Source organism: Buteo buteo, chromosome 7, assembly GCF_964188355.1.
Source record: "Buteo buteo chromosome 7, bButBut1.hap1.1, whole genome shotgun sequence".
In the NCBI taxonomy this organism is placed as follows: Eukaryota; Metazoa; Chordata; class Aves; order Accipitriformes; family Accipitridae; genus Buteo; species Buteo buteo.
In genome coordinates, this window is record NC_134177.1 from 9,548,422 (window position 1) to 9,620,510 (window position 72,089).

Genomic DNA, 72,089 nt, shown 5'->3' on the forward strand with positions numbered 1-72,089 from the left:
AACCAGATATGTAATTAATAGCAAGGGAGCCAAAATTGTGCAACTCTTAAGGTGTAAGAATTTTTTATGACAAAAAGAACTATAATGTTATCTCTTCAAGACAAACACTAACATTTACTGATTTTATACAACATACTTAGCACTTTAGATTCCTTTACCTAGTTAAGGAGGATAACTTTCAGTGTCAATACCAGATGCTCATTTTTAGTATTTGGGTACTTCAAGAACCTGAATTTGATTTTCATTCCATATGAATGGACCTGAATATCAGTAATTTTTCTTTGGAATTCTTTGACACGTCAAGCTGTTGCAAAGGCCTTGAAATCTGCTCTTTTCACTGAGATTTCTGACCCATTTCAGGACTTTAGGCAAGTAATTTCGCCTCTGTGTACCTCCATTTCCCCCTCTAGAAATACAGAAAAATTACTTTGAGACCTACTGATTGCAAGAGCTGTATGAGAACAGTACTATTTTTATAAGAATTTGTTTTGTGCATTGCCTCCATCTTGATAATCTGAATGGTTTGGGTTTAATTCAAAGTGATAAGAAGAGACTTAAATGAAACAGGGCAGTCTGTGGATACATGAGATTCATTTTTCTCATACATAATTCTTTTCCATATGAACGTATACATCTTTTGGGGGATTTATTGTATACACTGTCTTCCTGAAAAATTCAGAGCTCTCACCTCCCTTGACTGTAAATTATTGCTCTGTGCAGCAGGTCAGACTGTGTGCTGCCCTGAGAAGCACCTAATGATATTCTTAGAAGCCTGTTTTTAATCATTTCAGAGCACTGATGACATTTTCAGTATTTTTAAAGATGCAGACTATCCAAAAAAACCCCAGAGATTAAAGTACCTAGAGAAAAATTATACTCTGTGTCTCCAGCAGGCAATAATCTCAGTCAAATTCTAGCTCTGAGTCAGGTAAGATTTACTCCATCCCTCTTCACAGTCAGCAGAGAGGGAATTTTTGACTATAATTAGATCTGAGCAGCTGGGCTCCTGTTAAGAGTTTGCTCACGAGCAAGACAAAGGTGAGCTCTTGTTGTTTGCATCTTTGCCGGCTTTTCACAGCCGGGGAGCCAGCATTAACAAGACTGTTCTGGAGATAAATAGCGCCCTGGTGACACGAGACGGAACAGGAGTAGGAGCAGGAGTGTTGCAGGTAACCCTTCTCAGCCTTAGGTTTTGCTGATCAATCAGCAGAGCCTTGGAGAGCTGGCAGCCAGGAGAGTGGCTAGCTCTTTATCCCTATAGGATGGTTTCTCCTTCTCCTCATTTTTGGCATGTTTTAGTTTGGACCTTGTTAGATATGTGATTCAAAGCGTTATGCATTAAAGTCCAGGCATAGAGGGGCATGAATTTAATAGCAGATTTATAAATGTTACTGGCTGGTATCTTCATTGTTGTGGCACACAAAAGTCTGTTCTGAACTCTGGACTCTTTAAGGTACAAAATCAACAAGTAAAATTGTTTAAAAAATACATGTCTATAGAGCTTTAGGTCCCTGTGCTTCTCTCTAGAGTAAAATGCATTAGTTCCCTGGGGAACTGTGGAAAATTACACTAATTTTCTCAATAAAAGACAATTTAAAACCCCTCAGCAAGCACTCAGGAAATGGCACTTTGCATTTGATGCTTGCTCATGATAAAAATATTTATTCAGTGGAAGAATAACTGTAAGAGAACATTTTAAGGGCTTTTATATAGAATTTTTCCACGCAAACTTATGTCAGACATAGGCCTGTCAATCACCTGAAATGCACATTCCAAAAACCTTTCCAAAAAGTACAGTGAAACTATTCTTTGAGAAACAGGAAACTTCTGAGTTGCATTTTCTCTAATTCTTTTTTTTTTAATGATAGCTGTTTCCATTGTGACATTTGAAAGTTCAGATGTGACATTAATTGTTTGTGAAGATGAACTAGCCAGTGACTCACAAATGGCTCCTGAATTCACCGTTCCAGGAAACAGCAGGCAAAGGAAAGCTGCGGAGTCTGTCAAGAGTTCCGCTGTTTGATCTGCCGCCTGGTAAAATCTCCAAGCACTATGCCTTGCTCTAACCTGCTTCTTATTATTTGTAGTTCAAGCTGGTTTTGAGTCAGTAAGCAATTACATATTGTGCTTTCTCTTTGCTACAAATCTAATTATAATAATAATAGTACAGGATCTATAGTTAAGTTTTTGTTTTTCTTGGAAAGATGTTTGCCTTGGCTGAAATCAGGGTAACGTGGAGGCCACAGTGGGATATATTCCAGCCCTACTTTGCCACCTAATACCATACTTTGGAGATTATCTTTTCTCAAATGGTTCTTTTGCTCTAAGCCATCGGTCTCAGATTCAAAGATGAGCTGAAATAACTGCTAGCTGAAAAAGTTATACATGATACAGATATGCAGTGGAACTGGATTTTAGAGAGAACATTTAGGTTATTGTATTGGTTTTATGTGGCAAGGTTTTGGTAGCGGGGGGGGTTACAGGGGTGGCTTCTGTAAGAAGCTGCTGGAAGCTTCCCCTGTGTTCGAGAGAGAGCGAGCCCATACCAGTCGGCTCTGAGACGGACCCGCCGCCGGCCAAGGCCGAGCCAATCAGTGATAGTGGTAACACCTCTGTGATAACATTTTTAAGAAGGAAAAAAGTTGGGAGAGTGAGAAACAGCCGCGGGAGAGAGGAGTGAGAACATGTAAGAGAAACAAGCCTGCGGACACCAAGGTCAGTGAAGAAGGAGGGGGAGGAGATGCTCCAGGCGCCGGAGCGGAGATTCCCCTGCAGCCCGTGGTGAAGACCCTGGTGAGGCAGGCTGTCCCCCTGCAGTCCAGGGAGGTCCACGGTGGAGCAGATCTCCACCTGCAGCCCGTGGAGGACCCCACGCCGGAGCAGGTGGGTTCCCGAAGGAGGCTGTGACCCCGTGGGAACCCCGCGCTGGAGCAGGTTCCTGGCAGGACCTGCGGATCTGCGGAGAGAGGAGCCCGTGGAGCAGGTTTTCTGGCAGGACTTGTGACCCCGTGGGGGACCCGCGCTGGAGCAGTGTGCTCCTGAAGGACTGCACACCGTGGAAAGGACCCATGCTGGAGCAGTTCGTGAAGAGCTGCAGCCCGTGGGAATGGCCCACGTTGGAGAAGTTCGTGGAGGACTGACCCCGTGGGTGGGACCCCACGCTGGAGCGGGGGAAGAGTGTGATCAGCCCTCACCCTGAGGAGGTGAAGCGGCAGAAAATAACGTGTGATGACCGTAAACCCCATCCCTGTCCCCCTTGTGCCGCTGGGGGGGTTTGGTGGAGAAATCCGGGAGTGAAGTTGTGCCCGGGAAGAAGGGAGGGGTGGTGGGAAGGTGTTCTGAGATTTCGTTTTATTTCTCATTACCTTACTCTGGCTGATTTGTAATAAATTGAGCTAATTTTCCCTAAGCTGAGTCTGTTTTGCCCGTGACGGTAATTAGTGAATGATCTCTCCTGTCCTTATCTCGACCTGCAAGTTTTTGTTATATTTTTCTCTCCCCTGTCCAGCTGAGGATGGGGGAGTGATAGAACGGCTCTGGTGGGCACCTGGCGTTTAGCCAGGGTCAACCCATCACAGTTATACAGAAAAGAACACCAAATTATATGTCATTAGGCATGGGTACAGTTTCCTGTAAACATTTTGAGAAATATAATTGTGGACTAATGCATTTGGGCTAAATTCACTGCTTGCCCTAAGTATTGCGACTTCAGTAGCATTTGCTATCATGAAATTCTGACCTGCTTATATCAGTATTATCAGAAAACTTGTGGAGAGTGGCATAGTTTTCAGAATTCACGGATATCTCAGCACATTTTGAGGACGTCCCAGAACATTGCAAAATACATTCAGGGGATGGTCACAAGAGAACGCAGAGGCTATTCCTTAACAATACATCCCTGTTCAACATATCACTTAAACATATGCTTGGTCCAGAAGCTTACAGATTACATTGTCATATATCCTGATCTCTCCTGATTTCTTTTGCTCATACATGGTGCAATCTGTAGGTTCTTTGTTACAGCTGACCAAAAGAGGTACAACAGCAGAAGAGGGTGCCAGCCAGAGGAGAAATTCCCATGCTCAGGTGTCGTGAAGGGCATGTCTACACCACACAACGAAATTGAGAGCAGTGTAACTTCTCTGAAGCAATGTTGCAGAGCTAATAAGTCTGCCTGTGAAGCTGGTGTTATTACCTCAGATTTGGTACCACACCAAAGCAGCTACGTTGCTGACAAGACCTCAGTGCTATGGGCACTGTCTGCATGGTCAGCAGTAGCGATGGGTTCTCCTAATGGTGTACCTATTGCCACAGAGAGCTGCCTGCAGGATTTTTGTGTAAAAGGCATATCGAAGTTGAAAGATGTATCACAGATCAGACTGTGTATTGACGTGTAGATCCTGAATTATGTCACAGCCCAGAGAGCTCATCAAACTTAAGTTGAATCCCCTACTGAGCCATAAGGCAGCTGTTCCCGAAGGGACTGGCTAACATGAACCAACCACAGGTATCACCCAGTGTGATCACATACTGGGAGCAGCTGCCCAGTCCACCAGCTTCATTGCAGCTGCCTCCAGTAAGCCATCAGGGCTTGCCATGCTGTGGGCTGGGATTTCTGTGCTGCATTGCTTAGAGGCACAGCACAGGAGATCACCGCTCATTTTTCTCCCCTGTGGTTTGGCACAAACAAATAATAGCTGGAACTAAAATGGTTAGCATAGGTTTATTAACTTTGAGGGAAACAAATCACAAAAGGGTAAATTGAAATTAACTGGTTGAACACAGGGTAAATCAATAGGATTATACAAGGGTCGCAAAAAGAGAGGACTTTATTCTATGACCTTTGGTGAGGACAAGCTTGAGGAAACACATGAGACAGAAAAGAAAAGATTGTGAGCTCTAGCTAAATAGCAATAACCAGATGTTTTTAGCAGGTGCTGTAAGCCCTGAACAGTGGGATTTTGCTACATGATGTCTTATTTGTCTAAATCCAAAAAAGGACTTAGACTAAGGCCAGAAAGATGCAGGTGGCTATGGGCTCTGCTTCCAGAAGCTCAATGGCATCTCATTTGCTCTGGCTGGAATGCAGAAGGAAAATTTCTTCTCAACAGACAACTGATCTAAGAATAACTCCCTTGAACAGACTTTCAGGCTTCTTTTGTACTTAGATATTAAGCAGAAGTAATTCTATGACTACTGAGACAAATTTTGTTATTAGGAATTTACACTAAGTTCTTGAAGATTTCATTTCACCATCCAGGGCAGTCGATACTATGGTTGCGTAGTGTATTATAATAATGTCTATGGCTGCAAGTTTGCATGAGCTATTGCTGTAGGCAGCAGTTGCTGCAGTATCTACTATATTACTAGAAACTGATTGAAATAATTTTGAGTATGAAATATAAAATTATAATCTGTGCAGTGAATCATACTCATTTTCATGAATATATCTGTGCATATATACACCAAAATTGCAGTTGTCTCCATTCCTGGAATATGATTCAATTGATATGATACCTTTTAATGTAAGCCAAACAGTTGTTTCCTAAAGCTAATGGTGAGTAAAGTGTAACATCAAGATCCAGTTTGACAAATGGGGAAATGCTGGGTTAGAATAAGGTGACTAATTGTATAGTAGAGATCACTGGTAGCTCCTGGGAAAATACAGTCACTAATAACCTAGACAAAGAAGTAACTCACATGTTAATGAAACCTTCTAACTGTGCTTTGGATGTGCTCTGGATGAGTTGTAAAAAAAAGGATAGAAAGCAACTGGGAAACAAATAATGTGTTTCTTGTAGGTCTTAAAAACTTGATGAAATGCAACAAAAATTGGATTCAACCTGGAGAAATGCCAGCTAATCTATCTCAAGAAAAATAATTCAAGTTGTACACTTACTGTGGTGGACAAATCTGGAAAGCAGTAATGTGAAGAACTGAGAAATTGTTGGAGTGCCTGTGCTCATGCTGCACGAATAAGGAGGTAATTGTTCATCTCCATACAACTCTGATAGAAGAACACATGCATTCCTAGGTAGCTCATTACAACAAACAAATTGAAGGTGGTAACTACTGAGGGATTTTTGAATAGACAAAAGAAGGAAGATTGGAATGGATCAATATTTATAGGCTGGTGAAAGGAAGGTTAAGTGGTTGAGAAGCAAAGAACTTGCCAACAATCTACAAATGGGATAAGCAGCAAGAAGGAAAAGGAATTATTTAGGATGTTCTGAGACAGAAGGAAGGAAGAAAGAAATGAAAATTTAGTCTGAATACTAAGATAAAAACTGTGATACAGAAATGAACTATACAGTGCAAAATTCTCTGAGGTAACTATTTAAACCTTATTGCTTGAAGACTTGGACAAAGGCTTGACTAAATATATTTCAACGAGTAATTTATTTCCATTAGCATCAGGACATGACCTTCCCACAAACTCCCATTAACTTCAGTGCCTTTTGTATGTGCCTTATGAAGCAGCAGCAGGGACTGGGCTGGCTGTTAGTGCTTGGCTGGGATACAGCAAACTCCAAACAAATGCAATTCAGAGCCATGACAGGACCTGGGACCGGCTCGACCTCCAGGATGGGTCTGTATAGATCTACATTGAGTGAGTACGCCCAAAAGAGTTTTAAACTCATAAGTCAGGTTGTATTAGAATATAAACTACAGTAATTAACTTCTTTATCTATAACCAACTCTAAAGTGAACACAAATTTTAAAAAGAATGTCTGTCTGTGCTGTTTGTGGGTTTGCAGATTGTGTCTTTCCTTCCAGATTTACTTTTTGACAACTCCATGACTTTCTGTTCTGGTCCTTAGGGATTTCCTTCATGGGAAAACTAAGTGTCTCCCTGTCTTTGCTTGGGCTGCAGGCAAAGCTCCTTACTGTGATTTTCTCATTCTTCTTTTGCCATATTGTGCCAGTGGGACCATCTTCACCAAACAGGCTCAGTTGCATCCATGGTAAGAAGCCGTCTCCCTACGGGCTAGATGGGTCCATCGAACCCATACACACTTTTAAGGAATATCTGCAGGCTGAGAATGCCCAGATCAAACACTTACTGTCCATTACAACCTCCCATAGCACTCATACCCCACCTGTAGTTCAGACAAAATTAAAAGCCTCTGGACTGTTTGGTAGCATACATGAAAGTAGTTGTGACCTCAATCACAGATGATCCAGATAAAAAATACTAAAAGCTACTGCTACACCTGGCACTGACAATGCTGTTGGAAGTCACAGTTAGGTGTGTCACCTAAAGATGAATCAAAGACAGATTTTGCACAGGAACCTTTGCAACCCAGTAACGTACTGGTGCAGGGGAAGTTTTTGCTGATGCTACCAGTGTGTTCATATGATGCCAAGACTAAGTTATACCTTTACCTTCACATTATTATTAAATTTAGTAAATACAAGCCTATGCAATTATATCCCAAATCACTTGGGGTGACTACCATGAAGTAGCACAAAAGTACACCAGCTTTCTGTTGGTTTTGTGTTCTAGGATAGATGAAGAGACCATTTTCACTGACAGGATCCCTTTAGTTTTCAAGAGTGTTTTGCCCTGTAGAAATGTCCTCTGGTTGGGTTTTTTTTTATGTCAATATGGGAGTACAGTGTGTGCCTGGAAGCGAATAATGACTCTAAGATGATTAACATGTTATTATTAAACTACGGGATAATCGCTATCCTGTCAAGTGTCAGTGCGTGCATTTCATCAGCCCCCATGTGACTGTGGCTCCTGTGTTGAACTCCCGGTAGCTTTCTCTGATCTAAGGGGAATATTTTTCCTGGTCAGCAGCTGAATGTGACCCCTTCAGAAATGTAAACAGCAAAAAGAAAACAAAGGTGGATAAACACTACTAAGTCACCCCCCAAAATAATATTTTTTTGTACCATTTGAAGGAAGCCTAAGCTGACTTTTCAGATGGCAACATATTGGTGGGACCGGTAATACTTAACAAGCTGAGGCGTAACGAAGTGTGAACTTCTCAAGAAATACAGATAATTCTGCTTTTCAGACTGGCTGATGAGTCACAAGCAAGGCACCTGCATGATGAAATGGACCTGTACCATATGCTACAGCTACTTTTGCACAGCTCAAACTGCAAAGCCTGACTTTGTGCCAGGCACTTGAGTGCATGCCCTTCTGGAGTTTAGTTGGCTGAGTTAAGGGGTTTAGTGGACTGAGCCCAAGATCAGCTCCTTCGCTGACAAGAACTACTGCGAAAACTAGAAGTGAGGGCCTGCCCCTCCTTTCCCATGGGAGTTGCTTTTAAACTGAGGTTTTACTATTGCTTTCCCCATGTTACTTTGACCTAGACCCAAACCCACTGGCTGGTCTTCCTGGCCTGAAGCTGACTCACTGGGCAATCACTAGGCTGTGTCTGACCCTGATCACTGTCCCCAGCCCTGATCCTGATCCTGACTTGCTGATCTACATCCCAGCTCCTCCGAGGGGTCGTTGCTCCCACCGGCCTCCTCGTCACGCTCGCCACCCAGCTCGCCTTCCCTTCCACACACAGGTGGCCCTTGCTGCTCTCCGACAGTTTGTCACTTCACTGGTTTCATGTACCCGAGTAACTGGGTTAACTCTGCTTGTTTTGGGCGTTCAAAATAAAATATGTGGACTTCCATAAAAATTGCTTTCCAAGGTCCAGCATGTTGCATAGTCAACAACGGAAGTCAAATTTTTAAGTAACGGTGTATTTTGCCCAAACAGATGAGTAAGACTAAAGGCAGATAAGAGATACCCTGTGAAGTGGTATGTTCAAACTACTGTTCACCTGCTGCTAGACTTTAATTTCTACCATCCTGCTGCTGTGTCTTTTCAGCTGTGAGAGCCACTGTACAAGATAAGAGAACACTGGCTTTCTCCACTGAAAAATTAATTTGTTTTGTTTTTTGGGTTTTGCCAGGGAACCGGCATTTAATCACTAAGATGTGTCATGCTGCTAAGCTGCATGACAGCTTGATGCAGCAAAGGATGCTCCCCACTGAAAATGTAAACTATTTATGCTGTATATTTTTCTACCTAAGGAATCTACAGATTTTCCCTAGTCATGGCTTTCCCTTTTTCCAGCTAAATTACAAAAAATTGTCTGTATTTCCATTCTGGTATCAGTGAAGCTAAACAGCTCTTGTACCCTTATCTTACTTTACAATATATTTTTCTTCTCTATGATCATTATTTTAAAGCCTGAAGGCAATAATATGTTTCCCCTGTGAAAAAAAGATTTGTATATCACACTAGCCAAGCTGCCGCTTTCCTCCGCTCTTTCTGGCTTCTAACATCGTTCTTAAAGAGGCCAAATGACTGTTTCATCTCCCAGCTGTGTGAGATGCAATTTCTGAAGCAGAATACTTCAGAAGGATTATGGCCCATTTTAGGTACCAACAGGAACCTACTACTGCTCAGAGTCTGTAATTACATCTTAGACTTCTCATTATAGCCCTTGTTATATTTTGATACCTCCATTTGCCCCTACTGAAGATACTATGTATCTTAATCTACTTTCCCCCTATAATTTCCCTGACCTATATCCTCCCTTTACTTGTTGTTGGGGATTTTTTTTGACAGCATTTTGCAACAAATGATTTGTCAAACACTCTAGATAGTTTTTGACCACCTGATACTGTAAATTGTTTCTCTGCTGCCCACCCATTACAAGAAGGCACTGCTAGCTCTTGTTAGGAAAGAGTCTTCCTTTTATCTTAGCACTCAGTGCCAAAACAACCCTTGCCTAGGGAAAACCCCTTCCCACATTTTGAAATTTCCAAACTTCTTCTGGATTGCAGGACACAAAACGCTGTTTGGATGCCATACATTTTTTGAATTCAATAATTTTGAAGAAAAACTGTTCCTTGTATTTTTCAGATTTATTTTGTGATCACTCCTAACAAAAGGTAGACTTTTTCAGTTTTAGAGAAGCAAAGCACTAAATTTGCATTATGAGATTAAAAACCAAGTTAGAGAAGTGAAAGATAAAAAAATGATGGAACACTGCATTTAAGGACCTGACAATAATCTATTTCCCTAGCTGTCACTTAAATTTCTCAGAGGCACATTCTGGCAGTGCAAGCCAACAAGACAGTTCAGCCACATCTGCTTGAAGTGCTACTCTTCAGGACCAACCTCCTCCTGGACTATTAACCTTCTGTTTAAACTTTTGATTGTATGTATGCTATCTAGCATTAACCAAGCCTTATAGCATTTTTGAAAGTGCTACATCATTTCCTTCCAACTTCTCAATTTAAGGAAACATTGTATTGGAGCTTTGATTAACTCTCACTGTCAGTGAAGATACAGATTAGAACCTGACCAGACAGAATTGTGCTTATAAGGATTTTGTTGACAGCTTTTTATAGACAGTGTGTTGACATTTTGTACAGATGGAAAAATTTTGATTTCTTTCACCCACTTACTGTTCTCCTGCACATGTACACACAGTCCCTCGTGTATATATTTGCCAGTTTTAGGAGGATCAGATCATCACAATTACAAGAGGGGAGTTTTAAACACCAGTGTTTTAAATTTGTATGTTTATTCCTCACTCAGAATCAACTCAGCACAGAGCTACATCTGTAATTAGCTGCAACAGCAAACAATGCCATTTGCATATGTAAGAAATTCATTTGTGAATTATCATCCTTTCTTAGGGAAGAATTTGCAAAAGTATTTACATGCCTAACCTACTCTCATGTTTTTTGAAGCCATTTTAGGCAACCATTCTGTGACTATAGCTGCCAATACCTTTAAAAACAGAATTTGGTATCAGTGCCATAGAATATGCTACAAAAGAGAGAAGAATGGAATGCATAATTTTCATTTCAGTTTGCCTCTGCATTTGATTTGGGACACAATATTAGAGGTGTTGCTATTTTTTTTTAAAGAGAGAAATTCTGGCTCTTGCTGTACTTTTGACATGGTTCCCTTACTTCTATTCTAAGTCCATGATTGTAACCCGCATGCATACACATCCTTCTTTCACAGAAGTATTATTTTTTCACATTTCAAGCTACCTCCTCTTTTCTTGTTTCTGCTTTAGATTTTAATTTGTTTCAGAGCTTCTGTTCCCTGTGATTATGTATTTGAGTTCAACTGCCTTAATAAGACAAGAATCTAGAGAAAATCAACAGATGTATATTACTTACATTTCAACAGTCCCGGCCAAACAGTGTCTGGACTTTGACACTTGATTGCACTGATGTGTTGTGATTAATGCTTTCCTAATTGTAGACAACAGTGCAAGCACAGAAAGTCTAAGGACTGATTTCTGACTTTCATGCTTGACCTGAAACCTGCTGAAGTCAATGGGAGCCCTCAAAGTCTCCATCCAAAATCCATCAGAAGCACTGAACTTCCCATTAAAAATGTGGCAGTTGTTTCTGTTTCAGCCTTTGTAACTTGTTCACTGAGCCAAAAGGCAGACCAGAACACCAGGCAACAGATTTTACTTACAGATTTTAGAAGTTTTATGATATAAATTGGAAACCTCTAATAATACATTATAAACCTAAGAATAATTAGGAAGTTCAAAGCAGATTTTTTTTTTTCCACAGATTGTTAATGTACTTGCAAATCAGTCCAGCTTTCTGGATTTAACACTCTGAGGAATTCACCAAATGTTTAAACAAACAACTATCATATACATACATCAGTTTGGCATTTCACTATTCCATTTGGCCTCTGCTTTTGGTTGTTGATTGGAAAAAACAAACCTGATCTGCTGGGACGCTAGTGAATGTCTATGTGTCAGGGTTGCTACTTATGGCTGTTAGTTACTGGAATTATACCATCCAGATAATGCTGGAATTAACTTCTCTTTCTATTTGCAAAAGTATTTGTTAATCACTGTTTTTCCAAACAACTCCTATTGAGATAAAAATTAATTGGAAATCATATCACAGCAACTCAGCTTATCAACTTTAATGGGAGTTTCACCTGCTTAGGAGAAAACTCATTTTTTGATACGTTTTATTTGTTTTAAATAAAGGTATGCTCATGCATTAAATGGGAGCAAAGATGGAGATAATTAATCTGTATTGTGGAGTTGCCGACTGTTTAACTCTTCATGAGTTAATTAAAACAGTTTCAACTTTTTAATTTTGGTGTAGTTTAAATAGCAAAAAATTTTAAAGAAATTAAGAGGCTGCTAATTATTTTGTGACAATGGTTACATGCCAGGTTCATTGCAAGCAATTAAGAAAACAACTTCTGATATTTGTTAATTGCTCTTTACCCAGTATTTATTACACGTGCTGCACAAATGGAATGGTAGAGCAACTGACCAGGAGATACAAAAAGAAGTAAGTTCTTTTACCAGGAATAGAAAAACTCCAACTGGTTTATATCTTTAAAATACCTTATAGACTTCTTTGAACATCTTTGGAAAGTTCATATATGTGACATGACAATTTAGAAAGATGACAATTGCTGGAGAAAAATTTTTACAATGAAAATATGAATACTGCTCTACTATGGATAAGAGAATAATTGACAGTAGTTGCATGCTTAAAGTTAAACATCTTGTAGTGCTTGTAGACTTGAGATCAAATATTCTTACTGTGTTTTGCTATACACTGGAAATATAATTTTGGGTTGTAAGTAATGATCTACTCTGCTGACTGGAAAGTTGTGATGCTGACTGTAAGTTGCAACGACACTCTAAAACCCAGAAACCAGGATGATTCTCCTTTGCTATAAAGCAGGAGATATATGGAGTGTTAGAAGCTGGAAAAATCATAAAAAAAACCACAAAAACCTGTCTGCTCGGCATACCTTCTGCTGAGTCCCTCATGTATCATAGGAATTTGCTCTGTAGGCAGTATTTCTAGATATGTTGCAAGATGTACAGGTGGGTGTATACATATTGTCTGTGTCATGATTACCACTAAGTTGCCTGACTGGTGTTCCTCTCAAATAAGCAAACCTTCATTCACAGCAGCCTGGTTTTTCGTATTTAGGTAAAAAAATGTCAATGCCAGTGTTTCCTCCAGTAACGTTTTCAGTCTCACCTGAAACCTTCAAACACTTGTCACTAATCTGCAGGCATAAAATGCTGCACTAAGTGCACAAGCAGTAATCCTTACAGCCATACAAAGGCTCAGCAGTGCCACTGCCTGCAGTTTGACAGAAATCGCCAGAAGTCAGAGGGGGCTCTCAGTTGACATTTTTAAACTATTATTTCTGTTGTATTCCAACAGGGTCTAATTGTTGATTCAGAGCCTGGGCAGTTTCCACAATCCGTCTTTGCATATTTATTACATGCGACCGACTGTTCTTTGTCTACACATTTCCAGAAATCTGAGAAGTACAAGATCCATGACACCATAAGCAGGTGCTCAGCATATCTCTAGGTGAGTCTACATGTCACTGAAACCGTACTCTCTCACAGACCATGCCAAAGTTGGACTCAATGATGAACTTGTTAAAAAGGGAAATGCCTGAATGGGCATGGCTTGGGTAGTTCCATCGCTCTGAGTTTGGTGTTGTTTTCACACCTCCTCCATCATATTTGGTGATTATGCCTGCAGACATAATGTTTTCCTCAAAGTAGAGCTACTAACTGGCTAGCAATTATTTTGTGCTGAACTTCACTTCATCAGAAGCTAAAATAATATCTTGCATATCACGTCATCTTTGAACAATCCCTCTGCTGCTTTGTAAATTAACAGAAAGTCTGGGCAGCAGGACTGCTTTTGGCAGAATTTGCCAAAAAACCTGACAACGCAGCTGGAAGTATAGCTCTTCATGTTAATTCTCATTAGTACTGTTAGTTTCATCTTTCTTTGCCCAAGGAACATATTTAGTTGAACATTTTGCTCCGATTTGCAATGGGCTAATATTTATCTCAAATCTGCCCAAACTTTGCAGAAAATAATACTTTGACAAGCAGGATCTTGGAAGATCTAATCTTTTTGTCAGTGATAAAATGTGGCTCTTGACACAAAATCCTTTCCTCCATGTGCTTTTCTTGTAAGCTTTACCACTGATGTTGGATACCTGGGACCATTTGAAAAGCAGCTTAACCTTGTTGCATTCAAACTGTTCTTACCGGAGTTTGATGAAAATCTGCTTAGTATTTCGCATGTCCACTTTGAAATTCTATCATGCCTATCAGGTTTTGGGTTGTTCAGGGGCCCTATCACTGTGAATTTGACCCTGGGTTCAAAGCTAGCTTGAGGTAAATTCATAAGCTTTTTATTGTGGGAGTTACAGGCTGCACGATGGATTTTGGGAGCTGCCTTTTATCATGCATTGACTTAAACTGTCAGAAAATTTATATCAAACTCATTCAGACATGTCTGGTTTCAGACGATCTGGAATGCTTCTCTTTGAGTACAGTGACGTGTTGACTTGTATCACTTTCTCCTGCAGAATCTGGACACTTCCTGCCCACCCTCTTTGTTTATTTAGCATATGGGATGAAGCGCTATTCATCCAGGCAGTTCCTAAGTCAATGGAACAGAGGATTAATGACACTGTAGCGTGTAGAGCATGCCTCCTCCTCAGGCCTGGGGTTCTTTTAAGCTGTATATATACCCCTGGGTTTATTCCATACTGTTCCATTTAGCATTATCCCTGCCTGAACTGTGGTGGCTGCTATATCCTTTTATGAAAAATATTTCCTATTGGGTAACTGAAGTAAAACAAGCAAAAAGCTGAAAAGAAAAAAAAAAAAATCCACCACTGAAAACATGCAGAGATGTTTTTAAAAGCACAGGCAGTATCCCATGAGAGAAAAGGATGGCAAAGGTGTGTGTGTGCCCTCAGTGAGGTGGAACAATGCACAACATGCCATACTCTCGCTTTGCTTCTGAGTTCATTACCATAACCTGAAAAATAGGAAATAAAATTACAAGTTCATGCTCACATACCCTGCTCTGGCAATGCTATTTCTGAAGATGGAATTATTTGGAGTATTTTAAATTGTTTGATTAAGATAACTTCAGAATCTGATGTGCCCAGTGAAAGAAAGGATCACTTTAAAAATGAAGTTAATCTTCCTGTTCAGGGGCAACTAATCTACATTCTGCGTGTTAATATGATATTAATTACTGAATTTCCTAAAATGCAATTGATTTCTACTCACAGAAGAAAATGCCTGTAAGAAGAGTCCATAATTATAGGTGGTTCAGCTTTCGCCATAATTTTTTGCTGGTACGTTAAGTCTAGAAGCCATAACACATTTAAAGTATTATATTCAGAATGTCTTACTTCTTGTACGTTGCATGTGTGTGTATCTGCATATTAGACTGGAGAAATGCTTACACAAGCAGAGTTTGTGCTTCAAACAACTTTTTTTATTGCTAGCTCTTTGTATTTGCTACACAACACAAATTAACTCTTCCTCAAAATACTATTTCCTCAAATAAAACTGCCGTTATTTGCAATTGGGCAACACAGTTCAGGACATTGCACTTGCAGTGTGATTCATCTAGGAAAGGCTCCCTTTCTGCACTGGATCTTGGCAGGTGCATTAACCTTTCTATGTCGATCTGTCTCTAATCAGTCTTAACGTCTAGAAATTTCCATCTAGCGTTCATGGGTTTTTTCCACCATGGTAACCAGAAATCTAAGTACACACCTGGTCTTGTATAGATCAGGAAGACTTTAAATCAAAATCCTGACAGCTGTTCTGTACATAGTAAGTGTTATGCCTCCTTTATCTTTTGTTATATTAAAACAGGGGGACATGAAATGAAAGTAAAATATAAATTTGCCCTTCTAGTGTCTTCCCCAAGTCTGCTATACCAGTGATATCCCTGCTGGCTTTGAACTGAGCTTCTGAGACCAGCGTCTTTGATATGATCCTTGCCCTCTCAGTCATGCTGCTTCCTAGAGGAGTTTGTGTCACTGATCTGCTGACAGCCAGATTGCTATTTTTTCTTCAACATTGTACTGAGGGTAGAAGTGATATTATGCCATTTGCAGTGGGTTTTCTTTTCCTCCCCCCCTTTTAAAATTAATTATTAAATGCGATGCCAGGGACAAATTATTCTTGGGGACTGAAGAACTGTGATCTTTGTAATAGACTTGGATTAATTCCAGCTGGTTTTAAGCACCTTTCTCCATTAGCTAGAAGAGATGATTAGCATGAAGAGCCTCCCGCGTTAAGTGTCTTTTTAGCATTTAAAGTTAGCGCTGGTAAACTGAACCACCGAACCCTGCACTGGGCCTATTTTAATGGCTCAACCGTAATCTCAGTGCCTTATCTTTTCCTGAGATAATTGCCCATTTTCCCCTTTGTTTCAGTATAGCTATTCGACAAACAAAGCCGGAACGTCTCTCGCCCGCAAGCTGCTTTGTTTCACTTGTACGGATTTCTGATGGGAAGCCTGTCAGAGGGACAATTCGAAGAAACAGCATTATGAACACTGTGGTCGTTTACTTCTGATGTGGGACACACACCCCGGGGCCCCCCAGCTGCAGGGTCAGCTCCAGCCCCACACAGCGCTGGCGCCTCTGCCGTGCCGCCTTCCAACTTCTCTTCGCCGTAATTTAGTGCCAACGCTTAAGGACTGAGAGAGAACTGACTCATCGAGAACTTCTGGAGCGCCGCGTTCCCTCAGACCCGAGGAACCTCCACCTTCCGACACAAATCCACGCCCGGAAAAATGTACGTGGCGGGACGGGCCTGGGCTGCGCCTCCTCGGAACGAGACGCGCCGGGGAGGAAGCGCTGCCTTTTCTCTTCAAAACCTGCCCTGGAAACCCGCTGCCGGTGCGCGGGGGACGGCCGAGCTCCGCCTCAGCCGGGCGGCCCGGAGCCGGCACCGACACGGCGGCGGCCCAGCGCCCCCTCCCGACATGGCTGCCGCGGGATCCGCCGGGAGGGAGGGGCCGCTCCCTCGGCGCTGGCGAGAATTTAGGTAGCCGCCGGCCACCTCGGTAACTTTCACCTGCCGGTTTCCATTATTCCCGCAGTACTTTTTAAATACAGGCAGCGGGAAGCCTGGAGGCGGGCCCGGCGGCAGCGCTCCCTCAGAGCGACGGCCGCGGTCCTCCCGTTCCCCAGGGGGCGCTGCGGCCGCCCGGTCCCGCCCCCTCGGCGCGGCGCATGCGCGTTGCTCCGTAATTGTAGCGACAGGCCGGGCCGCTTCCTGTTCCGGGCGAGGCTGAGGCGGCGGCGGCGGGATGGACCGGGAGCTGCTGCGTCAGGCGCTGAGCTACCACGGCCCCGAGCTGCTCTCGCTGCTCCGCGCCGAGCAGCACGACAACCCCGACTTCCGCGGCCTGCTGCCGCCGCCGGGGACCGCCTTCGAGCCGCCCCGCGGGGCCCCGTCCCCGCCGGCCGCCTGGTGAGGGGCGCCGAGGCGGTGAGGTGGAGGGGAGCCAGCCGTGAGGGGGCCGGGGGGGGTTTCTGACCGGTTCTCCTTCCCCCAGGAAAGAGAGGGCGAGCCTTGACACCGAGATAAAGCGCTTCATCGCCAAAAAGGCGGATCTCCTGTTCGCTCACTCCTGGAAGCCCAACGGACCTCTCTGCGAGACGATTGAGGAAAATGAAGGTAAGCCCGCTCGCGGTGAGCGGCCGCTTCGCTGTCAGGGTGTCACCGTGTCGCCCGCTGCGTAGCGTAAGGACACGGTGCTTAAATTAGCAGCGTTTTTAAAAACAGGGTGAAGGGTTTTGCTATTGCTTTTTAGAGTTTGTGCACAAACTTTCTGTTGGTACGGATAAAATAGGCTTTAACGTTCTTCGCTATCGTGAAGTATTTTGTGTTTTCAGGCTGTCTGTCCTTGGGATAGAGTTAATTATCTTCCTGGTAGCTGGTACAGTGCTACGGTTTGGGTTCAGTATGAGAGGAATGTTGATAATACACTGATGTTTTCAGTTGCTGCTAAGTAACGTTTAGACTAAGTTAAGGGTATTTCAGCTTCTGATGCCCAGCCAGCAAGAAGGCTGAAGGGGCACAAGAAGTTGGGAGGGGACACAGCCAGGGCAGCTGACCCAGACTGGCCACCAGGGTACTGAGTGAGCGGCTGCATGGTGCTTAGTTGCTGGCTGGGCTTAAACCATGATACTGTCGCTTGGTCATTTCATCACTGTGAATGTCTCATGTGTTGCAGAGTATTATGCTGTTATGCCTCCCCTGGAACGGTTCATGGAGGTTCCCAGGGAAGACAGGAGAGAATTGTTTTTTCGAGACATCGAACGTGGCGATATTGTGATCGGGAGGATTACTTCTATTCGTGAATTTGGCTTTTTCATGGTGTTGATTTGTCTGGGAAGTGGTGTCATACGGGAGATTTCAGATCTAGAAATCAGTGTAAGATACAGCTTTGGTCAATATTTTATTCTTGATAAAAAACAGTAACTTTTTACTTTATTAGTTTCTTCTTGCATCTCTTAACGGAGTGGTATGTGTAAAGGTGAAACTGAACTTTGGGATGGTGGGTGGTATCTGAATTTGTGGACAGCTTATGATGCTTTGCTGAGTCAGCAGATGCTTCTTTTTATGACCCATACTCAATATGTGTTGCTTTTGAATTGAAAAGTTCTTCCTTTATGGGTGCATAAACTTTTATTTGAACCAAGCCATGCTTTTCACTGTCATGGATCTGATGTGTATTAAGATTAAATGTATCATCTTCTGTCTTAGTCTTGGGGAGGAAAAAAAAAACTTTTGGCTTTGTTTGTGAAATTCCTACTTCTATTGCAGGCTCTTTGTCCTTTGAGAGATGTGCCTTCTCAGAGCAATCACGGAGATCCTTTGTCTTATTATCAAACTGGAGACCTTATTCGAGGCAAGTAGTTGCAAAAGCTGTCAGGAATCTATTTGTTTGTTTTGAGACATTTCTGTAATTTTATCTTAACTTTTATTGTTTCTATAGCTGCAATCAAGGACATTGATCGTTACCATGAGAAGCTCACGGTGTCACTTTATAGCTCGGCTCTTCCACCCAATCTTTCCAGTACAAAACTAGGTGTAATTACTTCTGATGACTTCCCATTACATTATAGGTAAGAATATGCTATTCAGCTGTACTTGTTAGGTTTGTTCAGTGTGTTTGTAAGAGCATCTTTGACAGACTGCTCTTTAAACAATGGTGTTTCTGATTTAATTGGATTATTACGTACTTTTTGTTGTTCGTGTCTCTAACATACTTGTTTCTGGATATGTCAGGTGTGGTTGGTCTTTCAGCATCTTTCCCAAAATGTACGGAAAGCAAAAAGCAGAGTGAGGTATTTGTCACTGTAGGACTGTGTTAATGAAAAAAAAAAACAACAACAAAACCCCCAAAAAACCCAAACAACAACAATAAAAAACCAAGAAACAAACCCCTTGGGAGACTGGAATATGAAATTCTTAAAATTTTAAAACTACCCTTAGAAAACAGAAGGACACAGCTGTCTGTAATTTTTGTAATGTTTTTGTGTGTTGGAGGGGGCTTTGAGCAACCTGATCTAGTGAAAGATGTCCCTGCCCATGGCAGAGGGGTTGGACTAGACGGTCTTTGAAGGTGCCTTCCAACCTAAACCATTCTGTTATGTCCTGGAGATATCTCAATGGGTGCCAAAATAGGTTTCAAAAGCTTGCCTAGGCTGAAGGATATGAGGCTTGCTAAATAGTAGGAAAATACATCCCTGTAAAAGAGAACTACTTGTGAGCAGTAATAAATATCAATATAGGCATTCTAAATATAATCATCATAAAATTGAGTATAGTGCCTGTGAGGTTGTATTTGTGTACATCGGTGCTTTTTTTTAAGGCGAAGCATGGAAGTCGCTAATACAGCAGAGACATTTGAAGAGGTTTTGCATCGTTCCCCAGGATTTGCTAATCCATCATTAGTTGAATATTTAGCAGAAAAACTAGGGCTAAGTGAATCAAATCCACCGTCTTTGATGCGAAGTCTTCAAATGTAAGTGATTTTTACATTGTTCCTATCCTATAGCTTTGTGGAGATTATTCTAATCCATTGAAATAGACTTGTGAGTGGAAGTCCTAGACCACTTATACTTAAACCTTTTTCATTTTGATTTGCATGACTGCAGCTTACGTGTCCTTAAATATTTAAAAGCAAACTCCTCTAGAGTAAGAAATTTACATTGGAAATTCTTTTGCTCTGAATAAGCAAGATACCTTATCACACAAAATGTTTGATACCAAATACTTCAGGAATTTATTGCTTAGATCTTGTCAGCGTCTTTGGATTGAAATGCAGGATGGTTTGAGTTTTAATATTTTCTGTCAGATGTTTATTCACAATCTTTATTTTAGTAATAGATCTGATCTCTTCAGTAAAATAGGCTCAAACATATACAATGATGGATGCTGTGAGCCCTATGCATATTAGGCCCCAAAGCAGGTGTAAATATGGTATATTTTTGTTAAATGTACTGTAGGTACAAGCAGTACAAGCAGGTACTTTTAGAATGAATTGGGAAAAACTGGTTTCAGAAATATGAAACAATGTTCCTGACTGAGAGAGAGCAGTAAAGTATTGTATAAATAATATTTCAGCTTGTTTCAACTGCATTATGTATTGTAAGTTTAATTTTGTAGACTCAGAAGGCCAACTTGATGTTTTTGTTTGGTTTTTCCTTAAAGTAAAAATTTCAATGAAGAAGATTTTGCTCCTGCATTGCGGAAAAAGCAATCTGCATCTTGGGCCTTGAAATGGTATGCAATACGTTTTCTTGTCAGAGCTTGATGTTAGGGTAGGTTACAGGTCATGTTTCTTAAAAGAAAATACACATTGAACCAGTTCTTCCACCACACGTGTACTCATGTGACCAGGAAGATCTTCTTGAAAGTAACCCTAACTGCTAAGTGGGTATGTGATAGATAGTCTCGAGATTAATTTCTAAAATACGTGTCAGGTTCAAGGGAGAACTTCTTAGAATATTTATAATATGTTGGCCCATTGATGAGGTGAGAGCGAGATTTGTGACAATACCAAGTACACAATTTTCCATTTTATAATTGGGTGTTGAATGACCTAATACTGCTTGTTGTGCCATTTAAGCCTCAAACTGTAGATTTAACAAGTGCACTTGCTGTTTTTGAGAAGTTAAATGTATTTCCCTGGCTGCGTTTGGAACAGCAGCTTTGGATAAGTGCTATTGCTTTTACACTATGCGGTGTATTTGGGTGTGCCACAGGGTGGAGGAGGCAGAAGAAAGAGAGACTTTTCTCCTAAAAATGTAAATCTTTTGTGGAAAAACTTGTCTTGAATCTACCAGCTCGACCCCCCCCCCCCCTCCCCCCCCAAAAAAAACCCCCAAAAATATCTGAGTGAAGCCTCAGAATTTCTGGTTTCTATGCTAACAAAGCAGTGTTCTTCTTAAAACAGTAGTGTTTTGCAACTTTGATTTAATTGCAGAAAAAGTTGCTTATAATGTTAAATTAAATATAAATTTTAATTTTTAAAAAAAGTCTGTAATTAAAAGTTCTGAAATTCAACTCATATCAGGTATCTTCCAAGAAGTTAATCTTGGCAAATGTAGAAGAAAGGCTCAGGTAATATGTAATATAAAATCTCAAAATATTCCAGTTTGAGATGAACTGGTTTCAGCATGTACCATCTACCCATCTCACCTTGTGTCATTGGTCTAATGATGATTTTTAGCTTTGGATATTATTAAGCCTGTTCCAGTTTAATGGTTGTAGGTCACACATGGAGTTTTGTGAAGAAAAGTGCTTAAGTATTCATTCTGTAAATGAAAAATAGTGTAATGTAGTAGCACTGTGTGCAGAAATGCTCTCCATTGCCTAATGATTTTGGATTGAAGACAACATATTGTTGGAGAATTATGTCAGTATCGCATCAATTTGAAATGCCATTGTTAAGTATGTGATAACAAAGTCAAGTTTTATCACCTATTGCTTGTTTGGAACTGTAATTTGTGAGTAATTAACAGTATAAGATTTGCATAAGCTAACTGTGCATAATATTTTCTAAATGTTTTTCTTCAGCGTGAAGGCTGGGGTTGATTATTTTAAGGTTGGGCGCCATGTGGAAGCCATGAATGAGTACAACAAGGCTTTGGAAATTGATCCTCAAAATGTTGAAGCTTTGGTAGCACGTGGAGCTCTGTAAGTCTGTTTGTTTCACTGGTTTTTCTATTTCATGAAAGAGAAACATCCCTAAAATCCATGCAATGTTTCTGTTGTTCTAGGTATGCAACAAAAGGAAGTCTGAACAAAGCTATAGGTGATTTTGAAATTGCTTTAGAAAACTGTCCTACCCATAGAAATGCAAGAAAATACCTCTGTCAGACACTTGTGGAAAGAGGCGGGCAGTAAGTGTTGTGGTTTTGTTCGGTTGTTAACAATTTTCTTATAATATTTTTTTAATACTGTTCTAGTTAGGACACAGAATAGCATATTTCCTTCCTTTGTTGGAAATACCTGCTTGTGCAGTTGGTTTACTCTTCTCTGTCCCAGTTAAAATCCTGGCAAAATATTTGAAGTTTAATCCTTTATATCCTTTCAGTGGTAGCATACCAGGCTTGCATAAAGTCTTGTGAAATGATTGAATGTATTTCAATAAGGTTTGTCAGGTTTTGGGTTTGTTTTTTTTTTAAAGAAAGTATTTGTAACAAAACGATGTTCTGTTACTCTACTGAAATGCTGCTTAGCCGCTATAACACAAAACTTTACTTTTGAATATTCAGGGAATAGATTTCTTTTAAGCCTTGTGTTAAGAAGAGAGAGTATTTTTGAACCTGGAATTGAAATTTCAAAGAATAGTATTACTGAGGATGATTAGGAGATATTGAAATGTCAGAAATGCCATTTTATTTCTTTGCTCAGGTGGGCTAACATGACAGATAAAGTCTTGGAGGGATGCAGTGGTAGTGTTATAGTGCAAATAAGAAAGGTAGTCCTAAAAATAAGAAAAAACCTGTCAAAATCCATGGCTTAATTGTATATGAATTATCACTTGAATTTTAGGTTGGAAGAGGAAGACAAACTACTAAATGCTGAGAATTACTATAAAAAAGCTTTAAGTTTGGATGAGACTTTTCAGGAAGCAGAAGAGGCCTTAGCGAAACTCCGTAAGCATATGCAGGTGATTCTTTACTTTCTCTTCATATAGTGCTCTCAGTGACAATAAATGAATATCAAAAATCTTATTAAATTTTTTGAACAGGGAGAGTTTTAAGTTGATGGTTTGTCTTATTTTCTGCTTCCCTTCTACACAGTAAATCTTTTATAGAGAGCATTATGGCTGTACCTACCAGAAGAAAGGTACCTCTTGATGACTCCACTGTTTTGAACAGGATAGTAAAGCAATGCCACAGTGGAGACAGTGAAAGAGCAAAGCTGTTAACTCTGCCAGCTAAAGGAAGGATAAGAATATTCTATCGTACAAGCATGATTAATGTTAAATTAAAAGATTCTGTGAATACAAACATGCAAAGTGCAAAATACTTAGGCAAGCCAAATAAACATTGCACACCATCGTACCATGCATATCCTTGTCATTTGGAGCAATTACAAAAAGATAGAGTAACACCAGTCAAAGCTAACCCACAGGAAGATCACATGAGAGGGGAAATTAAGAGGTGATTTAAAGGAAAACAGCAGGAGGTGGAGGGTGGGTGGGCAGGCAGTTTTGAATATCTTAGCTTTCTTCTCTGCTGTTTTTTTTCCTCTCTTCTCTTGCACACAGCATGTTTCCCAGGTGAGCCCTGGTGGGTCTTTATGCTAATCAGAGTTGTCATCTTCTTTCTTTCATTTACCTCCTTTACTTATGTTGCCTTCCAGAGAGGATCAAAGAGTAAAACAGAGCACTGAGGAACAGGCTTGTTTTATTCTGTGCTTCTGCATGTATGGACATACATAGACTGGGGTAGATGGCCTTAATCAACACTTCTTCAGCTGGTGTAGCCATAATGCTGACAAGTTGTGTGGAAAGAAGGGGGAAGAGGAGATATGACAATCTTTTTAATAAAACCAAACTACATCACAGATAAACTATTGTATGGCATTTGAGTGCTAGCTACATTTGGCTGCTTTAGAAAGAGGTGTTAGTCTCAGGTAAAAGAAAGAAAAACATTCTCAGCAAGTAGGAGACAAATTTTACTCTCCTTTAGCATTTTCCTGGGATAATGGGTCATTGATGCAGCAGATAAAAGAACACAGTGCTGGCTATTGCTTGTTGATTTGCATAACCTTAATGCAATTAAGGGTTTCTTTTATTGTGTCTGTTAAAACAGTTGCTAAGTTTTGAAAATGATAATCAGACTTTCTGCTCACTCTGAATATGAATAGAGCTACTCTTTAGGGCTGTAGATGGCAGAAGTGTGATCTCTAATAGACTTAAGTAGTTTAAGTGTTATTCATCTGGTGAGGTACTCTTCTGCATTTACCTGTATTTTAATATGTAAGTAAGTCTGATATTACCACTGTTGTGCTAGAATAGCTGAAACAACACTGAAGTAAGTTTTCCTGTAATACTGATTATGTGTTTTTCTCCAATGCATTTTCTTCTGAATTGGACCGTTGTTGCTGTATCTGACATCTGGTGCTGCTCATCACCAATAAACCCTTGGAACATGGTTTCTTACGTAAACTATGCATCAAACTGGTCTGTGAAATTGTTACAAAACGGTTTGTATTCGAACATGGCCAACTTGAATATGTTTTAAAATGGGTTCTGTCACGTTTTACTTGTAAACTACAATAATGATACTTTCCCTCAAACCTTGCTCTTTCTCTGCTCTTTCTCTGCTCTTTCTCTGCTCTTTCTCTGCTCTTTCTCTGCTCTTTCTCTGCTCTTTCTCTGCTCTTTCTCTGCTCTTTCTCTGCTCTTTCTCTGCTCTTTCTCTGCTCTTTCTCTGCTCTTCTCCATGTTGGTAATATTGTGCTTTTCTTGCCTATTCTATCTATACCTTTTGGGCACCATGCTTCATGGTGTGCTGGATCACGGGTACCACTGCAATGGCTGGTCAAATGTATTTTTTTAATGGAACAAAAACTGCAATATGGTCCTTAATGTAAACCTGATTATCACAATGGCCAATGCCAAACTCCTGAACAATATTAATTCTTGATCTGGGAATCCTGGTAAAACATCCCTGGTGTAATTATACATTTGAATGGGGTTGGGGACATGGGGAAAAATACCTGTGTTAACACTTTTAATGTCATTTTTTTATGATGCTTGGGTTCAAAAAAGAAATCTTTGGAAATGAGGGAGAAACAAGCTGCCAAAGAAGAGAGACAGAAAGAAAAGAAAGTAGAAACAAGTGCAGAAAAATTGCGTAAGCTCTTAAAAGAAGAAAAAAGGTAACTTTGTTATATTCAGTATACTGATTATGTGGCAATAAGTGCAGATGAGACTAGGAACAATCCATTTCCAAACAGATTGTCCAACAGTAAGCTAGGTAGAACTTCTACCTAGGTAAGCTGCTTTCCCTCCAGAATTTTTTTGTGGGTAGTGTTCTTTAGTGCATATAACCTTTAATGGAGAGATACGTGGAAGAGAAATAGTTTAAAAAATACTTTGCAATGATGTGAAGTATTTTAAAAGTGTAACACCATATTAAACTGGGGAAAGATGCATTTTATAACAAACTGCTTGGTGGATTTAATCTTAATTTTCCTATAAAGAAATGATGTTTGAAATTGTCTTGCCAGGTCAGGCTCAGTTTCCATTCATGCCTTATAGTCCAATCTCAGCCAAACTCGGGGGAGTACAGATTTGCTTTCTACATATAATTTTTGCCTGATACTGAAGATTATCTCACAGGTTAATTACATTTTTTAGGTTGAAGAAGAAAAGGAAAGTATCAACCTCCTCCTCCTCCTCTTCTTCCTCCTCCTCAAGTGATTCTTCATCAGATGTATCAATTTCTTCTTCTTCCTCTTCCTCTGATCACAAGAAGCGTAGGAAAAAGCGTCGGAATAGATCAGAGTCTGCACGCAGCTCCAAAAAATGCTCATCTAGAGCTTCTTCCCATTACAAAGATCAGATTAGGAAAGAGGAGTGGTATTCGCCTCCGGCTGATACCTCTGCTTCCTTTCTTAACCAAAATTTTGAAGTGGAAAAACTGCTGGAAAGGCAGGACAGCTTAGTGTGTCCAAAAACAGAGGTAAAAGAGAAGGACAGACACTGTTCCTTTTCGAGGACTTCAGGTGATGATGAAGACACATTTGGAGGTAGGTCTGAAGATTCAAGAGATTCTTACAGTAGCTCCAGAACTCTGCCAAGTAGTAGCAAGACTGAAAAATATGGTAAAACAGATAGATTTTTCTCCAGTCGGAGGGGTTCTTCAGGTTCATATCATAAGTCAGATGATAAACCCAGGATGCGTTATTTTAGGAAATTGGAAAGGGATGTAGAGGGGAGAAAAGAGCAGTTTAAAAAATATGGCTCAGGTCAAGACAGGTATTACATGTCTCCAGCAGGGTCTGACTATTCTGGGAAGTCAGTGGGAAAGTACAGATCGTATTCTAGCACCTGCTTACGTGAAGGTGATAAAAGTTACGATAGTGATAGGCATGTGTTCAGTCAGCATAAAAATGAAAGTGAGTATAAGAATAGGAAAAGAAGTTATGAGGAGACTAATGAAACCAAGGAACCAGATGAGGAAATGTCTTTAAATGGTACAGCACAAACAGAAAGTGGCAGTAAAAGAAACCTGCCCCAGAACTTGGTTAATATATTCAATCAAATAGCTGAGTTTGAGAGGGAAAAAGGAAGTAAGCAGAAGAAACAGTAAAGTACCTAAGAAAACACTATTCTGATGAGTGTAGTTAAATGAACTTTTATCTGAGTAGCTCTTGAGGAAATGTATATGAAGAGTGATAGAAAGGCAGAATTTATTCCATCTTGCAGAATGTTAAAGAATGGAAAGAGATGCAAGGGTATCTATCTTACATAAAATATCAGTTATTATTTAAAATCTAACTTTCCTGTGCTCTTAATTTGGGATGTTCCTGTACAAAATTCTCTGGCTGATGGGTTGAAATCCTTTGATATCCCTGGACTATAGTTAGCTGTAACTCACATCAAATATGCACTTTAACAACAGATCGTATTTGTTTGTTTCTTTCTCATCCCTGGGGTACTATTGACTGTTGATATTTTTGTATCAAACTTAACTTCCAGCTATAGAAAGGGGATAACTGAATGGAAGTCATGTGCCATCAATGTATATAGCTCATTTGATCATTAAATTTTCTTAGTTTTTCTTAATTTTGTGTCTTGATTTTTGTTTACATTGCTGGGATGTTTCATACTGGTGTACTGGTTATATATGCTGCTTGAGTGAATGGAACCCTCCAGTGTCTGTGAAGGCAAGTGTATTACATTGGTTAAATGCATCAAACACATTGTCTAAGTAATGTAAAAAAAAAAAATTCCAACAGAAGTCAAAGAAGAGAGAGTTTTAAAATGGTGTTTATTGTCAAGGTAAGTTTAAGTGTGGGCGTTTGTGTTTTGGTGGTGGTGTTAGGTATTTGCTTTACGAGTAGCTTGAAGGCAGTGGTTGCACTGCTGTCGAAAAAGTTTTGCTCTATTTACAATGAAATCTCCAAAGACAGTTGGCAGAACATGCTAAGGAGCTAACACCTGCCAGACCACACAATACCAATTGTACTTCAGTTGCAAGTTTTCCAAGTAATTCCATAGATACAGGTCAGTTGCAAAAAAGGTACTGTGTAATTTTGAATAGAAAAAGTAGTTTTAATCATATACTGTCATCTTTCAATTAAGGTATAATCTGAGATGACTAATTGATTAGTAGTCAAGGTTGATCTTGAAATGAAGCATACATTTTCTTTCCTTGGTTCTTGCCATGTAATTTAACAGTAGCAAAGATACCAGTTTACAAATATTAATAGCTTTAACATAACTCCTTTTCATTATAAGAAAAGGGAATTAATGGCTTCTGAAGGGTTTTGCAGATCTTTAGTTCTCCAACAGCAAAACGAGAAAGTAATATAAAGGTTAATTTATTTTATTGTATAAAACATATGCTTAACACTTCTCCTAGGTAACTTATTGCATACTGTAGAAGAAAGTTAAAACATACATTTTTGATAGAAATGAATGCTAAGATTGCTCTTATATCTTGATAAATAAGTTGTTACAGATTAATCAATTAAGGAGCCTTAACTGGTGTGAAGCCTTTACCTCCAAAAGATTACTTAAGACTTTTTTTTGTATTTACAAATATCAGAGGTGCTAGCTCTGCTGGATAGCTGTGAACCAACAGCAGCTGCTTCTGCAGGAGTGTTGATAGGCAGGCTCAGATCTATGACTTTGAGTGAAGAAGTTTGACTAGAGCCTGAACTTGTGCTTCTGGAGGATCTGAAAGACAAAAAATTAACTCATCAATATACAGCAATCCCTATATCTAAACTAGAGCTTCTACTGGTGGCTTACAATAAAGCCACCCAGCAGCAGTGTTTATTCTAGGTAAAGATCCCCTACAAAGATCGTTGTAGACATTACCACTAATCACTTAACCTACCTGTAGCATTGTTAGATTGTAACTGATTGAGCACATTGCATGCACTATTAGTTGAATGTATGTTGAAAAGGGGAAAAAGGTATCAGTAAAAGTGTACATGTCTGGCTGCCCTGTTTAATTAGGGAAGGGAGCTCACACTAATGAGTGCAAAGTGTGGCTGGAGCTGAAACCTGTGCTTTGATAATGTGAAACCACATTTTAATTAGAGCATAGTTAGCAAAAGTAAATGTAATTGTTCTGCAATTACTGCTTTATTTGAACATAAATCATGCTGAAGTAAACTTAATTGTGTGCTAGAAAAATCTAGTATACTTAAAGGTGGGACTGCATAAGGAGAAAGTTTTTATAGTGTTCAGGAAGTAGAGACAAGATTGGGAAGACCTTCAAGAGCGAGGAATTCTGTCATTTAGGGACTAATTTTGCTGGTTTAAACTTCAACTTAAAAAAAAACCCAAAACACACACAACATTGCTAGCACTTACCTGGTAGAAGCTAGTGAGTTTTGTGTGGATGGTGATCGAGAACTTTGACTACCAGCAGCAGAAGCAATTGCAGGAAGGTCTAAATTGGACTAGAAAATTTGGAAAAGGAAAAAAAAAAGTTGATCTAACAGTTGTGTAATAGGACTGAATATATCAGGAGGGTTTATAATCCTTTGTATTTGAACAGATGTTGAAAGCAGATGAACACTTCTTTCTGTTTTACCATAAGCGTAGTTCATTGTTGAATTTAGGAGTTGCCCTTGAAAGGCACTCAGCAGTAGACTAGAGCTATTAGTCAGGATTTTGGTGGCAGTTAACTGCAAAGCTCACCTGGTGAAAGTACATTTGAAAGGGTGTAGTTAAATCAGGATTTGCTTCTAGAACATCAGCTAACAACTTGTCGATGGTTTTGTTGAAGCTTTTCAATTCACGAAGATCAATGTCTCTTTCTTCCTGTGTTTCTGTTTTAGTTTTCTTCAGAGACTGAATTTCTCTGGATAGCCTGGAACACTTAAATATTTTTAAAGTATTGCTATTATGGAAATGCAACACTTTTTTTCAGAAACCTGCTCAGTTTAAATTCTGTTAGAAGTTGTCATTAATAAATACACAAACCTGTTTTGTAACCCTTTCTAGTTTTGGCTTCTGTTCTTCTATGTCTTTGTTCAGCTGCAAAATAAGAGCTTGTTTTTCCTTCTTTTGCTCTTGGAAGAGGGCCTCCTGCTTCAGTACTACATCAAACTTTTTTTCCATGCTCTGCAAATTCATGTGAACAGTAGTTTTAGTTCATAAAGCAGTTCTGATAACCTTTCACTTTTTGTATCACTTTGTGGAAAGGTCTGTTATTGCTACTACTTGTTTCTAAATGTAGCTCAAGCAATTAGTCCTAATGATAATTCAAAACTTTCTGCCTGTTACACTGTTTAGTGGAGAAACACCTGGATAAAGAGACCACTAGGTAATTTACATATCTTAAAAAAAATTAAAAGTTTTCTTAATGAAGTTAAAGTATGTATTTTCAGATATGCCTCTGAGCAGTGTCTACAAACAACTTACAGTACAAACTTACCAGTGCAAGCTATCCTAAGAAAAATAACAGTTTCCCACGGGAAGCGATGGATACCTTTGACTGGAATGAATAAAATCAGCTCTGTAAGGGTGGCTCTGTTTTAAATAAATAAGGCATATCCTTTCCTGCCTTTTTAACACCTCATTATATCCCAAGACTTACTCCCTAATGAAGATATCTGTCCCTCTTCTTCCATTTCAGAGACATAAGGTAAGGTATATGTCCCGTGGGGGTAGGATAAGCAATAGGAATGTTTGTTGACCTATAGCCAGTGACTCAGGACTCAGAATAATCTAATCATGTGGGATATAACAGTGTGCCTCTGATTTCCTCTGCCTAAAAAAAATTTAACTAAAATCTCGCACATCAGCGTTAAGTGTTGTTCTTAAGGGCCAAGCAGGCTTTTTGATAATAAGGGGAACCAAGAGTAAGTCCTTAATGTGGAGCCTGAACACAAGGTATCCTTTACCTGCAGTTAGTGCTCAGCCTGCTAAGTTAAGAGTGAGTTAGCTTTCTTTAGCTAAATTAATACTGTTTAAACTGAAGTACTCTTAATGCTAATAAAACAGAATATGCTATCCTAGAAAAATCCTGGGACCTAGATGCCAGGGGACACAAGATGTGTGGATTTTAATCTCTGCAGTATAGCAGGATGATCCAATATAGTGGTGTATGCTACACAAAAATACAACTGCTGTCTTGGATGCCAGAACAGAGCATCTGTGAGCGTGCATCTGGGATTTTAAAACTTCTAGCTCTATGTGACTGAAAAGCCTGGTTTCACTGTGATTCAAGAAAATCCAAATAAGCACTCCATTTTTTTTAATGGAGCATTCTAAAAAATCATATCCATTCATACAAAGCATAGGATATAAAAGAGAATGGGCAAAAATTTGTCCCAGAATTTCCTATTCTTTCAATAGGATGGTTTGCATGGATTTAGCTACATACTACAGCCTTGTCTGTTTGACCAGAACTTTTGCTTGTATTATACCTGGAGATTTTCCTGAAGTTCTTTGATCTGTCTTCGTTTGTATCTGTATTTTTCATCAGCAGCCCTCTTCTCCTCCTCTAGTTTCAATTTTTCCTCATATTCTTCACCTGTGATCCCAAACAATGAGGTAGCATTAATGCTGGACAAGCAGTATATACAACTCAATTTTCACGTTTAAGTTGCATTTAAAGTAAAGCATTAATATGTTAGTGTTGGGAGTATTACAGATACCTCAAGGTTGTTAGTTGTTTTTTTAAATATTCCTAATTCCAAATCACTATGAAAAAGTAATTGGCTTGATGAGAGAGAATTATTTAAGAGCTACTGTTTCCAGAGCCAGCAGAGGGCATAAAAGTTTAATCAAATATTTTCTAGAATTGAATTTATGTAATTTCTCATGGTGATGCTTTTTGTTTAGCTTATAAAGAAAGTTCCACTGAAGGAGAACAAGCTTATGAAGTCTACATGGCAACAGAAAGAACAAATGAAGACACTTCCCAGAATTCTGAGGAATTTTCCAGTATCTAAAGACTTGTAGTTAGTTAGCCCATATTTTAAAATCTGCTGATGCTACACTAAAATAGTGCAGCTTAAGTTTTATTGTTCCTTATCTTCCCAGATGACAGGTTACCAATTCCACCCGCCCAAAAATCAGAGATAATGACAGTGTAAGCCAAGGGATCGGTCTTCATCACTAGAGCACCTGTACCAAAGCTGCCTGTGTAGTTGCTCTAGGTACAGTTTTATGCCCAAGCTGGCTCAGTCTACCACGAGGCAGCCAGCAGTGGCACAGCTTGTCCTGCTTCTGTAATTTGAATTGGTAGCTGTGTGTGATGCAGCACTACACAGAGCAAGTAGTACAAAAAGCACTGTGCAAACTTTTATCCACTAGACTTACATACTTCAGCGGGCACTCCTCCTAGTAATGACTTTTTTGTCCCCAGTAATCATCTTTATGCTTTGCCTCTTCTGACTGCTCCTACTTATGACTATTTACAAAATTTATATAGGTTTAGAGATTTTCACATAAATTGGATAGAAGAACATAAATATTAGTTAATTACACCTTGCTGCACTTTCTTCTGTGCTTATTCTGTGGAACTATTCACAGTAGCATGTGAATTACACCCCCTTTTGCTACTACCAGTTTAGTCCCTCTCCATGATTCATTCTTTTGTGCCATGGAATTTCCCCACTATATACCCGAGTTATAGCATCATCTGTAACACACAGCCAATAATAATTTCTATTTTACATACTTGTCTCGGTAACTTCCTTGAAAGAGTTTCGGTAATTGCTGTTGCAGTTATTAAGTACGCACAAAGTGTTTCCCAGAGCTACAATTTCTTTTTCAGCTTTGCAGATCTTTGCATCTAAATCATCGCCTTCACGTTGAAGTGCTTCCTTTTCCTGTGCAGCCTGAAAATAAAATTGATATTTTAGGTGACTGCATGCATGCTGAAAATACTAGAACAATTACACAGGAAAAAAAAAACCCTGAAATATTCAGGGGGGTTAATATTTATGGGGCTTATCTGTGTTGTCAGGCTTGAACTGAGATTTGCGTTACCAGATAATTAGGAGTAGTTATTTACAGTATTGGAAGTTCTTTGAGGTATTTCATCCACATGCATTTAACTGTACGTATCTGCCTTTGCATCTAAGCTCACAAAGTCCCGATTAGCAACAGCCACCCTGTGTACAAAGCAGTTTCCATGCTTTGCACTGCTCACAGGAACTGCAGCAGCACATGTTTCACATTTGTTTCCTTTACCCACAAAATCCAAGTAAGAGTTGAGATTGTACATTATATAAAACTGTAACAAGAGTGTTAAAAATCATACAAGCTTGTCTAGGAATTACTCACTTGAAAGTCTTCATTTATCTGATCAGTGAGATTGAAGAAACACAGCGAGCTGGTGAATTATTTTCTATAGACCCTCAGAAAAGCTGATATGGTAAAAAAATTATAATTGTAGAGGGTATACACCCACAGTGACCGCAAAGTTTTTGCTGAGGGTCTTCTGCTGTGCTGGATCTCACAGTGGCACAAATACCATCACTAAGAAATTTAACACTTAAGAATCAGAAAAAGATGGCCTCCAGAGTCAAGATCACAGCTAGAAGCATTTTGCTTTATGAGGAAATCAGAGAATTTGCGTAGATCAAAAGTAATAGATTCTTGTTCTAGACTCAGGGTATTGCATTATAGATAAAGACTGATTCCTGCTGCTGCCCATCTCCCCCCCACCCCCACCCCAAGGAAAAGCTGAAGTATGCATAGGTGATTGATAAGTAAAAGGGGAAAGTTGACATTCTTCAAGGTATAAATGCCATATGGTGAAGTAAATACCTAAAAATAACTCTGAAGGGTAGAAGAATTTAAGATCATGTAAGACTCTGATAAACTTGCTTTCAGTTTATAGTAGATTACCACATGACCACTACTTCTTGGGTCTTTGTAAATTAACGGGCACTGAAGTGAAAATCTTCAAACTGCTCAAAATTAAGGCTCCACTGACAAGGACTGACCACAGAGATTCATGTGAAATTGCAGCATCATTTAAATAACCAGTGTCAGATAACGTTAAAACAATTGGACTGAAAGTAATCAGCAGGCAAGGAGGTTGTCTTAGTTACTTGAATAGAGCCCAGGGAAACCCATAGCTTAAATACTTGAATTATAGTGAATTATGTTAATAAAATACCTTAATTACATAGTAGGTATGAGTTTTCTCCTCTTCTCCTTCAGGTGGCATCATGACAACAGTAAGAATTTCATATCTGCATTTCAGTTTATCTATTTTATTTAGGCGATCTTGAAATTCAGCACTGATTTATTTGGGGAAAAAATAAATGGGTTGAGAAAGTGTGCATGTGGTAGCATTTTGTGGGTAGTTCTTGCTACAGCAGTTTAAATTACTGGTGTTATTCCAGCAGTCTGCCCACGTACCAGGAGGCAGGCAGGGCAGCAGTTGTGCTGTTACTGGTTTTTGTTGCTTTCTGTATTCTCCCAGCCACAGTCGTCTGTTTTTCTGATTACCTGCACTTCTCTTGCAGTTCTAAACTGAGTGAAATTTATTTTCACATTCCAGATCACTGCAGCCTGGGAGGATGTGCCACAGTCCTCCCCCAAAATTTTTAAACGTTTGGTATTTAAATCCTACAGCTGCACAAGCTGCCCCCTGCTGATATTATCTTAATATTGCTACTACTAGATGAGCATAAGCAACAGTAGGCAACAACCCCAAATCAAATTACGTGAAAGTATCAATTAGCTGTGTAATTATCAAAGGAAAAAAGCCACACAGTCGGTGAGCAGTTAAGCTTTAGTCACACCAAATCACTCTAATTTCCTATTGTGCGGGGTGTGGTTAGCAGAGGAGTGAAAAAAAAGCCTGCCAGATTTCAGCAGTTCAGCTGCTGAAGCATTGATTTTTGGCTGGATATAGATACTGGGGTTTCAGAGCTAAAACTGTCCCAGATACTTTGCAGTGATTATTACAGAAGGGAAAAGTTATTTCATACGTGGTTGCTTTATAGGAGGGTACATACATAATTCAGAAGATTTAATTTTGTTATATATAGGACACATAATGGAGAGCTCATTTGTTAAAAAGGCAAAAAACCCCAAATCAAACTGACTTAATGTATCAGTCAAAAAAAAAAAAAATCACAATTTTATCAAGCAGTTTGGAGTAAACCCTCTTTAAAAGCAACTTTTCTGTTTTAAATATTTTGTTGTACCTCCAGACACACTGATTTCACATTTCCTGATTACTTTGAAAAATGCATATGACATTCACTTCAAAAAGATGTCTGCAACTGAGGTTTCATCTCAGTACTGTAGAGGATCACCACTAACAGAATAAACAGTAATCTCTTGTTCAGAGTTGTTAAAGCTGTAGGCTGGATTTCAGAGAAGGGATCTCTTGCTAGCCTCAACTGTCTCAGTATGTAACTTTGAGCATGATTTATTTCATCCTCAATGTCTCCAATTGGTGAAATTGCATAAAATAAATACTTCTTTTTTTCAGTAAGTCCCCACGTAAAATATACTCAATAAAAGTTACAAATTTAATTTATATAAGAATAGTTACCTTACACGTTGCCGTTCCTGATCCACAAGTCTTATCTGGGAATCCAGCATTGCCTTATGAATCTGAATTTCCTCAGTTCTTTCTGCTATGGCTTTCTTTAACTCCAATTTTTGTTTTTCCAGTGTTAGAACTTTCTCTGTCTTATTACACAGAGTATCTCTAAGACGGTTCAATTCTAGTTTTAAGAGATTATCTTCAACCATCATCTCCTAATAAATCCAGAAAGGTCTCAAAATAAGAAAGCATCATTTTTAATTAAGACATTTATAACAATAAGTTAATAATTCTTTATAAAGCATTCATTATTTTATCTTTTATATATACAACCACAAAACTTACTCTGCTCTGCATTTAAAAGTGTTCTCCATCTCTCATTAGCAGGCAAACACTTCGAATCATTTTTAAAAAAAAAAAAAGCCCTCTCTTATGGACCCCAAACTGTGTACCATTTCTCTGAGTTCTTTTATGCCATCAGCTTCTTGCTTTTGTTCCCCTGAATTTCATCCCCAAAGAAAGGTTCCAGGTTAGGGAGAGTTCACTGAGGAGCACGTGCACCAGTTAAGTTGATAGCAAAACTGCCCCGTGCTACATAAACCCTATATTGTTTTACTACCTTAGTGCTTCTTTTAGGAAAGCTAGAGCTTATTCTAGAGCTAGAGGAAAAAATGTGCAGTAATTAGAGAACTGGGAACTGTTTTTTTCTGTTTATCAAAATATGGGAAGAAAGACTTCCATTTGATTTCTAATATCTTAAATCGGAATGTAGATAGATCCAAACCATCTGCTGTAAAAAGCCCCGCAATTTAATAACAAAACTGTGCCAAACTCATTAGTTGGCACTGCAGATGGAGAAGAAAAAAAAAATCAGTGCTAGGTAAAGATGTCCTTGACTAGTAAATACATCTTCTATTTTAAAGGCAATCATTTCTCAGAAAAAAAAAACCAAACCCACACCGACCAGGTAGATATTGTGATATAAGTAGTGTGTGATTAAATTGATAACCCAGATAAACTTTATGCTACATACACAGGAGAAGCAACACTTTGCCTAGTAAGATAATAGTGACGAAAGTGACTTCAAAGTTTGGGAAGGAAGGTGTAAGTCAAGAAACTACAAAGGGGGTTCTTATGGATGTAATGATGTAGCACTGTAGGAAGCAGACAACAGCCTTCAGATCAAGTCATGAATTTATGTGTTTTAAAAAACAAACAAGCAAACATGTCCTGTATTAGTAAAGTTGCAAAATAATACAGTACCTGCTTAATGGCTTTAGCTTTTTTTAACTCCTGATCTGATCTCTCATTGAAAAGATTTAGTTCATTTATCTTGATCATCATAGCATTTGTTTCTTCTCCTGTCTTTTCCATTGCTCTCCTGATGAAATGGACATCATTCTGTTTCCAAATAAATTATGTTTAATTTATTTCAGTGTCATGGTTTAACCCCAGCCAGCAACTAAGCACCACACAGCCACTCACTCAATTCCCCCCCCAGTGGAATGGGGGAGAAAAATTGGGAAAAGAAGTAAAACTTGTGGGTTGAGATAAGATTGGTTTAATAGAACAGAAAAGAATAAACTAATAATGATAATAATAACACTAATAAAATGACAGCAGTAATGATAAAAGGATTGGAATATACAAAGGATGCACAATGCAATTGCTCACCACCCGCCAATCAACACCCAGTTAGTCCCCGAGCAGCGATCCTCCCACCACCCCCACTCCCCCCAGTTTATATACTAGATATGACATCACATGGTATGGAATACCCTGGTGGCCAGTCTGGGTCAGCTGCCCTGGCTGTGTCCCCTCCCAACTTCTTGTGCCCCTCCAGCCTTCTTGCTGGTTGGGCATCAGAAGCTGAAAAATCCTTGACTTTAGACTAAACATTACTTAGCAACAACTGAAAACATCAGTGTGTTATCAACATTCTTCTCATACCTAGCTCAAAACCATAGCACTGTACCAGCTACTAGGAAGACAATTAACTCCATCCCAGCTGAAACCAGGACATTCAGTGAATGTAGTTTGCACCAAAAGCTACCAGTTCATTTTAAATGAGATACTTTGAAGTCCTGGAACCAGCAACCATGATCATCTTTTGTCCATATCTGCAAACAGTGCCCAGAGCACTGCAGTCCTCATGCAAAGTGCTGTTGCAATATTAATGTCATTATTTGTTTCATTTGGAGTGTAGTAATTGTTATTATACAATATAGCTCTTTCAGTCAATAAGGCAGTTCTAATACAATCATGTATTTTGGTCTAGGTAAAAAATAAAAAATAATAAAAAAATCTCCTGGCATGTCTGACCATGACTTTGATATTCATAGTTCATCTTCGTAAAACCATCTGTCATCGATAATACTCCAGACTATGAATAAATTCCTGGAGAAGTGTTTCAATGTTTGATTATACTCGCTAGTCAAATTTTGCATTGCCTCAAAACTGAAGTGTGGGCACCAGTTGCCCAACATTAAACCTTGTTATTGCATGGGTCTCCAGTTAAAGGGCTCTCCTATAAGCAGCTTCTTCCCCTCTCTAAATTGATCAATTTTTTTCTTAACTATCACTTTGAGAAACCAGTTGTGATGTTTCATTAAAAACCTCACTTTAACCTTGTATGGTTTCTCTTTGAAAAGAGGTTTCAAAACATGCTAAAATGTAGCTGATTAATAAAAAAATACATTTCCTATAAAAAGAAATTATAAATTGGCTACAGAATTACTGACTGGTTCATTTCTACAAAAAAGGCAAGCGCATTTTTTAGAGAATTAGTGATGGTCACTGGATAGTGGAAAACCAGAGAACAAGCATGTATATGCAAAAATCTCACATGGGAATAAAGACAGAAAAACAGTATTTCTGAATTACATATCAGGATGTGGTCAACTAACTCAAATACGGTCCCTTCAATTCAGTAATGTTACTTTGTACAATTTTAAACACAACTCTAATTTTATGAAAAATATAAAGGCAAGTAGTAGCATCACAGAATAACATTCTCCTATTTCTATATGGTCCTAACAATAAATTCAGACATTTGCAAGCAGCCTGTCACATCTTGAAATGAAAGCTAAGCTCGCCTGACCAACATTTCAATGCTTGTCTTCCTGCTAAAGTGCCTCAGGTGTGCAGCAATGACCTATTTTTCTGGAAGGTATAGGGAACGTATGAAATTTTCCACATACGTTACACAAAGTTCAGGTATCTTTTAATCTAATACCAAGTTATTAATTAATAGGACAGTATCTAATTAAATCACTGAGATTTCTAGATGTTACATGGTCAACCTGATGTTCTGAGGAAGTTACCTCAAGTTTCTTGTACTGCGCATGTAAAACATCATATGCATTTTTCTTTTCTTCTAAGGTTTTCTTAAGTTCAGCAACTTTTGCTTCCAAAACTTGTTTTTCATCTGCATTAACCTCTCCTTCTAACCGTGACAGACGTCTCTGTACTTGCTGAATATAAAAATCCTGTTAAAATAATTTTTAAGAGAATTAATAGTCTGAGATAAGCAATTATAGCCTTCCTATAAAGCTAAAACACTGGATATAAACTTGGATCTAAATGTTGGCTTTAGGACAGTCACCCAATTAAGCTATTGTTTTATAATAATTTATGGCTTATAGACCTCATTAGCAAAATATTCTTAGATGACTGATGTGCAGTGATGGTTCAGGAGTAATCTCCTAGAAGAGTAACAAAGCATACTCAGCACAGTCTGCTCTAGGGAGGCTTACAGCGGAGTTGCCATCTTGCTGTTACCAGTGGATGCTGATATAAAAGAGCAAATTTTCAAAGTGGTGCATAGGAAATATGCACAAAATCCAATTAGTAAATAACAGGATTTTGGCATGTACCTCTTGTATTGCTTTAAAAATTTACCCTGAGGTGTCTGTGGTTCAGAAGGATCAAAGAAAAGAGCTAATTTGAGAAATTAGTGGGAAAAGCAGCAGACCCTGGGTCTGCTGCTTTTGCCAAGTACATAATGTAGGTGATACTACAGCAAGTTTCAGTTTTTTCAATTTTACCCATACATCTTGAGACAGAAATAAATGACGACTTCAAATTAAACTGCATGGCATTTCCACAATGGTAAGATGTTGGCAAAGATTATAGAACTCAAGCAATTTACTCTCATTAGACCAAAGAAACAATCATAGTATGAAAGTACATTAATATTTTACCTGGTTATATATTAATTCTTGTTGTTTTAATGCATCTGCATCAAGTCTGTGCAGTCGATTCTGAAGATTTTTAAGTGATGTTCGACATCCCTCAATTTCTGCTAGAACACACTTCTCCTTATCCTTCTGCACCTTTAACTCTTGAGTCTTCTTGAAAAATAGTTCTTTTAACTGGTTCATTTCTGTTTCTTTTTCCTGGTGGCAAAGTAATCATTAAGTAGTAAGTAGTAATTAATCACATAAGTAATTTCTGAAGAATTATTTGCCTTTATTAATCACATATAGGAAGATTAAAAAATTTCAATACTATATCTATTAATATGAACACAGACTTTCATAGGTCTTCAGAATGGTTGGCAAGAAAAGTCTTTGACTTAAAGTTGTGTTTGTTTTGTTGTTTTTTTTTAACTTGGATCCTACCCTACTATTACCTGACCTTTTTTTTCCCCATTATGGGAATGCTACTAAAATTCCTGTCATCCTTTTAAAAAAAACCCCTCCCTTATTGCTTCTAGTATATGTGAGTATTTGAAGAAATACAAATGGTTTATTAAAACTTGTAACTCTGTGTGTGTGCAGATGTATGTACATATGTGTGCTTATATAAGTTGGAATAATTTTGTTTGAAAAATTAATTACACATTTTAAAATCACGTCCTTGTTCTTGGAGGTAAGTTGCCATTAACAACTACATCAATGCAGTAAATGAGGTTTTAGTAGGGTCTGTTATAATAAGACAATGCTGAACATTTCAGGTAACCTGAAATGCACTGAAAAAGAAAAATCACGTTATTTTCTTTTTATAAGCCTAACAAGACAGACAACTTTGTTCTTCCCCTGCCTCCTACCCATCCCTTTCCCTCCCCCAAAACCCAAAGACCTCCCAAAGCTCAGGCCATTCAGCACGCTTGTTTCCTGTAAGGTACATCCCTAAAACGAGTAATGTGGCATCACATTCTGCTGCCTTTGACAATCCTGTTCTAAAAGACTCATTACATTTAGCACAAGTCTGGTACAGAGTTTGAAGATGCATATTTACATTAATATAGCAGAACACCTTAGAATTCACTTTTCTACACTGATTAAAAATGTACTTATTCTTGATTTTTATACGTATACATTGTGAAATTTGCTTGTGAACCAACTTGCTGGCTTTACTAATGGTGAAAGACAATGAACTCTTGGAGAAGGAGTTAAGTTATCACATTCAACCAAACAGAATTTTTTTTTGTAGTTGAACTTGCTGTAAGAGCAATTCCAAATCCAAAACTCAGGAAGTAAAAAGCAGGTATAAGTTTAATATTGAATTGTTACAGCCTGTAGCATTTTACACCAATGTCACTGGGCTTTGGATCATGCCTGAACAAAGGAATTTAATTGCAGAAGTAAACTGGTTTTATGCATGTGCCCAATTCTGAGCTGTATTTCTAAAGCTAATGACAATGATGAATTCATGTGCTAAAACTGGATCACAATTTGACCTTCATTTTCTAGTCTTTTGTGCATATCTAAATTCATTTATTTAATAGAAATTATTTCTCTCTAAGTGAGGTTGTTAATAAGATATTCAATAAGCTTCACCATGCAACAGTGTTTTGCCACAGATCGAAGAGTGAGAAGTATCACAAAACTAAAGCGCAAAACGGTGACATTTCATCCACATTGTTCCTGTAAATATCTCTTCACAGTAAATTAATAGATGCAGCAAATAGCCATGTGTGTCTAATGGTGATGGAAAGCATGCTTCTGACTAATACATTACAGACATTGTTCAAGAACAGTTCATCCTAGTTAAAATATTACCCTGAAGCTGTGGAGCTGCCAAGCTCAATGTCATCTTAGGTTATCCGCCACAGATGCAAGTAGAGAAACCCTGCTAATGGTTTAGCCACCCTGGTAACAGTCTTAAGGGGAAGCAAATAAGGTTTTAATTTTAATGAAATGTTGTATCATTCCAACTTGTTTTCAAATTATCTGAAAAACCAAAATGGTAAGCAAGGCCTGTAATTTAAGAAACTCTCTATAAGGGAAAGACATCCCCTCTCTAGTTTCTGTATGTATATTTAAAATGTATAGTTAATGCTTGTAGAGGTAAAAAGTTTGAAAAATAACACTCAGTCTATGGCAAGGGATTATTTCACATACATGCTACAGGAAACACAAAATAGGGGGAAAAAAAAGACTATACAGCTGTATGCACAGATACAGCTTTGCTGTCACTTCGTGTGGGAACACCTGCTGTCACATTAATTTAACTTGATCATCTTACAGTAAAGAAAGTTTCAGCATATCCAGCACTCAATCGTCCAGCAAAATGTAAAAAAATATTTGTATCAAGTTCAGTCAGAAGCTAAGTAGTAAAATACTTTAAGAGAATTAGTAGCAAAGTGACAAAACAGTAGAAAACATTTTCTGAAATGCAGGAAAGTTCAGATGATTGCATTACAACATTGCATTTATTCAAAATCCCTTTGCAGTTCATCAGATGATAATGAATTAGGATATTTTTATTCCTATACTTTATTTGCAACATAAAAAGTGGGGTTTGAATTAAAAAATAAAAAGTATTTTCAGACATGTTACAAAAATAGTTGCTATGTTACAGCTTCCCAGATCAAAATCTTTATTCATCATGAAAATGAAATCTAAAGTGAGCCAGTAATTACTTAACAGTCCACAAGTTAGATGTATCAGAGTATCATGTAATAGAATTAAAATAATGAACAGAAGACTAGGCCAGCCAAATCTGATTAAAAGATTTCAAAATCTTTTTTAATCCCAGTTTGCCAAAATCATTGCTCTTTGCAGGTTTCTAAATTATGGTGGTGTTTTACAAAAGCCAAGAAGTTTTCAGTGGTAATGTTACTGAAAAATCATCCTGACAAGACTGGCTGCTTAACAACCTTAGTGATGGGAAACTGATAGAAGTTCAAGTATCCTTGCTCCTCAGCAGCCCATAAACCAGAATGTTTCGAGACATGAACTTCCAGAAGAGCCAAGCAAATTACAAGATTTTAAAATTTTTCAGTATTGTTACAAAGCAGAAGCAAAACATTAGTATATCCTTGTAACAAAATTTGCCACATTCCAGTAAATAACTTTTATTTCAATTTAGCCAAGAAGTTCTAAGTAGCTTTTTAGCTGCTGTCAGAGGTAAAAGTCCTGTTCAGTACACCGATGCAGTCAGAATACTGGTTTTGTATCTCATCTGTACAATGGGAGTTCCAGTATCCTATGTTAATATATGGGGACACCATCTTCTGAATTACTAGGACCACTTGTTTTCCTCCAGAGTTTTCCCAACACAGATACTGATGTATCTACATGCATGTTACTTCATCATTTGATGAAATAGCTGCATGTCATATTAATACTTACATTCCTTTTTAATCCATAAATGTTTGTTCTAGATACAGCTTGCAAATTCAAATGAATCCTCATTTGCAGAAACCATGAAAAACATTTTACCTTGACATTTTTTTCTTCTTCCTTTAGTATTTCTTCCATCCTCAAAGCTTTGTCTTCTGAACTGAGTGTCTCCTCAGTCACAAGCTTCAGCTTATTGGAAAGACTTGCATTTTTTTCTTTAAGAAAGCTTAATCTAAACAAAATTACATAATTTAACAAGTTAAATGTATGTTGCATATACAACACTGCCAAAACCAAGCAGCATTCCTTACTGAGCAGTTGACTAATAAAGCAGGCTAAACTTGAACATACGATAACCAAGGCCCTAACCGATTTTTTCACACCCTTTAAAAACAAGGATTACCAGGAGTATTTCCTAAATTACCCAGTGCCAGAACCTATGCAGGACATGAAGTAACCAGAAAGTTGGAGGCTTTAATCATCAACATTATTTAAGGTTCTTCGCTAGCTCAAGGATTTGATTATATTACTAATCCTTACAAATGATGTTTTTAAAGGTTTGTTTCTTACCTGGCTTGTTTTTTCTGAATTTCTTTCTTCAGATTGGTTACTTGTGTTCTCAAAGACTCCAGATCAGAAGCAGTTCTGTCCACAGTGGATTTCAAAGCATCTAGCTAATAAATTACAAAATGGAGCAATAGAGCTCTTGGTTACTTTGGTACATGTTAGGATATTTAAAATGGTAAGGGACCTACATATTGGAAAGTATTCCGTTTCTTTTTAACGGTGTCTTCCAAATGAGAAGTGCTACAAATTCTGAGGTGCTGTAAATCAGCACAGCTAGTAAACTCAGACTAATTTACATAATCTGAATACTGGGACAAAATACTTAAGAATACAGAATGAATTATGAAGGTGCTGTGGGCTGCAATTCTTGTCCAACAGCATCTGTGTAAGTGGAACCATGGTTTTATAGAGCACAGCTGACTGATGAGCATGGATACCCTTATATATCTAATAAATATTTTTAATTCAGACTTTGTTGGGTAAATAAAATCATTTTGGTTAAGATAAAGGAGCACTGTGTCAAAACACACAGACATTTAATTTGGTAAAAAATACATGACAACATACACTCATTAAACAGGATAGGAATACTTTACAATCAGTAGCTCATTAGTCTTCACAGTGTCACTTAACAGTGTAAGTGTAATTGTCTTCACTTTCACAGATACAGAAACCTGATCAAGGGTATACATAGCAGGTCTCTCTCTCTGTACCAGAATGAGAAACTGGGAGGTCACAAGCTGTCAGTTGAACTCCAAGTCTGTTTCTTTCCTTGTTTCTCACTTGGATGCCACAGATGTTCTAACATCTAATAATGGCAGACTGTTCTCATTATCACATTATGTAGTATTACTTATGAAACACTTCAATCAAGAATCTCACAGCTTAGAGATGAAAACCTACCAATTCTGTGAGCCCTCAAGTTTGCATGAATTATAGGGTAATCTAATAGCCTACACCTTGTTTGAGCTACCTCCAGTTTAATTAGGATACCCATTTATGAACCACCTGCTACAGAAAAGCTATCCAAAGTTAAGGTAACAGCAGATGCAGGTGTTTTTTTAAAAATTGCTAAGCTTGGTGAGTAGCCCAGTGTTACCATTTTCTTGTTAAGAAAAAACTTACTCAGGTAATACAAATGTATCCATTCAACAGAGCCATGAGACTTGAATTAACTCTTAGAAATACCTCTACAGGCATTTAGGTAATTAAGCAGTGCCCCTCATTCCTAGCTTTAAGTGCAGATTAAATACAAGTAACAGAGTAAGTATGGACAGCATCAAGCATGGCTTGTTCACAGGGCAGCCCTATCCTACTACCTCTTGACTAGAAAGCCATGTGAAAGTGTTTGGGGTTTTTTTCAGGAATTTTAACCTGACTACAAGAGCCATCAACACTCACTTCTGAGAGCACAGGATAGGAATAGTTTGGAATCTGGAAGAGATTCCTCTCATGTTTATACAATACTGCAGTCTACATACGCTGAAGGCAAGACACACTTCCTCCTGAAGCATCTAATAGTGTTACACCATTTAAGAGAAAATTCATCCATTTTATACCAACACAACAGAGAATACAAGCTAATCTCTTCACCACTGTCAATGAAAGGATTAAGTTGAGGGTTCAGACCCCAATAATCATGAGTAGACTGAGAAGAGCAGACTTTTTGTTGAATTAAGAGGCTAGTCTAAAACCAGAGAAAAGCAAGTTCTATTCCAGTATTTCCTCCATCTAGTGAAAAGTTATAGTTTCAGTCTGTTTTTCTGAACTGTTTGGTCATCCTTACCTCATCCTGCAGCTGAATGCTATAACTATCCTGAGTTTGATACTCATTTCGGAGGCTGGTAGCTTCCCGCTCAGCAGAAGAAATTTTCTTTTCATATTCCATATTATTAAGAGTTTCATTTACCAAAAAGGAAGTCTTCTCTTTCAGCACAATTTCTTTCTTTCTGATCTCCTGTTTTATCTCTGTTATTAGCTATCAGGATAAAAACATTGCAGATTTGCTTGCATTAGTTAAGATGCTATTAGATTAATAAAGGGTATGACCAGAAGATAGACTATGAACACTACTCTGCATAAGACAGCCCAGTTATCACATCATTCTTAAATTACTTTATTCCACCAATACATCACAGCACCAAGTACTACAATTGTTTTGGACTGGAAACTATCAAAATATTCCAATAATTTCAAAAAAACCATTACACTATAAACTTGTATGAAATAAAAATAATTTTTGATTGATTGAATAGGGGAAAAAAACAAGCTATGTGAACAAAACTTCAAATAGACTTGAAACAAAGGAAATGCAAGAGAAAAATTACTAACAGTAGTGATGCTTACTTTAGCAGACAGATTTATAGCTATTCAGTGAAAATTGTGTATTTTGAAAGGTTAAGTAAAAGATTAGCTACTGGGAAAATTATACTGTAGTTCTAATGTTAAAATAAAAATCTGTTTACAAAAGCATCAGTAGAACTGTTCTATGGACTACTAATATATGGAAGGTTGGCCAGAGCTGGTTTTTTTGTTGTTGTTTTTTTAGATCTGTTTGTTGGTTGTTCTTTGGAGGAATCCTCTGACCTGATATACTATGAAATCCAAAACATCTCAGCTAAATTAGACCATTATGTTTTCTGTTTGGTAGTATTTCTTCTGGTTTGTCATTTCCTATTATCACTTTTTTTAGTGTTATATCTTAAGCCTGTTTAAACCATGTTTCTGCTCAGGGTATATGTAATACCCATATGGGCAACTTAAAGCTGATATTCTTTCAGCAGGAAAATCATATGAGCAGAGCTACGGATTTAGGTAGAGCCTTCTTGTACATGCAATTACGCTTTTCCCCCCGTTCAAAAAAGTCATTGTTACTTTGGAATCCACATTTATAAGATTTTTTTTTCTCTACACTGATCCTTCAAGCTTTTTCTGGTACATCTGTTCTATTGCCCTACAGAACTTTCTGACGAGTTCACACTCCTCCTGACAAAGCCAGCATAAAATATACTTTATTTGTACCTCTTCCCATTGTACCATCTATGCGTAAGACACTGACAAAACCAATGAAGACTATATATTTTAGAAATTAATATTAACTTATAATGCCCAACAGGTTCTTTTGGGGATTAGAAGAGTGCTGTCGCTTCTCCCTGTTTGCAGAATGTACTTATGGACCAGTTTTTAACCTTAATGGGATCATTTATCATAATTCTGACATAAATGTTAGTCATGCATTTGTTCACAGAGGTAGAAATGCTAATTCCTTCAATTCTAAACATTCTATTTTCTTTTTTATATTGCAGCCCAGACACAGAATCCCCTCAATGCAGCTGACAGTCCTTACTCTCTAAGCAACAACATTCCATCTTGTTGCTTCTTAGATCAAAGAAAATACTGAAACTGGCATGCTTTGCATTCTCCAACAACCTTGAGATTGAAAATCAAACCTTGCATAGTATCAAGCAGAGCACCATTACTTACACTGAGGGATACAGCTTTCAAAATAAATTCTGAATACTTTTTAGCAATATCTGAACTTTGAAACACCCTAACAAAATAGAGGTAAACACAGAGAACACTGAACATCTAAAAGACCCAATCATTCCATGTGCGAGTGGTAAAATTCTTATCACTATCAGACACAAAAGCAGGCTGATATACTGATATGGATCAGTTACAGCACTTTTACCAAGGCACAATGATCAATCTGTTGATCTCTTTTTTGCATCTGTTGTATTGCATTCTCCCACTGCCTGATGACTTCTTGCCTTTCCTGATGAACTCTGCGAAAATCTTCAGCTGTCTTGTCAAGCTCTATCTGTTTAAAAGAAAGCACCCCCATGATTTCTGATGTTAAAAATTTCACATATAACAAGATATCTTCAAGAACCTTAAGCACAAACCTGAGCTGTTAACGTTTCTGTAAGCTCATTGTCAAGAGCTCTGCGCTTCTGATTCGCTTGCATGGTCAACTTTTCTACTTGAAGGGTTAATGCCTAAAATGAAAGGATATGAAAACATAATGTATTTGAAAACAAATATATAACTTCTTATAAGTTCTTAAAGCTCTGCTACAATTAGGGGTGGAATTCTTGAGGCATCAGTTTTACTGTGTTTTATAGAACAAAAAAACTGAGAAATTAGTCTCCCAAATTTTTGGTCATACAAGAGGCCGTAATCTCTTGTCGGCCCTTGGGACCAGACTGCAGCAAGGCCAAAGCAACCCTTCACTGTGTATAAATGTGTATGTGGTATCCTTATCACCAGTTATTTCACTTTACTCTTCCTACTATGCTGTGTGACTTGCTAATGCCAATGATATCAGTAAGACTATGTAAGCTAAAGTTTTTGGGTTAAGCATTTAATGAGTAAAAATCAAATTTCTCCTCCCTACTTATCTCTAAATTAGTAATGTACTTGAGAACTAACCCTTATAAAGTCTGAACTTGTGACTGGAGTGTCTATTTATACCATCTTTCATCATTCCAGGCAGCTTTACTGAAGTAGCTGTAGTTTGTTCTAAGACAAAGTCAGTTCTAATGGGAAAATCTACACTATTTGTCTGTTACTTGGGATGCATTTTTGATCATACTCCTCTTCAGTAGCACTGTTTTCTAGACTTTATTATCTATTTGTGCATTTCCTCAGAAAAAATAAAACTTAAATATTATCCAGAGGAACAAACAAATTAATGCCTTGAATTATGCCTTTCACCTTTGTTAATATCTGTTCTTTCCGACCTTTAAAGTGAACATCATATAGAATTGCACTGTTGTGCTAAGTCGAAACAAGTTTAACAGTGCTGTTGTACAAAATCTTGTCTCAGTCTTGCCTGACTTGATAACATAACAAGATCTTCAAATGCTAAATGGTTCTCTGTTTTGTTTCTGAAAATTGCTGTCATTTACTTACTCCTAGTTTCCCTTCATCTTGCTGTGCATACTTCTGGATTGTGATAGCATCATTATCTTTACGATTTGATTCCTTTATCCAGCTCTCCAGAACTTCCTCATCACAGTTCATCTGCTGTTTCAAGTTTTCCAACTTCATAGTGGTTTTATTTATAGTATTCTAATAAAATTCAAGATAAATTAAAGGGTTAATATTAAATGTCTAGTATTCTTTGAACAGGAATTGAAACAACCAGTTCAAGTTACTGTAACAAGCTTACACCCATCTTTTGTCAACAGAATTGCTAGGGGTTTTTTGTTAATTGTGTATTATACTTGACAAATGCTAATAGAAGTCCTGGTCTTAAAAAAGAAACAAGTCAGTAAGTTACCACAAACTTAAAATGCAAATAATTTTAAACAGAAAACTCAACCTCTGGCAAGATATACCTGTATGTGGGATATTTATTCCACATAATAAACTGATCTGAGGCATCATAGGGTAAAGTTTCTCCCTCACACACTAAGGCCCAGTTCTTAGATCCTTATCCTGTATATGAATTTACAAGTGGCCCCATGTGACTGTAAAGAGTCTTCCTGACACAAATATGAGAGAATCTGGATCCAGTTGAATAGCAAGGATATCTTCATCCTGCTACCCATTCTAAGAGACTGGAGATAACAAACAGACTTAATGAGAAGAGAGCAAATAAAAAAAACCCCAAACATAATTTAAATTATTCATAGAAAGAAAAAGAGACAGTTCCATTAAACAGAAAAACACCTGTAATTAGATAGCATTAGATTACTTTTTTTTTAAACACAAGCAAATTTTTGAGCTTGAAATCATGCCCCAAGTTTATTTCATGTAGAGAAGAAGATTTGCCACTAACAATTTGATTTTTAACCATAAAGAAAATATCTGCAAGAATTAACAAGATGGCGATAAGGATGTGTGGCTGTGTATCTGGCATTAAGAACATTAAGAACAGAGGTCTTTCAATATCTAGTTAATGTTTGCTAAGTCTTGACCAGTCTATGCAAGGAGATCCTCAGTGTCACTTTACTTGCCTACACAGGAAAAAGCACATCCACATCATCTATTGTAGTTTATAAGTTTTAACTATAATTAACTACTCTTGACTTATAGTATTTTTTCTGTAAGTGCAAGTGAGGACAAGTCATAAAATTTAATTGCAATACAGGTGTTCTCTTTCAAAAATTTTAAGCCTTACTTCTTGACTGTTTTTCTTTTCTCTTAAGGAAACTATCTCATCTTCCAGTCGCTTAATCTCACTTTTGAGACGTCCACGTTCTCTCTCTGCAAGGGCTTTAAAGTGTTGTTCAGTTTCAATTTCATTCTCTCTGGCTTTGTAAAGAGACTAGGGAATAACACAGTTTAGCATTTACAATAAACAAAAGGCATATATCAACAAACCCCCTTTTTTTTTTACATACAACCAAATCTCAAGTCAGAGATGGTATGATTTTGTCATGTAAATATAGGAATTTTCAGAGCAGCTTTATTGTTTGAATTTTAGTATCTCAAATATATGTATTCTAATACATATACACACCCCCATTGTATTGTATCAGATATCCACAGATCAACCATTTATAGCCTAAGAACTCAATTCAAAGATTTTTTTCCCCCAAGATTCAGAATCTTAATCCTTCAGCATCAAAATCTTAGCCTCTTGGTCACCAGCGGCTTTATGTCAGGTTCAAGAGGCACTGCAAAAGAAAAAATTTTATTGTTTTGTGCTGAGACAGAACACCACGAGGCTGGCCTATAGCAGTATCTCTATATTGTCTAATCTTTGTGACAAAAGTTATTTAAGAGGGTTGGGTTTTTTTCCTTCCCTTGCATAATAAGAAATCTATTACTTACTAGAAGCTTCTCTTAAATAGTACGTGCTGTCTATTTATGTGCAGATTAAAGGTTGAATCTAGCACAAAAAAAAATTAAAAAGATGTTCAGCTGAAGGGAAGTTTCTTAAGACTTTTTCACCTAGTATATTTCACCTGGAAGGCGTACAGCTTTGACTCAGGACTCTTTAGAAATCTAAACCACCCATTTTGACCAATTAACTCGGAGTGTAAGGAAAGACTTACACCTTGACCACCCCACTTCATTTTTCAAGTCCATGAATTAGCCCTTCATGAGCTTTTCACAATTAACTCTTGACCATAATAAAGATTATAAATTTGTTTTTCCCTTACACTGATGTGTTATTTTCCCTGACCAATTTTTTCTTATCATCTACAAAAGTCCCCATTCGTAAAGAATTCTAAAATGCATCCTTCTCAGCTTTCTTCTAGGTGCGGTCATTTGATCTTGGATGGTCTTTTTAACGACTATCAAATAGTATCACTGAGATCTATAGTTTAACTTTTGTTTCCCGTGGCAGTCCTGGAATAAAATCCTGACAAATCTCTAACAAAGCTGGCAAAATAGAGAGACACCAGCCGCAGAAAGACACTTGGGTTACAGGCCTGCCTGATAAAATGGACCTGCTAGAGGCAGTGACTTACCTGAGTGAAGCTGAACTCTTGTCTTACGTTTTTCAAATGAGATGTCATTGCTTCTGTACGCTCTTCAAAGTCGGCCAACTCATTCTGCAGCTTTACTTTTTCGTTTTGCATCTTCTGCAGCTATTTAAGAGTTAGAGTTGTCAAGTAACTATTTTTAGTCAGGTGCTTATTACCTGCAACTATAGTCGCCGCCATTACTAACGGAAAGACGTTGAGAAGCACGCACCGCGTTCCTCCAAAGTACTGAAATGAGACATTTCGGAAGAAAATCCCGAGCTTCGCACCCGGCCGCGGGCGAGGCGGGACGGGACGGAGCCCCGCGGCGCCCAGCCCGCGCTTCACGGCCCGGGCCTCGCTCCCCTCCGCGGCGCCCACGGAACTCGCGGGTTTTCCCTCCCTCCCTCCCTGCCCGGGCCCCGGCGGGCACGGCAGCCCGGCCGCGGCGGGGGAGGCTCCGTGCCGCCCTGAGGCGGCCGGCGAGGGGCAGGGCGCCGGCGGCCCCCTCAGAGCCCAGGGGCCGCCCCCACGGCTCCGCGCCCCGGGAGTCCTCTCCCTCCCCGGCCGCAGCCCCGCGCTCACTTCGTCCTCCAGCGCCCTGTTCTCCGCGTTGGCCACGGGGACGGCGTAGCCATCGTCCCAGCGGAGCTCGGCCAGCACCGAGGCGGTGGAGCGGCTGCCGACGCTGTCCATGACCGCCGGCGGGGGCAGGCAAAGGGGAACGGCGGCGGGGCCGGGCCGGGCCTGGCGTCGCCGGGCCCCGTAGCAACGGCGAAGCCCCGGCGAAGGGGAAGCGGCGGAGGCGGGAGCCGCCTCCCGCCCCGCCTCACGCCGGCCGTTGGCGGGCTCGCGCCGCTGGAGGGGGACGTTGGCGCCCACAGCGCCTACCTGGGCGCGCAGGTCGGGCGGCTGCCAGCGGGGCCACCGGAGCTGTCTGCAGACCGTGAGCTTACCTGCAGTCGCCTGTAACCGTGCCGAAGCGGAAGGCCCGGTGCCTTCGGGTGACCCGCCACCGGCACCACCTCAGAGGCTGCCCCTTCACACCCAGCGGCCTCCCTGACGGAGCGCCAGCCTGTGCCACAGCTGCGCCAAATCCGGGGTCAGACCAGCCAGGGTAGGTAGCTCACCTGTTGCTGATAACACCTAATGGCAGATCTCTAGGAGGGTGCATGGTACACGTCCTGTTTCTGAAGAGGCCTCTGGTGTTACCTCCCAACGACTGACAGGTGGGCTTCCTGAGCCAGAGATGGCATTCAGGTGGCCACAAACAGTAACGCCATAGCCTCCATAAACTTGGCTGTTACCTTTTTGAACCCATCTACGCTTCGGGGTTGCAAATCATCCTGTGCTATTGAGTCCTGTCATTCATAGATGGAAAAAGGCATGCCAGCCTTAGCGGGAAGCATAGTCTTGCTGCAGAAAGTCTCTGTTAGTGACTATTTGCTGTATTGTCTGGCTGAAACGTCTGAGCGGCCAAGCTTCTGCATCAGCACGAAGTCTACGGTCAAAAAGGAGAAAGGAGGAGGTAAGAAAGAAGTGTCTGCTAAGGCTCCAGCATGGAGAAGGATATAGCTTCACACTCTCAGGAAAAAGCATCCTAAAAAGGCTGGATGAATATCACCTTCAAAGGGTTGACAGGTGGAAAGACATAAAAGGAATTAATCAAAGCATGATTTAAAAGTGCCTGAGCAAAACAGCAAGGAGCACTGACAAAAGGTTGGGAGGTGATTTGGAGAAGCGCTGAGTTTGCAGCGAGTTTTATTATAAAACATGGGCCGATGGCGTAGTAGCAACACTGACCATAGCAGGAAACATTCATTTTGCTAGATATTTGCATATGTCATGGAATCATATTTTCAGACAAGAAAAGATTGCTGAGGAGCTGAAAGTCAGGCCTGATGAGGTTGCACCAAAGTGGCAACCTGCAGTATTGTGCAGATATTGCTAGTCTTCAATTGTTGGTCACTTCACTGATTATCCCCCTGAGAAAAGCCTCCACTTATTCTTAAAAGTATTGAAAGATAAAAGAAGAACAATGTGAGGAGGCAACCTAGCTTTTTAAAAATAGAGGAATGGTGTGGGATTCGGTGCCTCAAGCTACCTGTGAAACAAATAAAGAGGTCATGAGGATCTTTTTTGCCTCTGTTGTCTTACAAGGCATGGTGGGCTATGGATGGTTCTAAGATATGCTGAGTAATGTTTTTGAAGAAGCTACCTTGGCAGTCGTGGTAAACAGCAGGAAAATGTGCTAGCTCGAGACAGTAATTGGCAGCAAGTAGTCTCCTGTCACCTTCCTGTTTGCCCTCTGGGATGTATGAAGTTGTGATGGCCGAATTCTTCTCTTTTGACCTCCTTGCCATACGCTGTTACAGTGTGCAGCTCAGTAATGATGTCTGTCTGATGCTGAGAATGGTATGCAGAGTACAGTTAGTGTCTTCCAGAGGAATGTGGAATGATTTGACCTACATTACTAGCATGGACAAGACAAAGATGGTCATCTGCAGGAGGATAAAAGATAGCTGATATGTATGGCCATTAAGAAGATGGGAAATTCCTATAGGCAGAAAAATCAGGCTGCTTAAGACTTATGTATTCTTGATTCTAGTATATGTGGAGGAGACTTCTAGAAGATTGACATGTATAGACAGCTGTCTTTTCAAAATGAATTCTTAGGACCAACAGCTCTCAGAAATGTATCAGAAATGGGGGTAAGCACAAAAGGGATCAGTGCAGAGGTGATGCAATGGTGTGATAACAAGGTGGAAGCTCCAGCGGTTTGGAAGGTGTCAGGTGAAAGGGCTGCCTGCTAAGTACTGTGCTTTTTGACCCGCTGGAGGGTAGCGTGCCAAGAGCTAGGTATTGCAAAGTGCAGTTAGGTGACCTGACTGAATGGAAAGGTTGAATTCCAAGGACACTACAAACTACTAGAAAGACAGCAGAGACTACAATGGCATGTGACTGCGTACATATTAGGGGCCCCTTCCTTTCCTACCCAAAATGAGAACCTCCTTTTGCTCGCTATATGTGAAAAATACATGCAACTCACTTTGCAGGGATTTTAAATTAACATCTCTAATGCAATGTGGCATTGCAGTGATGAGCACCTGATAATCTTGTGTTATGCAAGCAGAGCTTGTGTGTTAAATAACACATAAGACCACATAGTGCCCAAGAAGAAGAAAGCAAATTATTGGATAGGTGTTTGTTATTAGAGGAACAGTCAGTCCTGTTCAATCCTATGCAAGACAGGCATCCTGTGAAAAAATGGTAATTTATAATCATGTACCATAATGCATACATGCAAGAAACCAAATTAAATCAATCTTGATGCAGTTATTTAAAACACATACTGAACTTTTGAATTTTTGTAATCGTAAGTGTTCTTGTTCATATGTTTTGGTGAATACAGTATTTATACATAGTGCCTGAAAAGTATAAAGTGTTACAAGAGTGAAGAGTATTATTCCACAATTTTCACGGAAATTCCACACGCCTTGATTTCTCTTGCCTGATCCTGACTAAACAAATCTCCATGATATGCTTTTGTTTGTATGGCTTTTCCCTTCTTCTGCCTGTGGTAATATATTCTGTAAATGCATAAATGTTTGACAGACATGCTAATCCAGCAGATGGTGCTGCATGTCTGTATATTTCAGGGGCTTTTTTTTGTTGTTGTTTTGGGTTTTGTTTTTTGTTTTGTTTTTTTTAACAGCAGCAGTTATCGACTCCTCAGTTAAAAGGGAAAATATCATTCCTATTCTTAAATATATATATATACACACAGAAGGTTTTTTTTCTAAATTACGTATGTTATTTTTAAAGCTGTTAGAGAAACAAAAGTAATTGTAACATGACAAACTATTTTCCTCTGTTAACATTCCTTTTGGATTGAATTTTCAATTATGTAGACCGCTGTGCCCATTTGTTCAAATTACATAAATGTAAACCCACTGTTTCTGGCCTTTAAAAGACTTATAGCTTCTCTTGTGCCTGTTAAAAAAAAATAAATTAATTTTTTGTTTGCTCATTTCTGCCCAAGCTCCTTAAATGGTTATCTCTGTGAAAATAAAGATTTCAGTTATGATTTGCTTTTTAACAAGTGATACTTTTGTTATCTAAAATACAGGAAAACATTTTTTTCCTGACTGTACATCTAAGCCATCTACTGAAAAAATACTCATTTAAAGGGTTATTGGATTATTTATATCTAGCCCAGTGTAGCCAGTTCATGTCATTTAATCACTGCTTGTAATAAATTTCACATGCGAACCTTTTCCTCTGTAAGTCACAGGGTGTTTGATAATGGGATGTAATGGGACGCATTGTGTCTTTTCTTTCAGATGGTTGCACTAAGACTGCTAATACAATGGAAGAAGCAAAAATGGGAAGAGAGATTGAGGGGACTGCACAAGTGAGTATGAGATCAGAACATGCAGAAAGTCTGAAGGATGGAGAATCTGGCATGATAATGATAACGACTTGCATATTGACTAAAAATCTGATGTCTTTATTGAAACCTGGATCTCCTGACTTAGATAGGAGAAACACGGTTGCATAAAAAGGAAAATTGCTCATAATCCAGGTCTGATGTGTTATCAGTTACATATAGTCTATTGCTAACCAGTGAATGATACAAATTGGAACCAATTTTAATACATTGGTGTTAGGAAAAAAAAAAACCCCAAAAACCCCAAACCACAAATATGAGCCAAAATCAAATACCTCTGAATTTTGAGGAAGTTTAAATTTGTCACCAATAGGTTCTCTTTGGCCCATTCTATACTTTTTGCATAGTTGTGCTGGTAAAGGCAGTGAGTTTTGCTGGTATAGTTCTGTGGGCATGGGCTTTTGTGTGGTGGACATGGGTGCATCCTTTTGCTGCAATATTCGTTTGAAAAATCACTATAAGCCATACCACCATTGGGTAATTTATTTTACTGGTACAACCTAAGTTTTCACTAAGAGACTGCTAGGGTAGCTGTAACAACAAATCCCTTCAAGTAGAGAAAAAAGCTTATTTTATGTCAGTGGTGAAGGATCTGTACAGCCCCTTTGAGCATCAGCCAACAGAGGGCACTGCAGCCAGCAGTCTGAATGGTGCCCAGTGGGTTAGGATGTACGTTTTCAAAACACTGTTCAGAAAATGTTCATGTAAAACCATTACTAGGTTTTATTTAATAACCTCCTAACCCCCTCTCTCTCTCCTCCTCCTCCCCTGTGTTCCTCTAATGCCTTTTACAGCTCTTGCTGCACAGCGTGAAGCCTTAGAGCTGTATTCATCAATGACTCACACCCTTGCTTAGGGGCCAATTTTCATGGAAGCTATACAGGAAAATCTTGAAATGCACCTATCTCATGCAGGGCACAAGATGATTTCTCTATTCATTACTATTCCAAAAGGACTTGTTGTCCTTTGGAAATGTTCAGATATTACTTACATTTGTGTGTGCATGCATATGTGTGCAGAGCTAACTTGCCTTTAGATTTGAGTGTTCTAAAAATAAAAATGTATTGTTATTATCATTGACACCAGTCAGCTGAAAGGTAACTAAGGACCTGCTTACACTGAGTGGAAGCAGGCAAATGCAAAAGAAAAAGCAGCCCTGTGCTTTATATGAGCAAATCCTACAGGCTCAAGCACAAAACTTGTTAAAAATCACCCTTTTGTTTAATGCTATGATTAGCAGCCTTCTGAGGAATTTGGGAGTAAAGCCAAGGACTTACTCTGATAAAGCAAACTGCACTTTTGCCTCTAGAAGTTATTTGTGTAGGTCAAGGTTATAGTACACTTCTAAAACACTAGAAGAAAACATGTTCCTTTCCCTTAAGACATCATGTGTTAACTCAAGCTTTTAACTTTGAGGGGAGGGGGGAGATAAAATCACAGAAATTATTAGCCAGAATGACCTTTCTGTTTAAAACCCATCTGACAGGAAGGGAGTCTTTACTGCAAAATTTCCAGTCATAGAATAATTACGTTCTGAGGGGTTGCTAATTATAACCAAAATTACTTTAAACAGTTTTGGGGAAGAGACTGAGACTTACTGCTTGTATAAAGCAGTTTTATTTACGCATGTACAAAGTAGCTTACATCCCTACAGGATTAAACTAATTGCAATACTTTACTAGAAGTTGTAAAAATTTTCATGCAATGATGAATCAGAACTGGTAGGAAAAAGAGGGTAAAATATACTTTTGCTTTTTTAATAATTTTTCTAACTTAGGCATTTCAAATGATAATTCTAAAAATAGCATTTTCCTTCTCTTTGTTTCTTAAACAGAATGGAAAAATCTCCTTCTGCAGACCAGGCCTATCCAGTGACGTTAATTTCTACCTTCAGTCTGCTCAGGTGAGTTCCTCAAGAATGTGTTAAAGATCAGATTTGGTTTTTCCTATTTGTGGATATTGTTTTGCTTAAGTGAGTTTTGCTAACATACCTTTTTGCTTGGCAGATCATTTTTTCCATGTTAAGATGGCCTAATGAGAGAACATTGTCTTACAAGACTGCATAGAATTACCAGTAAAATTCATGACCCTATCAGATATAAAAAATAGGCAGTGAGTCCCATAAAGGCAGTAGTATCATCCTTGTTTTAAAGATGATGAAACAGAGGCACAAAGAGGTTAAGCGACTTGCCTCACATTACTCGGAATACTAAGTAGGAGATGAGAACTTTTTACTTGTGTTTCATTTTCAGACACAACTTCAAGACCTATATGAAAGTAATTGCTATTTTGTTTAGATAGGGTAGCCTGTATCCAGCTCTTCCTTTCTAAAGTCCATTTGTGCTGTGAGGAATATGTAAGGATTGTGAATGTACTTATAAGTAGCATTCCACAGTTGAACTAATTGCCAGGCCAAGCGAGGGACCACAGTAAATGGGTGAATAATTTGATCCAAGATGGATTTGTACTCTACCAACACAGCCTGAAATCTTCTAATGCTTTTGGATTTGACTGTGAGCTGTTCATTGTTGTTTGAGCCTGTTCTTTTCTATTACAATATTTTCTCTGGATATCGTTTCTGTGTACCTTATCTTTGTATAAAAGGCCACATCTTTACCATATTTCCAGGGAGTAGTCAGTAGAAGCGTACAAAATTTACTGCTGTAGACCAAAATATGACAGATAAAGGTAGTGCATTACAAAGTTCTTGCCCTCAATCATGCAGAAGGCTCTCTATGCTTCTGTGAGCAGTGGCACATATGTGGCTGCACTGTAATGGAAGAAGGGTTAACAGCAAACCAAGACATTTTCAGCAGCAAAAGGAGATGGAATCTTCTCTAAGCAATTACCTTTTATGTAATAAACAATGTCACTGGTCAATAGAAGGAGTTTTCTTACCCTAATCCCCTTTCATTTAACTTAAAATAGAAATGCTGTTAGTTTGACTAGCAAGTTGGTGTATTGTGAAGCCTGGCCATATGTGGTTGCATGTTAAATTTAACTGCCAGCAGAAGTGTTACTACAGTAACCTTTGTCTATCCTTTCCTTGAATAAAATACAATAAACAAATAAAATCCATGCCAGAGCTTCAATGGTGTTAGGTGATTTTGGCAGATGTGTCTCTTGATATAGTGCGGTCTCTTTGGAATACAGAGTACACTGCTTTTTATTACAGATTTTATTGGTATCATGAAATTATGAGTAGCTTCTCCTGTACTTTTAGCTTCTATTGACTCTGAAAATCCAGCTGTAATTACTAATGGATACTTTCCAAAATAATTTCATTTTGGTAAAGGACACACATAGCGTGTTATCAGTAGATATCTACTGGCAGTACAGATAGCTTATGCTTTGACTAACCCTTAAGGAAGGGGAAGGTTTGATAAGAGAGAAAAGCCAAAAGCCATGATACATGCTTAAGGTAATGAAGAATTTAAAGATTACAAAAGCATATCTGTCTTTCTACATAGAAGATTTCACTTTCAATGAATGTGATTTTCCTCATGGATGTGGTGAGATTTTTGTACAGAGACCACACAGCTGAATATTCCATAGCTGAACAGCTCCCAGCAAAGTTACCAGATACAGAAAAGACCGGAGTTTCAAGGCAGCACGCTTATAGTTTTCCCTGTGTTACATGTAAACAGCGTCTCTGTCTACTGTTCTTTCTAGTGGAGTGCAGCTACTGTGATGTCTTTCCTGACAGTCAATTTTCTGATACCTTCATTTTTACTTCAGAAATACACTTACTTGAAGAAGAGTTGCACTCAAAAAAGAAAAATAGGGCACAAAATTCAAGATAAAGAAAGTTAGTCCTACTTAATATTATGAAAGGCTATATGCAGAAGTAGTGGAAATTGCAAATGGATCCTTTTAAAATTTTTTATATTGTTTTTATATTGCTTTATTTTTATTTTTTATCACTTCCTTTATAAACAGTGTAATGGGAAAGCAAGGGCAATGCCATGGAAGGCCAGTGACCTTACAGTTATAGGAAGCTGATCAAAGAGAAGAACCTTAGCCTGACCTTAGCCATAGCCATTCCCAATGTTTTGCTGCTGTCTCAAGTAACTGTGATTCTTCTGTTCCCCACTTGTGTATATGAATCCTCAGTGCTTGAATCCTTCTGCTTCTGGCTTATAAAAGCCTGTGTCGTAGTAAGATTCTTCATTTTCTTCCTCATTTTGGCAGTACTGAGGGAATCAGAACAGTTGTTAATTGTTTATTTCTTAGCAGTTCTGGGTTTTGTGGAAGGAAATTGGCCTTTCTCCTACTGGCATACATGGAGCCAGAGAGTGCCCCTGAGTTGTCAAGGCAACAGCTTTTGCTTGGGGAGCCGCAGAAGAGAAAGTGACAGGAACGTCCTCCAGAGAACCAAGGTCTTTTGTTGTATGTCATATAAACATGTGCGTGGTCCCTTTGCTGCAAACAGTATCTATTTAAGCGTTAGTGAAAGTAGAAGTTACACACAGTGCAACATAATGAGATGGAGCTTATGCTTCTGACAAAAATGTTCTGACGTATACGCAGGTATATAATTGCAGGCCCCAACTGGGCTTCTCTTCGATGTATTTGTTCTGTTGTGCAAGGTCATTACATGGCCATGTTAAAATACTGGCATAAATCAAATGGTTTTAGACTTTTGGAAGGGAAAGGGAGCTTGGTTTTCTTTACTACCTAGAACTCTTAGCAAGCAAAAGTTTCTACTTAATATTTTTGTCATTATTCAGTGCTCCAGAAGAAGGGTGTCTATTGGTCTAAACTACGAACTGGATTCTTACAGTGATACTGCTTGCCTTCAAACGGTGAACCAGATCATTAGCTAGTATAAAGCACATAGCTCTGTTGGTTCAGATGAGCTATGCTAAAACTTATCTGGTGCAGACTGTGGACTGCATGAATTCAACACGGAAAACGCCATTGAAAGAGTGCTAGAAATGCATATAACCTAGCAGAAGTACCTTCATTCCGTCACAAGGGCAGGGTCCAAGGATTCTTTCTGCATTGTAGTATTTCTGGAATTTCTAGTTCCTCAACAGCCACCAGTTAGAAAATCTTACATCTGTATATTATAGTTGGAATACTCAATGCATATTTCTATGGAGGCATGAGAAATGATACATTTCCCATTAGACATACAATGAGGCTACCAAGAGTTTAACAACATATTTTGTATGGGGAGATCAGATGGTCTGAAGACTTGTTGCTGTGTTTAGTATTTGGCACACAGTGTTACCATCTTCATGCAATAGTTACTTGGTATCTCTGAAATGCCTATTTGCTGTCAAGTTACTGCTGTATGTGTAGTAAAATACTATATAGGACACACCATAATCTTTTTTGATAATATGATCCTGTAATTTTCTTTAAAAAGATTAATCTTGTAAATACTGTAAAGTTATATTAGTAGTTGCAGTAAGCTGTTTAAGATTTATGTGCAGCAGCATTATTTATATTTATAGTCAGTGACCTTGATACCTTGCACTTACAGTTAAGTTGAGATATTTTTCTGTTACTTTGTTTCTTTATTTTCTTGGCCTTGGTTTAACAAACAAACAAACGAACCACTGTTTGATTTTTGATTTACAAAAGAACTTCCAAACTTTTACAAACTGTGATACATGTAGATTTCAGAGCTATTTTAACACTTACTCCTATTTCATGTAGTCATTTATGTCACTGGGGAGTGAGTAAGGTACACCTACAGATACAAAACATTAGCTATGAATTAGGTTCTTTGAAGTGCATTTCATTGCAGTATCAGTCATTGCAGAATAAGGTTCTGAGCCTAGGAGTACAGATGAAAATATACACAATCCCTTTAAAAGGTAGAATATTTGAATTTAGGTTCCAACATAGACAGTTGCATGAAATGATCTCTCCTGACATGTCAGCTGAAATATCAGAAATCCTATTTCTAATCCCTTCCATGTAATATGGCATGGGGACATAGATACATATCAGCCATAAAGAGAAACAGCACAGCCTTTCAGACAGACTCTGCAGGCTGCCTATAATTCAATCCCCCTTCTCCAGCCTCTCCACGCACTGGTTGAGTCTCTCGTTGCCCTTCCAACACCTAATGCACTCCTGACACAATGGAGGGAGGGCAGGAGCAGTGTGGTGAAAAATTAGACACTGCAGACAAAAACTTGACAGACTGTCTTTCTCCTCGTGTCACAATATGAACTGGCCAAGTGAAAAATAATGGCCATTATCCCGTCTCACTGAGTGACTTAAACGGCTTGCAGCCACATGCAGAGAAAGTTCTTTGGACTATTTCCATGGGGTTTTTTAATTTGGCTTGCATGATAAGATGTACAAGGTAGGTTTTTACAGTTTAAGCAGCTTCATTTTTCTCTGACCCCTGTGTAAAGTAAGGATAATTTCACTGAACTCATTGGAGTAACTTCATTATCAAATAGATGTTGCGAGAGCACTTTCACAGTCCTTAGGCAACTTTCCAGTTGTTGCTTCTCTACGCTTATGATAAGCTCTTATTTACATCTTCCCTAAGACTGAGGTTTCTAGGCATGCTGGGCATTCAACCAGCACTGTACTTCTGACTTTCTCAGGAAAGATGGCTCTTCATGAATGGTGTCAGTGTTGTAAACGTTGTAATTTGAGTCAACGTCCAGGAGTCTCATGCACCCAAGCAGCTTCTATATTGGTAACAATCTGGAAAATGTAGGTATTCTAGTAAGTACAATGTCGTAGTTACAACTTTACAAATGCTGCCTCAGGTTCACTTGAATGTTTGTCTTTGACATTCCAGGCTATCCCGGGATGCTGGCCAGGCCTCTCTTTCTTACCTTTGTCAGAAATCCTGTCTTTGACTTGAGATTCTTTTCCTTTTGAAAGTTTCACTAAAATTGGTAAACTCCTGTGAAAAGTTTCAATTCTGAGAACAGTTTTCTTGAAGGTTTCCCAGCAATTTCTTTACAAGACCTGTCGTAAAAGCAACTGTTCTCTGCCTCTATGTCCAGTTACTCCTGCTAATTCAAAAGCACAGCCTTGGATTTGAGAAGAACAGCTGTATGAGCAGAAGCAGCCAGAGTCTAAATGTAAGAGGAGAGGAGAGGGACCGAGAGCTGTGTAGTACTGTAACAGTTATATCACACGGGAATTTTAGCCACAAAACCTAGCTATCCCCTATTGTGTGCTACAGCTTCTGTAACCTGACCTGACCAATAAATCCTTTAATTACTTACAATTGGGGCCATACTTTTATACATGTACAAAAGCTGGGAGAAGACTGCTTGGACCTATTCAACCAGTTGCTGTTAGTGTGTACAGCTCTTATTTATTACTAATGTAGATAAGATACTGTAAATAATGGCAAGCCAAAAAAATTCAGATTGTTGCCAGTGCAACATACCAGAAACTGCTTGCTTCCCTTTGCAGTGGAAATGTATTTAGCAATCTCTTCCCATTTATTATTTCTGATGTAAGCAAAAGCTTACCACAGAATTAGCCAATATTTCATATACCTGAAGCCACATTCATTCTTCCAGCAACACCCTTCATCTCTTCTCCTTTCCTTCTCTATTTTGGAATTTGTGGTTAGACAGAGCAAGGTGTTTTCTCAAGCTTTATTTTAAAAAGTCTTATGTCTTCCTGGTTGTTATGCTCCAAAAAAAAATGTATACTGTATTTTGTCTGCTGGTATGGAAGTGAAATACAACCCAAAACCTGCTGCAATGAATATAAAACTCTGAAAGTTAAGAATTTGACATCCAGTGAAGGAGTTCTGATTCCATATTTAATATGCATTAGAAACATGAATGTAGTTTATAGTAAAATAATGTTTTATGAATTATTACTTGCAGAAAATAAAATAATAATATATGCTCTTTTTCCATTTTTCACCTTTGTTCCAAGGTCCTAAAATCATATTTTTTTGCAGTGTAGCACTCTGTTGATGAAGCCTGAAGTACATGACAATATGACTGAAATTCATTATCAAGCAAATAGTGTAGTGAACTTCGCAGCAAATCATCACAAAGTAATCTTGCTTTTCTCTCTGGCCTTACTCTAAATGTGATTTGCACTCTTACAGAAAGAGGACCTTGTGCTGGTTTTGATGTTAGATACAAATGGTTTTGCTCTGTAAAATTTCCATTATGCCTGTTTACGTTTAGTAGCAGCATTATTGATTCAAGCTGTACTGATTTGAAAATAGAAGTCTTTAACACTAAACCCCTTCAAAGTTTCTCATAAATTTGTGGCATTTTGCCATCGTTGCTCACAGAACAGCATAGAGCTGTTGGAAGGAAACACTCCAGCTGCAGGAATAATTGGAGCCAAAAAGTAACATCCAAATAGAAATTATCCAGTTCATGATTTCTCTTTGATCACCAGATGTTTGTCATGTGACTTCGGCATCAAAGAATAGGAGAGAAGAGAAAGTGGATAGTATGATGCTTAGCTTAAATCTAACACAAGAGCTCATAGCTCAGCAATAGATACACACAAACAGTTACTGGCTTTATCCACTTTGGTTGAGAGATTCCTTGTTTTATCATGACATGGATTACAGCAAACTATGTCCCTGTGTGAAGTTTTGGGTTGGTTTCTTAGTTCTTTAAAATTCTGAAAGACTATGGAAGCAGAGCAATATACACTCCAGGTTAATAGTATAGATTGCTCTGTTTTTGTTGGTAATTTGTCTCTATTAACAGCCTAACTGTTCTTTGTGTACTGGTTTATAGTGACGTTAGTAAATCATAAAGAGTACTATTCTCGGCTCCTAAGGGTTGCAGAATTAGATTCATATCTTTTTCCTTGTTTTAGCATTGGCATTCATTTGATTTAAGTCCTCCAATAGAGTGTACTTGAAGGAGCTTTTTTCAGCTTCTCTTAGTTATGAATTAGTTGAACCATTTCAAAATGCATAGAATTGAAAGGACAATTTTGAGTTTTCAAGTCATAACCCTTTATCATCTCTGTCAACCATCTCATACAATGCAAAGGTCCATCTAAAATCTCCTTAAGATTTCTGCTCTTATTAACCTCACTGGATGGCTGACGCAAACTTTTGGTGCTCTAGGGATTAAAAAGTCTCTTGAAATGTCCATCCTAAAATTATTCAAGATCTGTTTATAGCTACTTATGCTCATAATAGAAAAATTATATGATGCATGCCATAGAATTTCTAAGTGAATTTGGAAAAATGACTTAATCTCTATGTTTAAGTTATCCCAAAGCAGGAGTCCTTCCCCTCCATCCTCTCCCACCAGGCCAAACATTTGTGTCCCTTGCTGCCTCAGGTATTTGTCAGTTCCTTTACTGATCTATGTTAGTAACTTAGTCTGGCAAAAGTGTGCTCAGTTTTAAAGGGATAGTTTTATGCTGGAATAGTGAACTAGAACAGTTCAGCAAGTGGCCTAGGAAGCACACAGAGAGGGGAGGACAGAGGCAGGGCCTGGCAGTTACATTTCTGGTTTACGTAGCTCTGGAACTTTAGCCTCAATTCTAGGTTGATAAAGCTATGATAATTCTTTCTTTTCCAACATTTTGTCCATATTATCTGTTTAGTTTTTAAGCTCTCCAGATAAAAAGACTGTGTCTTTTAGTGAATTGCACAGTGACAACCACAGTCGATCCCCACATTTAGATATCAAGACAGTACTAATATAAGATCACAATAGAAGCAGCATGCTTTTTTTGATTGCCTAACTTCTATCACACTTTTTGTGTTGTGCTGCAAATGTATCCAGCTTTACCAAAGACAGATTATATTCTCTGCTATTTGCTTTCAGCTTATTATTTATGATTATATATGATATAATGTGAATTTTTAATTAGGTGGACTTTGTTTTTCAGTAGTGAGACAGCATAGGTTTCATTAACCATATAAATACCCACTTTTCTTTATAACATGAAGTTTTGTTACTCATGAGCTTCCTTGGCCTACTTAGCAGTCCTAAAAGCAAATAGTATTGAATCCTTTTTCTCTGTTAACCTCTGAAGTGTGTGATATAGGTTTACAACATAGGTTTCTAATGTAAGAGAAAATAGTGCCACCTATTAGTTTGTAATCTGAACAACAAAAAAAATGTGTATTTTATAATAGGTGCTTTTATGTGAAACAAAACTTTCTTAACATTTTTAACAATTTCTGAATGTACTGTCTCCACCCTTCACTGTAATATTTTGCATATGTCTGGTATTTCTGGGTCTGTTTCTCTCAGCAGTGTTGAGAAAATTTCATGCTTTCACATTTTTCATCTGTAATACTATTTACTTCGAAGAGAACTGAATATCTTCTAGTATTCTACCAGGTCCCTCTCTAGACTTCCACACTGAGGTAGTTTTATTTGATCCTTTTATGTGAAAGATTAAATTTCCTGGTGTTGTATGGTGAGATACCAGTGCTTATTTTCAGGGAATAATCTTATGGAACATTCTGTGTTCCAAATTATTTGCACCCAAATCCCAAATGCCAGTAGCCTTTGTTTCAGTAGCAGAACATCTGTTTTGCTCTCATGCTTCCAGGGAAAGCCCATTTCCCAATATTACATAAGTTCTCCATCTTCCATTATGGGGCCAACCCCTTAGTTCTTTCTTAGAAAAAATGAGAAGTAATTAAGAATACTAATATTTCAAAGGTAAATGGATAGACTTACATTGAGTCAATTGATGAGAGGGAATTGGCTGAGCAGTTGTGAATGTTTGTTGGTTTTAGGGTGTATGAGTTTGAACTCTGCTTAACACATTTCTTCCAAAACTTTATGCAATTCAGTAATTCTTGACTTTCTGAAACATTCATTTAACTTACCATATAAACGCTATAGGTGTTTCAGAGCCTGATCGCACTTTCTATGTTCAGACAAATATCCACTGTCTTCAATGAGGAATTTTACATTGAAAGAGGTTTCCCCTGTGATAGGAGTTTTGCCTGCAGAGAGGAAGCTGGATCAGTCCCACATGTTGTAGAGGCTTAAAATCAGGAATTAATATGCAGTAGAGCTATGACAGTGGCTTTAATTCTACTCACATTAATTTTCACTGTTATTATTAATTAAACCCTGAAAATCAGGGATTTAATGGAAACTCTGACAGACCTTTAATTATAGCATTTCAACAGTCTTATAGTATAGGATGTCCTCTACTAGTGCACAGGACATTCTGTACTTGAGAGGGTATAGAAAGAAGTCGGAGTTTTTGGTGTTCTTTATGTTCAGAACATTTTTTTAGTTCATGGCAGACTTTTACTCAGTGCTGTCTGCTGTATCTGGGTAAGTTATATGAAGTGAATACTTTAATTGTTGCATTCAAGAACAATTTGGAAACAGAGTTTTTCATTTTTTTTTTAATGCAATTTCTTATTATTGTTCAAAATTATCTGACATTGTTTTAGGAGAATGTATTTCAGTCCATGGATTTTTCACAAGCTATTTATGTAGCATATTGTGTTATGCTCACAGATATGTCTGTGACTTACATTATTTAGATTGCAAACTTTTGGCAGGAAGGATGACCTTTTTGTTTCTCTGTATAACATCTATCATAGTGGGGTCCTAACCAGAATTCCTATGTGCACCCATAATATAAGCCATAAATTACAGTAATTCATCACAGGTGATTTGTATTACTGTGTCTAAAGCCTTTGCATTATGTGTGTTCCATTAAGGCCTCAAGATGAACTGCTTAGGCCTTGACTACATAGGGTAAGAGTTATATCAAAATGTATGGTGTGATTTACAGATACTGAATTGTCAGGAGGGATAGGAAACTGCAGAGAATAATCAGATATTGTGGATAGCAGTGTTCTGTAATGTTTAGTACATTGCATTTCAATTTATTCAAGCATGCAACCATGCATTTTTGTGTGTGAAACTCAGTATTATACCCTACCTGCTAATTTTTACAATTTTATCACAAATTTTGCGACATATACTTTCCATTAAAAAACATTCCTGTATTCACCTGTATTTATGATAACTGAAATTATCATTGAAGGGTGGAGGGAGATGGACGCAAAGTTTTAATTCTGGAGACTATGAAGGAAGTACAGTCTAAAAGTCTCAAAACCAGAGAAAAAATTAATAGTATTTTTAGCTATTAAAAATATTTATAGTGAAAACAATGAATGACTTTTGAGAAGCAGAGTAATGATTTTTTAAATGGTTTTGATATTGGTAAAAACTGGTGCTTAATCAGTTAGCCACCTGTCCTCTTGATTAGATAACAGAACTGTAAGAAATGAGAGAAAATGTGTGTGTTCTAAAATTAATAGGGAAAGGAATTTTAGGTTGTTCCATACTAGAAAGGATTTCAACTTTTCTGTGACTCATTCTGAGATTTCTAAATTTGCATAGTATACAATAATGTTTGGATGTGTATATATGAACCAATTCTAGAAACATTTTAGGGAGTTAAAAAAAAGCCTTTTTGCTAGGAATCTAGTGAAAACTGTGTGGAGTGGTTTGCATTTGCATTGCATATTCTACCCAAGTAAAAACTTTTTAAGATTCATAACATACCTTGCACACAGTATGTTTGACTTTTCCCATTTTCTTAGAGCTACATATGTAGGAACATGAATTATTGCATTGAACCAGTCTCTGCATTAGCAACCACTACTGAGCATCAGAAAGCACTCTTAAGAATTAAAAACTTCTGGATTACTTTAGGGATGATAAACGCATGAGTTGCAGTGATCAGAAGTTGTTCTCTGAGATTCCAGTCCCAAGCACTCTGGTTGGCTTTTCTCATGATTACACTGAGTGAGGCAAAAGTTACTGATACAAGTAAAGTTTAAATGGTCACATTTCTTTTTTATCTGCCCACAAATGTAGACCCACTCTCGTTCTCCACAGACAGTACTTCTGGTGGCTGTGCATAAAAGTGGCTTAAATTTCAATTTAAGATCTTGAGTGCTGGCCCAGGGGATTACAACACCAGAGGGCAAGCTTGCCAAGTCCAGAAAACCACCGAAGCCGTGGCACTACGCTCAGCGCCACCTGCCACAGAGAGAACCCAATGCTAAGCACCCCCTAACTCACTCTATGTTCACATGAAATTAAGACCCAGAAACCAAATTTACATAAACTATTCAGCTGATTCTCTTTTTCTTTACTAAACTTTATAAAGAACCCAGACTTCTAGCTTTGGTTCCAGCAGATTTTCAGAGCTCCACAGTTTTTTTGCAATCTATATCTAGTTTTACACCTACCGATAATTTTTCATTCTCCTATCTATACAGAGCCTTCTTTCGTGGATGGACATTTGAAATACCTCATTGAGAAACCATTTGTTCTTCACTGGAATTTAAATTTGCTGAGGAGAGCCAGGGAAACTGGCTTCACATCATACCTGAGTCAGTCTAATAGCTACCTGCTGCGCCCCTTCCCTTTGCCAGCAGTATGCTCCCTCTGCTTCTATACCCCACTTCGGCATTTATTCAGTCCCCTGCTAAACCAGTTAAGGGAGCTCAACTATCAGAAAACTAACCTTACAAAAAAAGTGGATGGTTTTTTCTTGGTTTACTTCTGTGAACTGCCTCACTGTGGGAGCTGGTGCAATGGAGGCAGAGGAAGAGCAGGACAGCCTCCCTTGGTGGCAGGTACCTGCTAGATTTGCAGGGCTCTAATGTGAAACAACAGCTTGAGAGCTGGCCGGCATTGTGTGTCTCTAGTCCCCTCTGAGAATGCAATAGGAAATAAAATAATACCTATGGCAGATAACAAATAAATATGCATTTTATGTAAATTTAGTGAAAAACTCCTCTGAAATAATTGCTTCATCCTCTGAAATAATTGCTTCGAGTTGTTAGGAAAGCTGCTTTAGTGTAAGAACTGCAGAGACTTCTTCTTAGCCGTGCCAGCATTTATTGGCTGGGTTTAGCAAAGCGCTGTGGATGTCAGCTATGGACAAAATTGTTGCTAGCATTAGAAAATTGCCTGCTGTGTGGACAGGCTTAATGCACTATTATATGGTATGGATGCAAATTTAATGGGCTTGAAAATAGAGAGATTGAGCCTGAAACCTGTAGGGCATGTCCTTGGCCCAAACTAACCCACACCACTTCTAATCAGGAGTCAGTCTGTGGAAGTAGAGGGCATTAAACCAGTAGCTGATTAGAATCGGGACCCAGTTACTTAAAAGGGAGCTTTGGCTGGGCAGGTGACCACAATGGCTTTTTGATTTTTTTAATATTTGTATTTTTTTCAAGGAGCAGAGTAGCTCTCAGTTTAAAGGAAATACAAACCCAGACTGTTAAAATGACATTTAGAAATAGCATAACAATACAGACAATATTAAAAGAATGCAATTTGAGAAGGTGTCCTTCCTCACACAGTAATGGGATTGCCACTGCTGCTCAGCACATCACAAGAAAGTTTTATCTTAAAAGAGCAAAATAATATCATTAACAGAAAATTAAACTTAAAGTCACCATGAACTATGGACTTAAAAGACCTTCAAGAAATGAAAACCAATTGTCTGTTGGAAAACCAGGAGGTCAAGTAGTCATTGACCAACCAAAAGCTGCACCGATTGCTGAAATGTACAGTACTTTCAAATCCAATTAACTGTTTCAAGCAGACAGTCCTCATTTTCTCTTTCATCAGGAAGGGAAATTTGCAATCATATATTCCAATGAAAGTTAAGTTGTTTTGATCTGATAATTGTCAGATGTATTTATCTTAATTTGTAAGTTTCTAATGCTAAAGCTCCAAGCTGTTCAGATATAACAGAAGTACTGGGAAATGAGGTACAAATGCTGGAATTCAAATTAACCAATAAATATATTTTAATATATATCAGCAGGACTCTAGAGGATTCCATTAATGTTGAAAAATAGAAAGGATTTAGGTTAATTTGGTAAGAAGGCAGGTCAGAACGTTTACAACAGTGGCATAGAATTGTATAGAGATGCAAAATTTTTCAAGAGAGCAGAATTTTTTCAAAAACGCTGACTCTAGCTGTCACAGCCCTGCCTTGGTTAAATCCAGTGGAGAGATATGAGGACTTTCTAATTTGCTTTCCCTCTATTTTAATAATAGCTGTGCATAAGTAATTTATGAAAGGCCAACCAGGCAGTGGGCAACAGAAAATTAAACTCATTTTATCTGAAAGCAGGTGGATTTCTATATATCATTAGCATGCATAGAATTCTCACAATGTTATTTCTCATACTGATGGAATGTAACCAAATAATATATGAGTTTTTTGCTTATGCACGAGTGAAATTTTTAGATAAAAGTGCCAGCCCCAATGGCAATTTTCTGCAAAACGAAAACTAATTCTGCGAAGCTTCTTATTACTGGGAAGACTCATTTGGCTTGCATTAGAGACTGACATAAGTGACTTTAGGATTTTACTAACAGATTAGATGAGATGTGCTATATGCAGTAATATCATTAGAGAATGTAGCAGCAGAAGCAGAAGAGTTTGTGGCACTTAAGGACACTGGTACAAGTAAATTGTTTTCATTTATGACAAGCTTTTAAATGATTTTTTTTTTTTCTCCTAATGAGAATATGTTTTAGTTTTAGGCTTCCCTCACCCTTCCCCAGAATTAAAAAAAAAGCTTTTGCCTAAATTATTCCTCATGTTATTTCACCCACTAATACTAAATCTATTGTATATGCCTGCCTTATCACCTGTATCGCCTCAAGAGAGGCTAGATCTCTATGAAGAAAACAAGACTAAAACTAAATAAATGTATTATCAATGTTATTCTAATCTAAATGAGGAGAGAGAAGCAAACCACATATTTCTCTACTTGCTGTATTTTCAGTATTCATTAACAAAAATATATTTGTGATCTATGCGCATATTGTTCAAACGTATTTTAAAACAGAAAAAAATATGCTACAACCATTTGAATTAACCAAATGGAGCTTTCCTTTTCTTACTTCACAAAACTCTGTTAAGAGTTTTTTCTTTTGATTGTGATAGCCAAAGGTACATCCTGCATAAGGCCTTTTTCCACTCTTACATCTTGTTTAACAATAAATGGCATTTGCCACGCAGTATTTTTCTTTGAGGCAAGGAGAAGCAATAAAAGACTATGCTAAATCCGTATCTCATGTAATATTATATCATGTTTTACAATGAGGATGAGGGAACAGCCAGGTAGTTTGTCTCAAAGTGAAACTTCCCATTTTATTTTCTTTTTTAATTCAAGAATCAATAATAACAGCTACCAGGAGTTAGCAGTAACTACTCCTTTAACGGGCTGTATTAGTTTGTACTGATTCTTTGTAGCTGGCAATGTATTTTGTTCACATTTGAATTTCAAAAAAGAGGGAAGATATGACTGTGTTGTTGGAACCAATAACAGTGACCTAAGTTGTATGACAGAGATAGTAGTCCTTTGTAACGCTGACCCATGTGTGGTGACTGTGTCCAGCTGTTCTTCAGCTGCTTATTCAGCTTCTTATATCAGCAGTCATGTATGTCACACTTACATGACTTTTTTATATTACATGACTTTTTTCTTGGTTTACTCTGATAGCAAAATTTATATTGTCCTCCATATTCAGTACTTTTACAGAGCTATCTTGACTACTAAAGGCCCTAAGAAATAGGAAAATAAAATCCTCAGGTAAACTGCATGGCTATAAATATAGAATGACTATGTTTACTTCAGCGAAGCTAATCCGGGTATATAATGCTCTACTTATAAAGCAGAGTTTGGCCCAATGTAACCAATACTGAAAACAGACTTGATATTAAAGAGAACCATTAAGTTCTCAGGTGAAAACACTGGTCTCGGCCATACTGAAGCAAATGCAAAATAGTTCTGCTGAAGCCAATAGATTTCCTCCAGACTTTGCTCTGCACAAACAGGAACAGAGTTTAGCTCTGTTGTGACGTGGACTCAGCTAGTGTATTAAATGATAATGATTAGAATTCAAATGGTAACATTCAAGCAGATTGCAAGGCTCTTTACATGCTCTGGTTCATAAAGTCTCTCCTTGTTACAATCACTTGCCACTGTTGGAAGATGTGTAAAAGAGAGAGAAGAAATATCTGAAGAAATGTTTTAA

The 72,089-nt window shown here is 38.4% G+C and overlaps 2 protein-coding genes across 3 annotated transcripts; one reads left to right on the forward strand and one right to left on the reverse strand.

The window, feature by feature from the left end:
* The first annotated feature begins 17,122 nt into the window (after positions 1-17,122).
* TTC14 (tetratricopeptide repeat domain 14) lies at positions 17,123-27,159 on the forward strand. 2 transcript variants are annotated; one of them, XR_012650925.1, is made up of 12 exons: positions 17,123-17,306; positions 17,392-17,513; positions 18,073-18,272; positions 18,666-18,750; positions 18,838-18,967; positions 19,717-19,869; positions 20,559-20,630; positions 21,927-22,046; positions 22,130-22,252; positions 22,908-24,569; positions 25,138-25,247; positions 25,729-25,745. XR_012650925.1 is itself a non-coding variant. In XM_075031451.1 (12 exons), exons 1-12 carry the CDS (start codon positions 17,143-17,145, stop codon positions 26,681-26,683), a joined length of 2,352 nt encoding a protein of 783 aa, XP_074887552.1. In that variant the 5' UTR covers positions 17,123-17,142; the 3' UTR covers positions 26,684-27,159. The 2 variants fall into 2 exon arrangements, 1 of the variants encoding a protein (XP_074887552.1); XM_075031451.1 differs by having other exon boundaries at positions 22,908-23,025; positions 25,729-27,159.
* A 206-nt stretch (positions 27,160-27,365) lies between these two features.
* Positions 27,366-51,332, reverse strand: CCDC39 (coiled-coil domain 39 molecular ruler complex subunit). The gene is made up of 20 exons (XM_075031450.1): positions 51,222-51,332; positions 50,643-50,762; positions 49,343-49,489; positions 48,130-48,288; positions 47,121-47,213; positions 46,907-47,035; positions 45,002-45,193; positions 43,219-43,322; positions 42,748-42,880; positions 39,280-39,474; positions 38,401-38,565; positions 36,341-36,478; positions 35,084-35,292; positions 33,692-33,815; positions 32,243-32,402; positions 30,984-31,090; positions 29,536-29,676; positions 29,251-29,430; positions 28,921-29,009; positions 27,366-28,275 (listed from the first exon to the last, which is right to left on the reverse strand). Exons 1-20 carry the CDS (start codon positions 51,330-51,332, stop codon positions 28,113-28,115), a joined length of 2,859 nt encoding a protein of 952 aa, XP_074887551.1. The 3' UTR covers positions 27,366-28,112.
* Positions 51,333-72,089: the final 20,757 nt, after the last annotated feature.

Excerpts from the sequence above, each read along its gene's own strand:
- CCDC39 (XM_075031450.1), bottom strand. The coding sequence starts at position 51,332 with ATGGACAGCGTCGGCAGCCGCTCCACCGCCTCGGTGCTGGCCGAGCTC. Across the intron at positions 50,763-51,221 it reads ACAGGGCGCTGGAGGACGAA|CTGCAGAAGATGCAAAACGA; the intron begins GTGAGCGCGGGG and ends ACTCTTAAATAG. Across the intron at positions 38,566-39,279 it reads AAGAATTAATATATAACCAG|GATTTTTATATTCAGCAAGT; the intron begins GTAAAATATTAA and ends TTATTTTAACAG.
- TTC14 (XM_075031451.1), top strand. The coding sequence starts at position 17,143 with ATGGACCGGGAGCTGCTGCGTCAGGCGCTGAGCTACCACGGCCCCGAG. Across the intron at positions 17,514-18,072 it reads GACGATTGAGGAAAATGAAG|AGTATTATGCTGTTATGCCT; the intron begins GTAAGCCCGCTC and ends CATGTGTTGCAG. Across the intron at positions 20,631-21,926 it reads GCATCTTGGGCCTTGAAATG|CGTGAAGGCTGGGGTTGATT; the intron begins GTATGCAATACG and ends GTTTTTCTTCAG.